The sequence below is a fragment of the Dendrobates tinctorius genome, unplaced genomic scaffold, assembly GCF_039654945.1.
Source record: "Dendrobates tinctorius isolate UK_male_01 unplaced genomic scaffold, ASM3965494v1 ptg000019l, whole genome shotgun sequence".
Lineage (NCBI taxonomy): Eukaryota > Metazoa > Chordata > Amphibia > Anura > Dendrobatidae > Dendrobates > Dendrobates tinctorius.
Genome location: NW_027361687.1, coordinates 47,554,282 through 47,626,370, shown reverse-complemented (window position 1 = coordinate 47,626,370; position 72,089 = coordinate 47,554,282). Strand labels below are relative to the sequence as shown.

Here is a 72,089-nt window from a genome sequence, read left to right as displayed (position 1 = left end):
CAATAATATATACCTGACAGGAGCCCATACAGTCTATATCTACAATAATATATACCTGACAGGAGTCCATACAGTCTATATCTACAATAATATACACCTGAGAGGAACCCGTACAGTCCATATTGTAGGAATGTGACTCGCTCAGGTGCAGCGGGAGACAATCATGAGGCAGGTTCTTCCCAAAGTTCATGAGGTTTATTTGCTCCATAAACCATAAGCCAGTGTATCACCAAAATAGCCTCTAGCTTAGGCACAAAAGAACATAAACGTCCGTGGCTTCAGACTCGGACCGAGAGTCTCAGCACATGCTGGGAGGTGTAGTCCTCCCCATATACAACTAATATACAGAGGCCAGGGCGATGTCCAGAGCAGCGCTCCATCTGCAGCCGCAGACCCAGGAAGGCTTCTCCTTCCTTAGCACACAGGCCACTCTCTGTAGTGTCCCACCTGGACACATGGAAGTCTGTCCACACTCTGACAGACTCCCTCTCTCTCTCACATGTGCCAAACACCTCAATTACATATCCCTGTAACCACACCCACAGGTGATCACATGGCTATGACATCACTAAAGGTTGTATAGACACACACAGGCTTCCCTGACACAGTGTAACAGAAAGATCAGCAGTACCTCTGCTGATCAATACACCCTGGAGCCTGCATCCCAAGGCCACCCACCTTGAGACCCATAATGGTCATTTAGGACCCTGCTCCTGTTACCACACTGAATGTGCCTGTACACCCATCCTGGGGCACCCACACAGCGCCCCCTAACTGACATAGTGGTAACTACACCACATACCTCCCCCTCTGTTCAAACTTGTGGGGTTGAACACATGACATCACCCAGGTATCTTGAGACCTGGCACCCATGTCACCTTGCCCTACAAGTCGAGAGGACCATCTCCGTCTGTTTCGGTAGTCAAACTGCCTCATATTCACGTTAGGCCTCCCCCGCCCCCAGCGGTCAGTATCTCGGCCTTGGGCTTTGGCCTTCCCTTCAACGTCCGTCAGTGTGATCAGACACTCTTTAGTCTCCACCTGTTTGCAGTGCGCTCCGTCACCCGACCTTTCTCTCACTGGCCGGCTCTCCCAGTTCACACGGTCACGAGTTCCACGTCCAGCTGGGCCAACTGGCTGGTCTGAGTCTGACCCTCTGTCACTATGTCCACCACCGGGTCTCGTGCCTATGTTACTACGATTAGAACGGCCACTTGCGGACTCTCGACGTTCTTGTCTTCGACTACCTGTCCTTTCATTCTTTGGAGGATCCCTTCGGGCCTTTACAACTTGGGTTGGAGGTGGACGCCACCTGACGTTCTGTATCTGCTTATTCATCTGCAGCCGATCCTGTCTTAGCTGCTCAATCTCCTTCAGGTACGCTACCCGATATTCCAGGAGCATGCGAAGCGTCTCAGTGCTTTCCACCGAACCAACCACAATGACAGGAACCATGTCATCTTCAACAGCGACTTGGATTTCACCAGCAGGTGGGATCCTCACTCTCTTCACACTGGATCGATTCACCATCTCCTGCATCACCTTTCCAAGTCTGCCAATGACTTTCCCTACCAGATTTCTGGGTACCGGAATTATGTCTTCCACAAAGCCCAGCCGACTTTGTGCTTCCCTTGCAAGCTCCAGACGTCGAGCGGCTTTCCTATTACGCTCCACGAGCATCTGTTTCGTGCGGAGACATTGTAGGTGCATCTCCTTCAGGACAGCCACCCTTCTCTCTGTGTCTTCCGTTTCTGCCAGTATCACCAACTGGTCTGTTTCTGGTGCCCAGCTCACACTATAGGCCTTTACTGCCTTTTTAAAGGTCTCATGCACACCTTCGCTGGCACACGCTTCTCGCACGTCTTCGGGTACCTCCATCACGCACTTGAAGGTCATGGACTTGCTCTCATCCTGGACAGATGGCTCTGGGTTCCCCACGGACACTTCCCTCAAGGTATCTGCCAAGACCGGGTGACTGTCTTGTGCAGCTCTTGGTTCACCATCTTCCTGATATTTAAAGTCTTCAGGACCCTTTTCCAAGATGGGCTTTGGCAGTTCTGCCTTGTTATAAGTCGGGCACGGCCGCTGTACGTCTTCACCCATCCACTTCTTCTGCAGAAGACCTTTTACTACTCCACTGAGTTCTTGCAGAACTTTATCTCGCTCCTCTGCCAGGTAGCGACGCTGATCCTCTCTCCTGAGAATCTCCTGTTGATGCTTCTCTTGGGCCTATCTGAGCACCTCCATATCTTCCAACAGGGTCTTGTTCATGGTTTTAGATGCTGACAGGTGACCTCTGAGCTCAGAGACTTCCTTCTCCAGCTCATCCACTCTGTGCTCAGCTGCTTGCCTTAGGACTCTTTCCCGTTCGACTTGTTCTGTTACAGTCTCCTTTATCAGCTGTATCTCATGATCTTGTTCTCTTTTGGCCAGCACGTGTCTCACCACTACCTCTTTAATTATATCGTTAAAGGGTACCACTGGGTCAGTCACACCAGTCGAGTGAACCCTCCAGTTACCGTCCAGCACCAATGTGTCTAGTCCAGTAGTCTCATCTCCCAGCCCACCATCTGTCTTATCACGAGACGTCAGGTCCGTCAGTTGGGCAGATGTACTTCTTCCTCTGGTCAGTTCTACCTCTGACCTGTCCATGTCAGGAGCCGTCACTGTCTCAGTGTCTGCTTGCCCCACAGTCGAAGCATCTCCATCGTCAGACCAAATGTCATCAAACAAAAGAAAGTCCCGGCCCCTCTCCCAGGCATAGACTAAGTCCCGTGGTATTCCTCTACCTTGGCACTCACCACCTTTGGTCCCCTCAAACACTACTCTGTCTACTGCGTAGTTCACCGTGACCCCGTGTTTACAGTGAACCCTGACGTTTTTCTCGGTCAGAGAGAAAACGAGAGGAGTTCCTGTCAGAGTCACCTGACTCTCTGATTCCAGCCGACCAAAGGCTCCTTCCCGGTGCAGCATCACTGTACACATCTGTGGCCCATCATTACTCCCCGGAAAGGATATTCCACATTCTGAAAAAGACCTGCACATACACTGCGGTACTCCAGACATACCTACTGAGACACCCAGTGCTGTCACTTCTTCACACTTGGCCCCTTTCTGGACCACCACCCCGCTTTGGGTTGCAACCCCAATTTTGGTCACCGCCCCCTTTTGGGACTCCACCCCTTTTTGGGTTACCACTCCAATTTGGGTCACCGCCCCCTTTTGGGTTACGACTCCAATTTGGGTCACCGCCCCCTTTTGGGTCACCGCCCCTTTTGGGATTTCCCCATGTCCGTCCTGCAGAACCTCTTAGGCCACAGTTCACACAGTACAGTTTGTCTTTTAACGATACCACACAAGTCTTTGCTGGCACCACCACAGCTCCTGCTGTCACTGATCACCGGCACCTCCGGCTGCTGTTCACACACATACACAGCGGCTGGTGTCACTGCAGCTCCTGCTGCGCCATCTTCGTGGACCCGCCGATCCACCGGAAGCCGCTTGTCACCTTCGTAACCCCGCCGGGTTACTGGAAGCCGCTTGTCACCATCAAAGATAAAAGAAACCACAAAAGCTCGCCCATAGGGCCTTACCAGTGCAGGTATAATGGGTTACGCAGCAATAATACAGGGTACTCACCCTTAATAGTTGTGTAAAGCCACAACTACTGTATCCGCTTAGTCATATGCAATAAAGCTGCAGCAGGATGGTGTAGACAGACAGCGTCTGCTACCAATGCTCCCAGGAAAAACACCAGGTCCCTGTGCTGCGAGACCTTCGTGACCCCACTGAGCCACAGCAAGCACCTTCAGGTTTTGCAGAGGAAAAGAAAAAAAAAAGAAAAAACACATGCACAGTCTCTTACATGTCCTGTTCGTGTGCCACTCAGGACGTACTGTCTCCACATGAGACCGTCCAACACACAGGGCACACCGGGTGCTATTCAGGGAGCCGACCCCCCTCCCAGGGTCTCCCAACACACCAGCCTCACCAGGTCCAGGGGCTCAGCGGGTGCTCTTCAGGACATCCGTCTCCGCCTGAGACTGCCCAACACACGCCTCACCAGGTCCAAGGTCATATCACGTGTTCCAGGGATCCGATTCCTCTCCCAGAACCTCCCAACACTGACCCTCCAGGACCTTGCTCACTGAACCAATCCCGGAACACAGTCTCTCACTGACCCTGGTCAGTGCAACACAGACTCCTGTCTGTTACCTGTGTCGGCCACACAGGTTCCTGGACGCCTCTTCTCCTCAGAGGTATCCCACAAATATTAATAAAGTCACTTTCTCTGACCTCGGTCAGTATTACTCACGGTTGTCAGACCGTCTGCTCTCCTGGCTCAGAATCGCCAGCACTGCCCCACGTGCTTCTGGGAATCGCTGCCCGCAGTCTGTCACCGATTGTAGGAATGTGACTCGCTCAGGTGCAGCGGGAGACAATCATGAGGCAGGTTCTTCCCAAAGTTCATGAGGTTTATTTGCTCCATAAACCATAAACCAGCGTATCACCAAAATAGCCTCTAGCTTAGGCACAAAAGAACATAAACGTCCGTGGCTTCAGACTCGGACCGAGAGTCTCAGCACATGCTGGGAGGTGTAGTCCTCCCCATATACAACTAATATACAGAGGCCAGGGCGATGTCCAGAGCAGCGCTCCATCTGCAGCCGCAGACCCAGGAAGGCTTCTCCTTCCTTAGCACACAGGCCACTCTCTGTAGTGTCCCACCTGGACACAGGGAAGTCTGTCCACACTCTGAAAGACTCCCTCTCTCTCTCACATGTGCCAAACACCTCAATTACATAGCCCTGTAACCACACCCACAGGTGATCACATGGCTATGACATTACTAAAGGTTCTATTGCACATAGACACACACAGGCTTCCCTGACACAGTGTAACAGAAGATCAGCAGTACCTCTGCTGATCAATACACCCTGGAGCCTGCATCCCAAGGCCACCCACCTTGAGACCCATAATGGTCATTTAGGACCCTGCTCCTGTTACCACACTGAATGTGCCTGTACACCCGTCCTGGGACACCCACACAGCGCCCCCTAGCTGACATAGTGGTAACTACACCACAATATCTACAATAATATATACCTGACAGGAGCCCATACAGTCTGTATCTACAATAATATATGCCTGACAGGAGCCCATACAGTCTGTATCTACAATAATATATAACTGACAGGAGCCCGTACAGTCTGTATCTACAATAATATATACCTGACAGAAGCCCGTACAGTCTATATCTACAATAATATATACCTGACAGGAGCCCATACAGTCTATATCTACAATAATATATACCTGACAGGAGCCCATACAGTCTGTATCTACAATAATATATACCTGACAGGAGCCCGTACAGTCTATATCTACAATAATATATACCTGACAGGAGCCCTTACAGTCTATATCTACAATAATATATACCTGACAGGAGCCCATACAGTCTGTATCTACAATAATATATACCTGACAGAAGCCCGTACAGTCTATATCTACAATAATATATACCTGACAGGAGCCCATACAGTCTATATCTACAATAATATATACCTGACAGGAGCCCGTACAGTCTATATCTACAATAATATATACCTGACAGGAGCCCTTACAGTCTGTATCTACAATAATATATACCTGACAGGAGCCCATACAGTCTATATCTACAATAATATATACCTGACAGGAGCCCGTACAGTCTATATCTACAATAATATATACCTGACAGGAGCCCTTACTGTCTATATCTACAATAATATATACCTGACAGGAGCCCATACAGTCTGTATCTACAATAATATATACCTGACAGAAGCCCGTACAGTCTGTATCTACAATAATATATACCTGACAGGAGCCCATACAGTCTATCTACAATAATATAAACCTGACAGGAGCCCGTACAGTCTATATCTACAATAATATATACCTGACAGGAGCCCATACAGTCTGTATCTACAATAATATATACCTGACAGGAGCCCATACAGTCTATATCTACAATAATATATACCTGACAGGAGCCCATACAGTCTGTATCTACAATAATATATACCTGACAGGACCCCGTACAGTCTATATCTACAATAATATATACCTGACAGGAGCCCTTACAGTCTATATCTACAATAATATATACCTGACAGGAGCCCATACAGTCTGTATCTACAATAATATATACCTGACAGAAGCCCGTACAGTCTATATCTACAATAATATATACCTGACAGGAGCCCGTACAGTCTATATCTACAATAATATATACCTGACAGGAGCCCATACAGTCTGTATCTACAATAATATATACCTGACAGAAGCCCGTACAGTCTATATCTACAATAATATATACCTGACAGGAGCCCGTACAGTCTATATCTACAATATTATATACCTGACAGGAGCCCATACAGTCTATATCTAAAATAATATATACCTGACAGGAGCCCATACAGTCTGTATCTACAATAATATATACCTGACAGGAGCCCGTACAGTCTATATCTACAATAATATATACCTGACAGGAGCCCATACAGTCTATATCTACAATGATAAATACCTGACAGGAGCCATACAGTCTATATCTACAATAATATATACCTGACAGGAGGCCATACAGTCTATATCTACAATAATATATACCTGACAGGGGCCCGTACAGTCTATATCTACAATAATATATACCTGACAGGAGCCCATACAGTCTATATCTACAATAATATATACCTGACAGGAGCCCGTACAGTCTATATCTACAATAATATATACCTGATAGGAGCCCGTACAGTCTGTATCTACAATAATATATACCTGACAGGAGCCCATACAGTCTATATCTACAATAATATATACCTGACAGGAGCCCATACAGTCTGTATCTACAATAATATATACCTGACAGGAGCCCGTACAGTCTATATCTACAATAATATATACCTGACAGGAGCCCATACAGTCTATATCTACAATAATATATACCTGACAGGAGCCCATACAGTCTGTATCTACAATAATATATACCTGACAGGAGCCCGTACAGTCTATGTCTACAATAATATATACCTGACAGGAGCCCATACAGTCTATACAATGATAAATACCTGACAGGAGCCATACAGTCTATATCTACAATAATATATACCTGACAGGAGGCCATACAGTCTATATCTACAATAGTATATACCTGACAGGGGCCCGTACAGTCTATATCTACAATAATATATACCTGACAGGAGCCCATACAGTCTATATCTACAATAATATATACATGACAGGAGCCCGTACAGTCTATATCTACAATAATATATACCTGATAGGAGCCCGTACAGTCTGTATCTACAATAATATATACCTGACAGGAGCCCATACAGTCTATATCTACAATAATATATACCTGACAGGAGCCCATACAGTCTATATCTACAATAACATATACCTGACAGGAGCCCATACAGTCTATATCTACAATTATATATACCTGACAGGAGCCCGTACAGTCTATATCTACAAGAATATATACCTGACAGGAGCCCGTACAGTCTGTATCTACAGTAATATATACCTGACAGGAGCCCATACAGTCTATATCTACAATAATATGTACCTGAAAGGAGCCCATACAGTCTATCTACAATAATATATACCTGACAGGAGCCCGTACAGTCTATATCTACAATAATATATACCTGACAAGAGCCCGTACAGTCTATCTACAATAATATATACCTGACAGGAGCCCATACAGTCTATATCTACAATAATATATACCTGACAAGAGCCATACAGTCTATATCTACAATAATATATACCTGATAGGAGCCCATACAGTCTATATCTACAATAATATATACCTGACAGGAGCACGTACAGTCTATATCTACAATAATATATACCTGACAGGAGCCATACAGTCTATATCTACAATAATATATACCTGACAGGAGCCCATACAGTCTGTATCTACAATAATATATACCTGACCGGAGCCCATACAGTCTGTATCTACAATAATATATACTTGACAGGAGCCCGTACAGTCCATATCTACAATAATATATACCTGACAGGAGCCATACAGTCTATATCTACAATAATATATACCTGATAGGAGCCCATACAGTCTATATCTACAATAATATATACCTGACAGGAGCCCATACAGTCTGTATCTACAATAATATATACCTGACAGGAGCCCGTACAGTCTATATGTACAATAATATATACCTGACAGGAGCCCGTACAGTTGTGTATCTACAGTAATATATACCTGACAGGAGCCCGTACAGCCTGTATCTACAGTAATATATACCTGACAGGAGTCCGTACAGTCTGTATTTACAATAATATATACCTGACAGGAGCCCGTACAGTTGTGTATCTACAATAATATATACCTGACAGGAGCCCGTACAGTCTATATCTACAATAATATATACCTGATAGGAGCCCGTACAGTCTGTATCTACAATAATATATACCTGACAGGAGCCCATACAGTCTATATCTACAATAATATATACCTGACAGGAGCCCATACAGTCTGTATCTACAATAATATATACCTGACAGGAGCCCGTACAGTCTATATCTACAATAATATATACCTGACAGGAGCCCATACAGTCTATATCTACAATAATATATACCTGACAGGAGCCCATACAGTCTGTATCTACAATAATATATACCTGACAGGAGCCCGTACAGTCTATATCTACAATAATATATACCTGACAGGAGCCCATACAGTCTATATCTACAATGATAAATACCTGACAGGAGCCATACAGTCTATATCTACAATAATATATACCTGACAGGAGGCCATACAGTCTATATCTACAATAATATATACCTGACAGGGGCCCGTACAGTCTATATCTACAATAATATATACCTGACAGGAGCCCATACAGTCTATATCTACAATAATATATACATGACAGGAGCCCGTACAGTCTATATCTACAATAATATATACCTGATAGGAGCCCGTACAGTCTGTATCTACAATAATATATACCTGACAGGAGCCCATACAGTCTATATCTACAATAATATATACCTGACAGGAGCCCATACAGTCTATATCTACAATAACATATACCTGACAGGAGCCCATACAGTCTATATCTACAATTATATATACCTGACAGGAGCCCGTACAGTCTATATCTACAAGAATATATACCTGACAGGAGCCCGTACAGTCTGTATCTACAGTAATATATACCTGACAGGAGCCCATACAGTCTATATCTACAATAATATGTACCTGAAAGGAGCCCATACAGTCTATCCACAATAATATATACCTGACAGGAGCCCGTACAGTCTATATCTACAATAATATATACCTGACAAGAGCCCGTACAGTCTATCTACAATAATATATACCTGACAGGAGCCCATACAGTCTATATCTACAATAATATATACCTGACAAGAGCCATACAGTCTATATCTACAATAATATATACCTGATAGGAGCCCATACAGTCTATATCTACAATAATATATACCTGACAGGACCCCGTACAGTCTATATCTACAATAATATATACCTGACAGGAGCCCTTACAGTCTATATCTACAATAATATATACCTGACAGGAGCCCATACAGTCTGTATCTACAATAATATATACCTGACAGAAGCCCGTACAGTCTATATCTACAATAATATATACCTGACAGGAGCCCGTACAGTCTATATCTACAATAATATATACCTGACAGGAGCCCATACAGTCTGTATCTACAATAATATATACCTGACAGAAGCCCGTACAGTCTATATCTACAATAATATATACCTGACAGGAGCCCGTACAGTCTATATCTACAATATTATATACCTGACAGGAGCCCATACAGTCTATATCTAAAATAATATATACCTGACAGGAGCCCATACAGTCTGTATCTACAATAATATATACCTGACAGGAGCCCGTACAGTCTATATCTACAATAATATATACCTGACAGGAGCCCATACAGTCTATATCTACAATGATAAATACCTGACAGGAGCCATACAGTCTATATCTACAATAATATATACCTGACAGGAGGCCATACAGTCTATATCTACAATAATATATACCTGACAGGGGCCCGTACAGTCTATATCTACAATAATATATACCTGACAGGAGCCCATACAGTCTATATCTACAATAATATATACCTGACAGGAGCCCGTACAGTCTATATCTACAATAATATATACCTGATAGGAGCCCGTACAGTCTGTATCTACAATAATATATACCTGACAGGAGCCCATACAGTCTATATCTACAATAATATATACCTGACAGGAGCCCATACAGTCTGTATCTACAATAATATATACCTGACAGGAGCCCGTACAGTCTATATCTACAATAATATATACCTGACAGGAGCCCATACAGTCTATATCTACAATAATATATACCTGACAGGAGCCCATACAGTCTGTATCTACAATAATATATACCTGACAGGAGCCCGTACCGTCTATATCTACAATAATATATACCTGACAGGAGCCCATACAGTCTATACAATGATAAATACCTGACAGGAGCCATACAGTCTATATCTACAATAATATATACCTGACAGGAGGCCATACAGTCTATATCTACAATAGTATATACCTGACAGGGGCCCGTACAGTCTATATCTACAATAATATATACCTGACAGGAGCCCATACAGTCTATATCTACAATAATATATACATGACAGGAGCCCGTACAGTCTATATCTACAATAATATATACCTGATAGGAGCCCGTACAGTCTGTATCTACAATAATATATACCTGACAGGAGCCCATACAGTCTATATCTACAATAATATATACCTGACAGGAGCCCATACAGTCTATATCTACAATAACATATACCTGACAGGAGCCCATACAGTCTATATCTACAATTATATATACCTGACAGGAGCCCGTACAGTCTATATCTACAAGAATATATACCTGACAGGAGCCCGTACAGTCTGTATCTACAGTAATATATACCTGACAGGAGCCCATACAGTCTATATCTACAATAATATGTACCTGAAAGGAGCCCATACAGTCTATCTACAATAATATATACCTGACAGGAGCCCGTACAGTCTATATCTACAATAATATATACCTGACAAGAGCCCGTACAGTCTATCTACAATAATATATACCTGACAGGAGCCCATACAGTCTATATCTACAATAATATATACCTGACAAGAGCCATACAGTCTATATCTACAATAATATATACCTGATAGGAGCCCATACAGTCTATATCTACAATAATATATACCTGACAGGAGCACGTACAGTCTATATCTACAATAATATATACCTGACAGGAGCCATACAGTCTATATCTACAATAATATATACCTGACAGGAGCCCATACAGTCTGTATCTACAATAATATATACCTGACCGGAGCCCATACAGTCTGTATCTACAATAATATATACTTGACAGGAGCCCGTACAGTCCATATCTACAATAATATATACCTGACAGGAGCCATACAATCTATATCTACAATAATATATACCTGATAGGAGCCCATACAGTCTATATCTACAATAATATATACCTGACAGGAGCCCATACAGTCTGTATCTACAATAATATATACCTGACAGGAGCCCGTACAGTCTATATGTACAATAATATATACCTGACAGGAGCCCGTACAGTTGTGTATCTACAGTAATATATACCTGACAGGAGCCCGTACAGCCTGTATCTACAGTAATATATACCTGACAGGAGTCCGTACAGTCTGTATTTACAATAATATATACCTGACAGGAGCCCGTACAGTTGTGTATCTACAATAATATATACCTGACAGGAGCCCGTACAGTCTATATCTACAATAATATATACCTGATAGGAGCCTGTACAGTCTGTATCTACAATAATATATACCTGACAGGAGCCCATACAGTCTATATCTACAATAATATATACCTGACAGGAGCCCATACAGTCTGTATCTACAATAATATATACCTGACAGGAGCCCGTACAGTCTATATCTACAATAATATATACCTGACAGGAGCCCATACAGTCTATATCTACAATAATATATACCTGACAGGAGCCCATACAGTCTGTATCTACAATAATATATACCTGACAGGAGCCCGTACAGTCTATATCTACAATAATATATACCTGACAGGAGCCCATACAGTCTATATCTACAATGATAAATACCTGACAGGAGCCATACAGTCTATATCTACAATAATATATACCTGACAGGAGGCCATACAGTCTATATCTACAATAATATATACCTGACAGGGGCCCGTACAGTCTATATCTACAATAATATATACCTGACAGGAGCCCATACAGTCTATATCTACAATAATATATACATGACAGGAGCCCGTACAGTCTATATCTACAATAATATATACCTGATAGGAGCCCGTACAGTCTGTATCTACAATAATATATACCTGACAGGAGCCCATACAGTCTATATCTACAATAATATATACCTGACAGGAGCCCATACAGTCTATATCTACAATAACATATACCTGACAGGAGCCCATACAGTCTATATCTACAATTATATATACCTGACAGGAGCCCGTACAGTCTATATCTACAAGAATATATACCTGACAGGAGCCCGTACAGTCTGTATCTACAGTAATATATACCTGACAGGAGCCCATACAGTCTATATCTACAATAATATGTACCTGAAAGGAGCCCATACAGTCTATCTACAATAATATATACCTGACAGGAGCCCGTACAGTCTATATCTACAATAATATATACCTGACAAGAGCCCGTACAGTCTATCTACAATAATATATACCTGACAGGAGCCCATACAGTCTATATCTACAATAATATATACCTGACAAGAGCCATACAGTCTATATCTACAATAATATATACCTGATAGGAGCCCATACAGTCTATATCTACAATAATATATACCTGACAGGAGCACGTACAGTCTATATCTACAATAATATATACCTGACAGGAGCCATACAGTCTATATCTACAATAATATATACCTGATAGGAGCCCATACAGTCTATATCTACAATAATATATACCTGACAGGAGCCCATACAGTCTGTATCTACAATAATATATACCTGACAGGAGCCCGTACAGTCTATATGTACAATAATATATACCTGACAGGAGCCCGTACAGTTGTGTATCTACAGTAATATATACCTGACAGGAGCCCGTACAGCCTGTATCTACAGTAATATATACCTGACAGGAGTCCGTACAGTCTGTATTTACAATAATATATACCTGACAGGAGCCCGTACAGTTGTGTATCTACAGTAATATATACCTGATAGGAGCCCGTACAGCCTGCATCTACAGTAATATATACCTGACTGGAGCCCGTACAGTCTATATCTACAATTATATATACCTGACAGGAGCCCATACAGTCTATATCTACAATAATATATACCTGACAGGAGCCCATACAGTCTATATCTGCAATTATATATACCTGACAGGAGCTCATACAGTTTATATCTGCAATAATATATACCTGACAGGAACCCATACAGTCTATATCTACAATAATATATACTTGACAGGAGCCCATACAGTCTATATCTACAATAATATATACTTGACAGGAGCCCATACAGTCTATATCTACAATAATATATACCTGACAGGAGCCCATACAGTTTATATCTACAATAATATATACCTGACAGGAGCCCATACAGTCTATATCTACAATAATATATACCTGACAGGAGCCCATACAGTTTATATCTACAATAATATATACCTGACAGGAGCCCGTACAGTCTATATCTACAATAATATATACCTGACAGGAGCCCGTACAGTCTATATCTACAATAATATATACCTGACAGGAGCCCGTACAGTCTATATCTACAATAATATATACCTGACAAGAGCCCATACAGTCTGTATCTACAATAATATATACCTGACAGGAGCCCGTACAGTATATATCTACAATAATATATACCCGACAAGAGCCCGTACAGTCTATATCTACAATAATATATCTGACAGGAGCCCATACAGTCTGTATCTACAATAATATATACCCGACAAGAGCCCGTACAGTCTGTATCTACAATAATATATACTTGACAGGAGCCCGTACAGTCCATATCTACAATAATATATACCTGACAGGAGCCCATACAGTCTGTATCTATAATAATATATACCTGACATTTATACTCACCTTTCTTCCCCGTGTCCAGCGGTGAACTGCTCTGGTCGTGTCGGATTATGCGAGCTGCCGCATAGATTAACATTGGTCCGAGTGCTATGCGATTTTTTATCGCATAGCACTCGTCCGTATTTCTCTCTAGTGTGACGCCGGCCTGTTACACTCTTCAGGGAACCTTGGACTGGCATAGTGATTTAAGCTCCGGCTGAGTAAGTGTACTGTATAAGGGAATTCAATCTGTTTCTTCCATATACTAAGTTCTACTTTATCTGCTGTTTGAGTTAAGTCTCTTTTGGGATTTCTGCCTTAGTTTCAGTTTGTGACCCACTGGATGGATCTTATTCGGACCTCTGATCATTATAGCCATCTTGAACTTTCCTCTCTTTCAGCCATGTTCCTTGGTGGCTGTATCCACCTCTGCATGTAGACATCAGGTGACATTCCCTTCTCTTATATCATCTGCTGGTTAATCATTTATGGTTCCCCAGCTCAGGTTTCACATCTGGTAGAACAATCTGCACAATTCCGCATGCTCTACAAAACCAGATATATGGGAGTAGTAATCCCCTGTCTAACTCCAACCTGTTTAAAAGTACACTCACATCAATCTACCTGTATGCCTTAAGCTTTCCCTTGCGAACCTGAAATGACTGAAAACAGAGATCAAAAGAACTCAGTTGCATGTCATTGATGGCCTACACGTAAGTCCTGTCACCAATGTAAGGTTTTGACCCTCTGACACTCATAGTTATTAGATATAAGGAGCCTTTGTTCTTTTACTGCAGTGCTGGATATAGCGCCCCTCTTGTCTCTGTGGCTGTATCTGATACTGCAGCTCAACCAAAGCTTGGTATCTTACACATGCACTATTAAAACAGGACACATGCAAAGAATGCAAAAGTGAAAGTTGCTGGATAACTCTTTACCTTTATTCATTTCATGGGACCGACCTTTAGCACAAGGGACGGCGTAGAATATATTAGTCAGGAAAGCTCTTGTATATGATAGGTCCTCTTTAAGTAAAATATGTTGGATTTTTTTGTACATTTTTGGACCTTTGTCAATAACCACAAGTGGAGTTCCCCTATTCAGGTTTGACCTATCTGCCGGTCATGAGTTAGTAGAAAAGCTGGGGGAAGCTGGGAATCTCCTTCTGCACGCGTCTCCTGTGATCAGAGGGGATTTTTGAGAGTAAATTGAAACTATTGGACGATTGAGAGGAATGGTCAGTAGCCATGAAGCCCCAGATCTGGTCACAAGCAGAACATCTATGACCACGAGGATGGACCAGTCGCTGCTGTCACTGATTTTGATTTTGCAAGTCGGTAAGTGAAATTGAGTGTTACAAGCTCATTTTGAGAAATTTAGGAGTCATATTACACATATCTGAGAGCAGAGAACAGCTGAATATAGTTAGGACCTCATAGAAATCCAGGAACCAGGCAGCCTCCTTTTTGGTAACTTTGTAAGGAGGTGGTGGGGACCCTCATTTACCTCCTATCTCTTATAAGCCGGGCATGTGCACCCCATGCGGTACCCTGATGATGTACCTATGTACTAATGTATTGATGTTTTATAAATGTATGTTCTGTGTTTGTAAACCTGTTACTGTGCTGTGTAAACTGCACTATGTTCATATGATTAGACTAGGGATAGAAGGGGTTAAACAGGGGGGCTGGTTTATGTGGAGAATGAGGAACTTACGGGACTGGCCGCGCCCAAACCGGAAACGGAAGGAGCTCGGAAAACCCTGGAGGCTGCCCTGAGGGGGATTGTTGCAGCCGTGATCACCGGCTCCTGCGGCCGCGCTAGAGGATTGTCACTGGATGCAACGGCGGTGAGTAAGGAGTTCCCGCCTGACCGACCTGTCACCTCAACCCCTGCTCCATCACCTCCTGTGGCCCCGCCATCCTCTCTGGTCGCATCCTGTCTCACGACTACACCGTTGTCCCCATTGTTGATGGCACCTGTGTCTTCTCGGCCCGCGCCTCTTCTGTCTTGCACCAGCGGCGCGTATGTGGAGGAGCCCCAGGTGCCCATTGCTGGAGAGGCTCAGTGGATCCAGAGTGGGATTAAAGAAAAGAAGCTGCGAGAACACCGCATTGTCAAGGAACTGCAGCGCCCTGGCAGGGAAGCTATAGCTGGACGGATGACCAGCGGTGTGATTCAGCATTTCGATTCTACGCAGGGCTACAGCTTTATCCTGGAGACCAGTGTAAAGGTCGGTCAGGGCAGCAGTAGTCATGGCTGAGCTTCTAGGGCAGGGGTGGGCAATTCATTTTCCCAAGGGGCCACATGAGACCATGACTGTTGTAGAGGGCCGAACTAATAGCTTGAAATTAATTCTACTCAATATTAATTTATTAATATTAATTGTATCACTTAATATTCAGCAGAATTAAGTATGCTGACACCCCCTACATATCTTTAACCCCCCCAACAGCCCCTTATATGCAGCATCAGCCTGACACAGCCTACACTCTCTGAAGAAGTTATGTCACTTATGCATGTTATGTAAATAAAAGCTTATAACCTGGCATTAAATTCATCCATTGGTTGTATAAATTATTATTTTGAAAGCTGAAACCCTCCGAAATGTGGTTTAGGTTAAGAAAATAAATTGGCATCAATGCAGAAATATTGATCATTTAATGGACACAGAATGGTCAGATTTTGGCAAGACAAAAGTTTTGTCACCTGGTCATATAATGCACCCAATCCTAGTTTACAGCCTCGCCTGTGCTCAGTAAATGATTGGTTAATTAGTGGGTTTGTATAAAAAGAAACCCAGCACCCCAGACCTTCACTTGAGCTGCAACTTGAGCTCTGACATGTCAAAAATCCACCCTGCGACCAAAGCCTGAATTATCAAGAGGCTGAAGACAAGATCCACTGCAGAGGTGGGTGGCACCTTTAATGTGTCTCAAGTACAAAGAATTAAAAAAAGATTCAAAGAGACTGGAGATCTTTTTGAGAAGCAGAGGTCCAGCAGACCCCACAAGACAACTGCTCAGGAGGAACGCGTTGGTAAGAAAATCCAAAGCAAGCCCCTCTTCCATTGCAGCAGAGCTCCAACAGGCCTGGTCACCTCAAGTCCCTGTGTCAACTAGAACAGTTTGTAGGATTCTGTCTCGAAATGGCCTCCATGGTCGAATCAGTGCTCAGAAGCCAGCGCTAAACAAAAGGCAAATAAAAAACCGTGTGGCATTTGCAAAATCCCACAGCCTGATAAACAGATGGACCCTGGAAAAGTGGCAGAAGGTGGATTTTTCTGATGAATCTTTAGTAGAATCTTTAGTAGAATTACACCACAGCTGCCGCAAATACTGCAGGAGACCTACTGGAGCCTGTATGGATCCAAAATACACCCAGAAAACAGTAAATTTGGTGGTGGAAGGATCATGGTCTGGGGTTACATTCAGTATGGGGGTGTGCAAAACATTTGCAAGGTGGAAGGCAATATCAATAGCCTAAAATATCAATAAGTATTAGCTACCTCTTATATTCCAAATTATAAAAAGGGTCAAATTCTCCAGCAGGATGGTGCTCCATCTCATACATCCATCTCTACAACAAAGTTCCTCCAGGCAAAAAGATCAAGGTGCTCAAGGACTGGCCAGCCCAGTCACCAGACATGAACATCATTGAGCATGTTTGGGGTAGGATGAAAGAGAAAGCTTGGAAGACATAACCAAAGAATATAGATGATCTCTTGAGGCATGTAAGACTGCATTCTTTGCTATTCCTGATGACTTCATTAATAAATTGTATGAATCATTGTTGAACCACATGGATGCAGTCCTTTAAGCTCATGGAAGTCATACAAAATATTAAATGTGACTCTAATAGCACCACAACTTCATTCACCAATTATGTTATGCAACATATATTTGTATTTTAAGTTAATTATTTGTTTGGATATCACATTACTTTCTGTGGCCGACAAAACTTTTGTCTTGCCAAAATCTGACCATTCTGTGTCCATTAAATGATCAATATTTCTGCATTGATGCCAATTTATTTTCTTAACCTAAACCACATTTCAGAGGGTTTCAGCTTTCAAAAGAATAATTTTTACAACCAAATGGATGAAGTTAACGTCAGGTTATAAGCTTTTATTTACATAACATGGATAAGCGACATAACTTCTGTCAGGGAGTGTACTACATATGTGGCATGAGCCCCACACAGCCTCCTCCATATGCGGCATGAGCCCCACACAGCCTCCCTCATATGCGGCATGAGCCTCACACAGCCTCCCCATATACCGCATGAGCCCCACACAGCCTCCCCATATACAGCATGAGCCCCACACAGCCTCCCTATATACGGCATGAGCCCTACACAGCCTCCCTATATATGGCATGAGCCTCACACAGCCTCCCTATATACAGCTTGAGCACCACACAGCCTCCCTATATACATCAAGAGCCCCATAAAGCCTCCCCATGTACAGCATGAGCCCCACACAGCCTCCCCATGTATAGCATGAGCCCCACACAGCCTCCCCATGTACAGCATGAGCCCCACACAGCCTCCCAATATAAAGCAATGAGCCCTACACAGCCTCCCCATGTACTGCATGAGCCCCAGTTTCCTCATATACTGCATGAAGCCCCACACGGCCTCCCCATATACTGCATGAGCTCCACACAGCCTTCTTTTATACAGCATGAGCCCTACAGTCTCTCCACATACTGAATGAAGCCCCACACAGCCTCCCATATACTCCATAGCCTCCCCATATATGGACTGAGCCCCTTACAGCCTCCCTATATATTGCATGAGCTCCAAACGGCCTCACTATATACTGCATGAGCCCCACACAGCCTCCCTATATATTGCATGAGCTCCAAATGGCCTCACTATACAGTATACTGCATGAGCCCCACACAGCCTTCCCATATTCTGCATGACAGTATACAGCCTTCCCATAGCCTCCCCATGTGCTGCATGTCACCCCCATAGAATCCCCATGTGCTGCATGTCACCCCCATAGAATCCGCATGTGCTGCATGTCACCCCCATAGAATCCCCATGTGCTGCACGTCACCCCCATAGAATCCCCATGTGCTGCACGTCACCCCCATAGAATCCCCATGTGCTGTACGTCACTCCCATAGAATCCCCATGTGCTTTACGTCACCCCCATAGAATCCCCATGTGCAGTACGTCACCCCCATAGAATCCCAATGTTCACCCCCATATTCATACACATGAAAAAGAAAACACCACATACTCACCACATACTCACCATGGTTCCGTTCCCAGGCGCTCTGCTTCTGCCTCCGGTGCGCTGACTCTCAGGTGGTACACAGCTGGCCCGATGAAATGACGTCATCGCCGTCAGCTATTTCACATGCTGATTGCGGGAGACAGCGAGCGGGCAGGCACGGTGCGGCCCACGGACCTCAGGTTTCCAGCCCCACAGCTGTCTTGGTCAGGTCTGTTCTAGGGGATTGTTTAGCCTGGCCTCCCTCTACAGGAAAACGGTACCTCTCATTTTGCATGGTACGGCCAGTACTCACTGTGCTGTCAGTGTCCCCTCTGCTGCGCTGGGATATGGATCTTTCCAGTTCACAATGAATGGAGACACAGTCCAGGGCAACTCTTAACTGTACGGTTTTATTCACTTCAGGACACAGCACATCCAAGTAGTTTCCAGCATTTCTATCATAGTATGAACAGCACATCACTTTATATTTCCCTTCACTGTTTACTTCGTCACTAAGTGGTTCCATGGGTCGGGGAGTCCTATACGGCCCCTCAGCATTCTCCTCATACATCATCACTATGGTGAAGCATTCTCCTGCCCGCTTCGCCCCGAACAAAAGAGATTCAGCACACTGAGCTATATGCCACATCTGGAGCAACCTGCCTGTTCACTTTTACGGTGACCTTTCTGCCTTCCTTTGCTTCTTTCCTTCTTCCCTCTCTTTCTCTATACTGAGGGATAGGCTGTACCTCACTCTTCCCTGTGTACACTGGATAGGCTTGGTACACACTTGAACATTGCTGGGATAGTGGGCAGCCCGGCCTATAGCTCACCCGAACACCTAAGGAGCTCCCTTGCACCAACTGGGCTCTTTCAGCTCCCTAGCCCGACTCACTCAAAACAGGAAGCTTTCCTACCTTACTCCCCAGCAAACCCCTCCTTTGAGTTTATCTATTTACAGGGTGACTTATACTAAAGAACTAGTGTCTATGTAAGGGAGAAACAATTCGTCCGGATGCAGTGAGTAACCGGAGACAGAGAAGGGATTAACAAGAATTTAGTGAACAATCAATAACAGTGATACTCCACACAGGGAGGTAAAGGTAAAGAAAAAAGAATATATAAGATAAACAGAACTCTTATCAGTTGGAGTTCTGGCAAGGGGAAGGCTGGAATATCTCCCGGCGGCGTCTCAAACGATGCACAAAGTCTCTGGCTCTGCTGCGAAGAAACAAATAACACTGCCGCCCGACAGTGACAAAGGATTCAGTCCTCTTTGCCTTGGGTATGCTGGAACGTAGAAACAGTTCTTTGTGGGGATGCCTCAGAAATGGTGTAGGGCACGGGTCGCAAGCACGTGCACAAGTCGCAACAGTTCGCAGTCTTTCGGAGTAGTCTTTAAACAGTTGTTCCGGTATCTCGGGTGAAGCAGGGGTATATAATGGTGCAGGTACAGACGGTAACTGAATAGCGTCAAGAGAAATCTCAACCGTCTTCTGTCACCTTCCCGCCAAGTCTGCCCCGTTCCTGCGCTCAGGTCTCATTTTGTACCCCATGCCCCCTGCTGTCTGACAGAAAGATCTCTCAGAGGACAACTCACCCATTAACAGTGGTGACAGCCCTGATAGTTCTGGCCTTAAAGGGCACTGCACACCACTGACTCCGTCTTGTCTCGCCTTCTTACATCTAGATTATATAGTACACTTTCCCTATTAGATACAGTGTGCAGCACAATCACAACATCACACTGGACATTATATATACATATCAAAGCAACATTAACACAACATCCTTTGTAACCCCTTACACCAGCACTGGGGATAAGGTCTATGTTAATGCCGGGTTGATTAGTTTTAACGGTCCCCTTCATTTATGGGACCATGTCACCTTCATCAAGGAGCAAGGACTCCGAGGGCCATATGCGGTGGCTGTGAGAATTGCCTCCAATCCCGATGAAGGACCACCTCAGGAGGCTCAGTGTTGTGAGCAGCCGACTGTGACGGTCACAGCTTCTGCCGCTGGGCAGGAGGAAGCGACGCCTGGACAAAATATGGCAGCCACCGGGGAGTCACCGGAGCAGGTGACTCTGGGAGCCATGGGGCCACTGCTGGAGGGGGTGCGGAGCAGGAGAAATAGTGGAGACTCCTCCTCCAGCAGATCCTCGTCCCATACTTACATTGTGTTACAGGGTTCACATACGGCCCACTACACCAATCAGCGGCCATGTATTGACTAAAGCGGACTCTTGAAGATGTGGTGCCGGTTGCACCTGTTGGATCATAGAGACTGTTTCACGTCTCTAAAAGGGCAGTGAGCCCTGCATAGCACCAAGGACTAGGTGCCAGTGGTGGCAAATACGGTCACAGTGGAGCAATGTTGCTATTCCCCTCCCCCAAGTTTTAGTTGCACCTGTTGCACATCCCCTGCTGGATCACGGGGCTGAAACTCTTTGAGGGTTGGTTACAGTGGACTATGTGCATGGATGCCTAAGGAACTGGACTATTTTATCTCTGAATTTTGCCTTACTTTTAACCCTGGACTGGCCCCTGTTAAATGCAGCCCACCACTGTTTAAGGGCCCGTGATCCACTAAAAGGAGGAAGAGCTTTGTGCAGGAGGACTCAAGGAGCGAGCCGGATCAGGACTACATGGACCGTGGATAAGTTGGCTGTTGAGCCAGTGTATTTGTTTGCGGGTCCCAGGATCAAAGGGACCAGGGTCAGTCGGACCCTCACTAGGAGAATTTGAACCCTTGCTAACTTGATTGATGTTTTATACCTGCTGTTTTAAAGTTTAAACATGGCACCATGGTCGAGGATGACCATATTTTAAGAGGAGGGGTGTAAGGAGATGGCGTAGACCCTCATTTACCTCCTCTCTCCTATAAGCCGGGCATGTGTACCCCATGCGGTACCCTGATGATGTACCTATGTACTAATGTAATGATGTTTTATAAATGTATGTGCTGTGTTTGTAAACCTGTTACTGTGTTGTGTAAACTGCACTATGTTCATATGATTAGACTATGGATAGAAGGGGTTAAACAGGGGGGCTGGATTAGCAGCCTCAAAGAGGCAGGAAGTTCCTGTTCCCAGTCAGGGACTGGGCAAGCGTGCCCAGGTCAGGACGTTCTGCTTGCTCGGGAGCATAATATACCCCTGGAGGGGAGAAAGTGCTGCCAAGGACTGCCGGGCAGTGGGAACGGGCACTGGAACTGTGTGAGTGCCCACCAAAGGACTGTTTGCTCTCAGTAACCGGATGGGAGCTGATGAAGCTGCATCTTTGGATAGGGAAAGCGCAGGAAGTGTTATCTCCTTCCTTTATTTCATTGTTATTAAAAGTTTACCACTGTTGGAACCGAAGTGTGATGTGTGGTGCATCCAGAGGAATGCCGTTCCAGTATGGAGAGCAACTGTGTGTCAGAGTTAACCAACTGTGCCATAGGGCTAAGACTTGATCTGTCTTTTCATGTGCAAGGGGCCGGGGTGCTCACTGACTGTGACCTAGTGGACTCACCCATGACTGCCACCCTGTGCCACCTTGTTACAACTTTATTATTGTAACCAATGTGGTGGAACTCCTGTACCATGGTCCTAGGACAGACTGGAGGGGCATAACTAGGTGAACACCTGACTCTTGCCTAAAGCCCCTGATGGTGAGGTTAGACTTGGCTCCAGATGGGCACCAGGTACTACATTAGGACAGACCTCGGATGCACAGCAGCTGACTCCCAAGGGGACGGAAGCTGGAACGGCCCAGAAGGAAAGTTCAGCTGGTACAGGTAGGCACGGCAGGAACACATAGCAGATACTGGAAGACAGGTACAGGCAGAGACTGATAGGGACTGGCAGGTGCTGGCATATACAGGAGACCTGAGAACTAGCAAGCGTGCATCAACGCAGAGTGAACACATTGCTCAGACACCTCCCATCAGGCGCAGTTGCCTTAAATAATGTCTCTCAGCCATTAGCTTGGGACACTTTATGATGGTGCATGCTTTAAGAAGGATTGAGCAAGTGCATTCCTTAAACACAGAGTCAGGGGATCTGTGAGCTGTGTGCAGACCCCTGGAAGCAACAGGAGGAGGAAGTCTGGGATGGAGGAAGTGGCGTTGAGTGAGTTGGCATCCCCGACAGAGGAGAGAAGCATATAGGGATGCCAGCGATAGAATAAATACAGAAAAATCGCAACATTTTGGTCATACAGGACCTTTATCACCTCATAAAATAGTATCATCTTTCTTTTTATGGATTGATAAAAGCCCTGAGAGGCCAAAATGTTGTGATTTTTCTGCACTAAGAAATTTTCCAAAGTGAGAACGCCTGTATTTCTCTTTAATGCTACAACTTTGTGGAGTGTTGCACCAAACAAGCACAAACAACAGAGATGCATTGGACTCATCTATTGCAAGTATAGTTAGTAACTCTGTTGAGAGGTTGTGAACATCATTTTTTGTGGTTTATGACATGAGCCCAAGAGAGCTGGTCTTTTTGGTTTTGTTTTCTATGTAGAGTATCTACAATTTCTACTCTGAGAGGAAGTAACATCCTTACAAAGTTATGCAAACAACATTATAGTGTAGCAATAGTTGTTGTTGCTAATTCTGAATATGTTATTGTGGCCCCCATGGCCCACACCATGACTAAATTAAGACTTGCAATACCATCTGCGTGATGCAGATAAATATCAGAGACATGAATGCAACAGCGCCCCCAGCACCCTGACTTGGTATATTTACTAACCCTGTTTCATTTTTGCCACAGTAAACTTAGAATAAATAGTTTTAAATGCTAAATGATCCATTTAATGGACCTCTACAAACCAACTCTTGGTTAGCTAAGAAGTATGGAACAACATCTAAAGCCATTCCTAAATTTTACCCATTATTATGGAGCTGTGGGAGTTGTGTCCTCTTCTAGATCATACGCCAAAATTCAGGAGCACCAAAAATAGTAAATCCACATTGAGTTTGTAATAGAATTATAATGGGAAAAAATCTCTAAAGAGATGAATTGGAATACAAGTTGGCGTTCATGCAGTGTGTATGCATGTTCAGACTGGTAACTAAACAGACAGAACCCAAGATAAAAACATGATAAGCAAATACCCTACAGTGAATAAATAAAAAGCAATAGTGCATAAAAATAATATAGAATCCTTAGTTAACATTATTTAAAAATAAAAAAATCAAAAAGCCATCCCACCACGTCATAGTGACCCTATTCGGGACGGTCCTATCCTCTAATCTTAAACTATGAAGTGGTGAAATGGATTTTACATTTTTGGTGTGGCCTGCCTTTTTTAACTGAACATTATATTCATGTAGTTCCCCACTTCTGCATGTCCACAGTTCTTCTCCACCCTTACCCCCATGTACATCACTTGACAAATTATGTACATTTGACGTGGTGGGATGGCTTCTACATTTTTTGTAATCAAAATTATGTTTACTCAGTATCTTATATATTATTCTTATGCACTATTGCTATTCATTTATTTACTGCATGGTATTTGCTTATTATGTTTTATCTTGGGTTTTGAGAATTAGGATAGGGTTAATGTTTGCAGGCCTGGAAGTCACATAAGTAATAGTTAAGGCTCATAAAAACACACTGAAGCAAAGACTTGCTGAGAAGTTTGACTAAGCTTGGTTGATATAGTGAGTATATTTATTTATTGAATTATGTTATTTGCTAATTTTATGCACAGTATGCTTATATTCATAAAAGGCTATAAATAAATGGACATTCCAGGAAGTTTTGGAGAACACAAGCCTTCTTTTCTCACCGTCTTTAAACTTAATCTCAGAAATTTTGGAAGTTAGAACTTTTCCAACAAATGTATATATTTATAACTTTGTTGTTTTATACAGGTACCCTTTGTAGAATGGAAACAATTACCCAGATAATAGGACAGAGAGGAGGAGCCATACATCTGCCAGTCATTGTACCACCTGAATTCAATACCAGAGATGTCTTCTGGAGACACTTTTCCCCAACGGACCACTTAGTAGCTTCCTTTTCTAGAGGTTCTTTCGATACAACATATCAGTCTTGTTTTTACGGGAGAGTTCAGCTTCTTCACAACTTTACTTTGGTTATACTAAATCTAGAGCTGAAGGATATCGGGCTATTCACCAGCCAAATAGTGGACACTAATGGACGCATGAGACTTCATCAGTTCCACCTTACAGTCTATGGTGAGTGGTCAACTTGAAAGCTCTGGTCATAAATTGTATATGTTTGAATGATATTGACATCTATGTAATCACAAGCCTAAAAATCAATGTCCTTACTTCTAGAAATGGTAGTGAAGCCAGAGATTCAGGTGTACACTTCCAGAGGAACCATGGGTTGTTCCATGTTTTTGGCTTGTAATACCTCCACGGGAAGCAATGTGACATACAGCTGGATGACAGACAGTGGACAAGGTCAACCTTTCAATAGAACCTATTCGTTACACGATGATAGTCGCCTGCTTAATGTTTTCTTGACTCCAAGTGACCAAGAGGTTTCCTTCACATGTTTAGTAATGAACTTGGTCAGCCAAGAGGAAACCATCATAGCACCATGGACTTATTGCTCCTTAATACAAGGTAAAGTGAACAAGGTCTTGTTGCCCTTATCCTCCACAAAAAGTTAAAAACCCTCCTTTTGGTGCAGATACTAATATTTAGCAGACAGAAAGTGTTCCGATTCTTGTGTTTTTTAACTCGACATCCATTCTTATTGAGTTGGTTTTCTTCATCTGCATTCTGCCAGCCCTGTAAGTACTAGAACTTCATTTCCCTCACTTTCTAGGAGGCATTACTCTTTTCATTGCCTGTCCTTCCTTTGTTGTGTCCAAAGATCTACAGTTGTAAGGGCATCATGTGTCTCTTACACTGATAGTCCACATGGTGCTGGTGGTATTGGGGATTGGCATAGAAATGATGATAGTGCCAACAATGGGGTAAAAGGACCTGATTTTAATTCTTACTCCATAGATGTCATTTTTGTTAAATGCTTCTGACATACAGAGGGGCATGACGGAATAATCCAAGACATTTAAAACCAAACATGTCTCAACATATCCTGAGATGTCAATGAAGTGAGATTACCAACTTTAACTAAAAACAGGGTATCTTGATACTCTGCTGAGAGATGTTTATGCAATGTTAGTATATGCGGTCACCAATGGCTGTGATGTGAATTACTCAAGGGTTTTGCTAGCATGTCTCAATTTGGTAGTGAATTTGGGTTTTGAGAGATTGGAAGTTTTATATTTGAGGAAAGGTAATGGTGGAGAAATTGGGAGCAATACAACATGAGACCCTTAATAATGTTCTGGTTGAATGATTGTTCTTTCTCCCAAATCTTCTTCCATTGTACAGAAATATACGTTAGATGTCTTTCTGCAGTATACAATCTAAACTTTTCTTACATAAACCATATGAAGTTTTTGGCAAACTCTCTTAGAGGACATATATTTTATTTCTATACCTCACTTAGATCATTTTCTCCATACAGAACCAGACGCTCCTTCCTCCAGTGGTAAAGTCTTCTTAATTATTGGGATTTTTCTTCTGGTCTCATTTGCTTTCATGATGTTCTCAGTCTTCCTATTGACCAGAGTCTCGAATAAGAGAATCCCTGGTAGGTAACTCAAAACTTTTGTAACTCCGTAACTGGTGTGTTCCCATCAATATGCCGTAAATCTCTGAAATGGGATGACCCAATTAGATGCACATGTTTCTTACCGATATTAATCTGGACCTTTTGAATTTGAGCAGTGTTATGGATCATATGGGTCTCTCATATGTGAAGGGCTAAAATATGATCATACGAATAACTAAGTGAAGGATACATTGAACAGGTCAGACTTTTAATGCCATTGTGTTGAATAATTTCTGTTACTATGTCTAAAGAAATATCTAAAGAATTCAGAGCCATATCCTGGCTCCTGACCAAGATCTCTTCAAAGTCTTCTCTTATGCTGACCAGTCCATTCTGGGGAAAGCTCCTCTTTTACTGACAGTCCTATTCTAGGGAAGGATGTTTTTTTTTTGCTGAAAGGTCTATTCTGGGGAAGTTTGTTTTTCCACTGATAAGTCTCTTGTTGGGAAGTCTGTTTTTCTGCTGACAAGTCTCTTCTGAGGAAGGATCATTTTCCGCTGATAGTTCTCTTGTTGCGAAGACTCCTTTTATAGTGATAGGTCTCTTCCAGGGAAGGATCTTCTGTGGACAGGCCTGTTCTGGGAAACACTCTTCCGCAGTTACTTCTTTCACTGACAGTTCTCCAGGGAATATGGCAGATGGCTAGCACTCGACTAGTGTAATGAATAAACGGTGCTAGTGAAAGGGAGCCTCTGGTCCCGTAAATGTGAAGTCAATATAGAATCACTGCACACGTAAATTACGCTAAAGTGAGCTTTTTATTATTTAATTGACGGTGATGAAGTGACAGCTGTCGCTTCATCACCGTCAATTAAATAATAAAAAGCTCACTTTAGCATAATTTACGTGTGCAGTGATTCTATATTGACTTCACAGTTCTCCAGGGAAGACTCCCTTTCTGCAGACAGTTCTCTTCTAGGGAAAGCTTCTTTTCTGCCGACAGGTCTCTACGTGGGAAGGCTCTTCTTCTGCTGATAGGTCTCTTGTGTGGAAGGCTTTTCTTCTGCTGACAGGTCTCTTGTGTGGGGGGGGGAGGTTCTACTTCTGCTTTCAAATCTCTTCTGGGGAAGGCTCCTCTTCTTCTGCTGACAGGTCTCTTCCCAGGGAAGTCTCCTTTTTACGGACCAGTCTCTTCTAGAGAAGGCTCCTTTTTTTGCTGACAGGCCTCTTCTGCTGAAGGCTCCTCTCCTGCTGAGAGGTCTCTTCTGTGAAAGTCTCCTCTTTTGCTGAGTGTCATGATCCAGGACGGGATTTCGCTTTGACCAGTCCTGGTTAGACTATGGGTTAATTGTGCTGCCTCTCTCTGGCAGAAGGAGGCTATTTAGTGCTCACTGGACCTGGGTCCGGTGTCAGTTATACTCCTGCCCTCGGCTGAGTTAAGTGACCTCTTGTATACGTGTGCCTTGTGCCTGATAACTTGTTGCCTGCTTGGTTGTGATCTAGTTCTGTCCCTGTTACAAGTTCTGCCTGACCCTCTTGTACTGCACTACCTCTCGTGTATGACTCTCTGCTTGTGACCCGACTTCTCTCTGCTTGTCCCCCTTGGTACCACGTCGCCCTCTTGTGTATGACCTTTGGCTTTGTCTGACTACCTGTCTGTTTGTCCCTCCTGTACCTCGTTTGCCCGTACTGTTGTGACCTCCATTTTGCCTGACTCTGAGTTGTTGTATGGTGTCCTGTCATATCTGAAAGCAGGATGCTAAGCCCTGCCCCCTTGCAGTCACATGACCATAGGTCCTGTGCCAGCTTGCTCATTTTCAGTGTCCGCAGGTCCAGAATAACATTACGAAGGCCTAGGAGAAATTTAAATTTTTTGCGGACAAAAAATGATCCGTGGGTCCAGTGTTTCAGGTCGGGGATAAGGTATGGTTATCCACCAAAAATATAAGGCTCAAGGTCCCCTCTGCGAAGCTTGGACCCAAGTTTATAGGTCCCTATGAAATTACTGAAGCAGTTAACCTGGTGGCTTTTCGGTTGAGTCTCCCGCCATCTCTACGGATCCCTAATGTTTTCCATAAGGCCCTTTTGAAACCTGTGAGGTCCGGTTGGGAGGGATCATCATCTTCCCCGCCACCGGTTTTGGTAGACAGGTAGGCTGAGTACGAGGTGGAACGAATTGTCGACTCCAGGTTGGTCCGTCGTGCCCTTCAGTATTTGATACATTGGAAGGGCTACGGTCCTGAGGAACGCTCGTGGGTTCCTGCTCGATCAGTTCATGCGGATCGGTTGATCCGAGCCTTTCACGCCAAGTACCCTGAGAGACCTGGGGGTCCGGTGGCCCCCCATTGAGAGGAGGGTACTGTCATGATCCAGGACGGGATTTCGCTTTGACCCGTCCTGGTTAGACTATGGGTTAATTGTGCTGCCTCTCTCTGGCAGAAGGAGGCTATTTAGTGCTCACTGGACCTGGGTCCGGTGTCAGTTATACTCCTGCCCTCGGCTGAGTTAGTTGACCTTGTGCATACATGTGCCTTGTGCCTGATAATTTGTTGCCTGCTTGGTTGTGATCCGGTTCTGTCCTGTTACGAGTTCTGCCTGTCCCTCTTGTACTGTGCTACCTCTCGTGTATGACTGTCTGCTTGTGACCCGACTTCTCTCTGCTCGTCCCCTTGGTACCACGTCGCCCTCTTGTGTATGACCTTTGGCTTTGTCTGACTACTACTCGTCTGTTTGTCCCTCCTGTGCCTCGTTTGCCCGTACTGTTGTGACCTCCGTTTTGCCTGACTCTGAGTTGTTGTATGGTGTCCTGTCATATCTGAAAGCAGGATGCTAAGCCCCGCCCCCTTGCAGTCACATGACCATAGGTCCTGTGCCAGCTTGCTCATTTTCAGTGTCCGCAGGTCCCGTGCCTCTTTACTTTCCAGCTCTGACTGGACCCTGACACTATTAGCTTGAAGCACGCATTGTCACCTCTGCTGCCCTGCTCCCCAGGTATCTTTTAGCACTGCTTCTGTACTCAGGACACGCGCACTGGCTCTATGAGCAAGTATAGTGCGGTGTCTCTGACACTGAGTGGTTTCTTCTGGGGAAGTCTCCTCTTTTGCTTACAGGTTTCTTCTGGGAAAGACTCCTCTTCTGCTGACAGGTCTTTTCCATTGAAGGTGCCTCTTCTGCTGAGATGTCTTTTCCCACGGAAGACTCCCCTTTTGCTGACAGGTCTTTTCTGGGGAAGGGTCCTCTTCTGCTGAAAGGTCTCCTTCGTTGAAGGGTCCTCTTCTACAAAAAACAAAGTCTTGTTCTTTCTGCTCACAGGCAAAAATAACATCAATATTATAGAAGTAAAAGCTGATGAAGAAACACTGTCACAGCACAATGAAGAGACCGGAGGACAAGAAAATACAAGATTACAGAATTGTGATGAGATATTTCTAGAAAGAGAAACATCAGTGTAGGATAAAAGAGGACTAGGATGAAAAGAGACAGATCTGATGATAATCGCCTGCTCCATGATGTGACCCAGGATTACTGGCAGAGTGCTACATTCTATCATGTGATATTCTCAGCTAAACCAGTGTATTTGGGCCTGCTAGTGTGATACCTACTCCAGAGCCAGCGTATCCAAGCCTATAACATGTGATACTGTCTCAGAGAACCACACAGTTCTACATTCCATGCTTTAAATAGTTTTGGAAATAATTTTTGGACTTTTCTTGTGACAGTACAGTTGTATTGGAGGGTGTTTTATATTAAAATGTAACTTTATTTTTCTATATATATATATATGTTTATTTTTTTATTATTTGTATTTTTGTGTAAAGAGCAGAAAGATCAGGATAATAAATGGAGAAAGGTCATCGGCTTCATGGTGTTGTCAGCAATGGGAATTTGAGGAAGGGAACTACAGTAATTACACTGCAGCCAGCTTCTGACATCCTGCCCTCTAGTGGAAAAAGATGATATTTTGAAAGCAATTTTTCTCACATTTTCATCTCTTGAAGGTTTTTTTTTTTTAGGAAAGATTAGGAAACCACAATTAATAACTTGAGAATTACAACAATTTAGGGAGGTAAATAACATCAGAACAAGAAGCACCAGGATTAGGTGCAGATAAATAAGAGGTCCGTAGTAGTCAGAGGAATGTAGAAGACTTTTTGGATTGGAGTACAACATCTAAGTCTATAAGACCACCTCATCAATGGCGTTTCCTTCTGTTCATGGACATCACAACATCACCAAAGATGGGTTGGAAACCAGCTGAGGGGTCATGACGATATCTGCGAATTCGAAGAATGTGACCTGAGCCTTACATGAGCTTGACCTTCCTATAGTGAGGGGTTGTCCACCTTTGGGTACAATATTTTTTTAACTTAAATATATTCATTTGGGGCTACAAATCATTTTTATTAAAAATATTGCACATTTTGCATTTCCAGACCCTGTGTTTGGCTACACATTCAACTTTGACGTGGTCTGCGGTCACAAATCAGCTCAGAGTTGCAAACTCTTACATTGGACCATGACAGTGAACACAGTGATGATTTCTCAGTTAATTCATTTTGCAGACAGCAATAGACAATGCAACACATAGGCTATAGAAGGAAATTATTACGCTCACTAGGTGAGGACAACCCTCCAAGCCCAGGTCTGGGTTTGCACATGGGTTTCGGTGCAGTAGGCAGGTATTGCACACGGGAAACAGGTAGCAGACTTACCTGAAGCCGCAGGTGGACAGGAGACATTCAGGAAACCACATGCAGGTAACAGAGTTACTGGAAGCCACAGAAAGTCAGTAGATGTCCTGGACACCACAGACAGGTAGAAAAGTTACTGGTAGCTGTAGGCAGACAGTACATGTCCTGGAGGCAACAGACTGGTAGAAGAGTTACTAGAAGCCACAGGCAGACAGGAGATGTTCTAGAGACTATTGACAGGCAGCTGGGATGCTGGAAAACCCATGCATGAGACGTCCATCAGACTGTGAACAGGTAGATGGGGTGCTGGAAACTGCAGGCAGGGAGGAGATGTCCAAGGGACTACAGACAGGTAGCTGCAATGCCGGACACCGCGGGCAGGTGGGAGACATCCAAGAGTCTGTAGGCAGCTGGGCAGGTGCATAGAGAAACTCAGTCTTGGAAGCACTGTTGTTTTAATACCAAGGTCCAGGTGTGTGTCTTGGTGAACTTTATATAGACCTAGGGTCGGAATGCAGTGACAGACAGGAGGTAGAGCAATGGTTAACAATTTTTACCATTTTAATTGAACAGGGGGTTAACTCCTCACAGGGAGATGAAGGGTTAAGTGAGGGAATAAACAGTCCAATTGCAAAGGATATGCAGAGTTAATGATCAAGATAACGGCAGTGCTTTTGTACACTTAATGGGTCAGAAGCTACTCAGACTGCAGATACTACTTGGGAGTTAGTAGCACCAACAATGGCTGGTGCGGTGCTTATCCAAGAACATTCTGTTGGTAATGGCGGTCCGTCTTCTGGCGGCAGCGATCGGTCTCCGGTACCTTCCACTGAGCCCCTAGTCCATAAGAATATGCGGATGGAGCACTCAAGGCCGCAGCACTATCAGATTCCAACGTGAGCGGGCAGGTATATACTGGTAAGGTGGGCTGCAAACGTCTGTCCAGTACCCAGTTTTCTCCATGCCGCATGTGTGCTGTACTCACGATTATGAAGCGCATGGCAACTTGCTTTCTGCCAGTTACCGGACACACTGCACTTCTCCCTCTGGAATCCCCACTGGTGTCGGTGGGAGTACACGGACGCGGGCTGGCGCAGTCCTGGTGCTCAAGGGATGGAGCACTCCTCTGTCTGTGCTGCGCGCTGACTTTTCTTGCCAAGACTGACTGCTTCTGCGCGCGCTGTAGCCACACCCCCTGCTTCCGAGTGCGAACGTCTGTCCGGTCTCTTACTCTTTCCCCCGGACAACAGAGAAGAAAGCCCCGACAGCACAGGACAGGTAACCACGGCCCGATTCTCCTCCATCCTCCACATAGGATCATGCCAGGCAATCTGCAAGGCCCGATGTAGAGGACAACAGAGTCAAGAGGACCGGGGTGAGGGAAGAAAAGTATGTATCCGTAACAGGTGTGTAGCAGCAAACAGTGCAAAATTTGTAGCGATTCCCAATTACAAAAATTATTTTTAGCCAGATACACATGCATTTAAGTAAGAAAAAAAATATTTTCAAAGGTGGGCAACTCAGCTACCACCAGAATGGAACAGCATTTTTATTTTTGCTCTAGGATCTTTTCCTTAACATATACGACACAAGTACAACAGATCAGATAAAACACAGAGATCATATGTGCTGGCAATTTAATCCAGTTTTTTTAGGTGTACTGTTTGACTTTGGTGCCAAGTGATCATCCACATATATCAGGTAAAGATTATCTCTACTGAGAGGTCATTAACGTGTCTGCTCCTAACACAGCACCTACAGCTGACGGCCTTCTGTTATCAGGGAATATACAGTTGAGCAATCACGCTGTAAAGCAAAAAAAAAATATATATAAATTAATCACTCACTGTTAGTGTCATACATACAAAACAAAGGTAATCTTTAAATCTGAGATCAACTATGTTGGCATTTATCCAAGGCATAAATAGTTTAGTCGAGAAAATGGTAGGACTGGGTATATAAAGATTCTTCCCCCCAAAAAATTCTGCCTTCAAAATCGTCATAAATTGTAAAATTCTGCAATTTTATGAAACAGCCTTAAAAGTCCATAAAACTGTCTTTATCTACTGACAAGTATCTTCTGCGTAACTCCATTCTTTTACTATTCTGCCTTTTCTTCTGAGAAAGTCTCCTGGATTGACAGGTTGATTTTTCTTTTTTGGAAAATCTCATCTTTTAACCAGTAACTTCTTCGAATAGAGTATTCTTGTTGTAGGAGTAAGGTGTCCCTTCTACTGCAGTTCATGTAGAAACCATGTAAGTCCATATATCCATACCATAGTACTGTCCTTTTCTGCAGACAGCTCTCTGAGGAGCGAAAGAAATGTTCTCTTTTTTAGATACCGTAGGCTGCTACTGAGACAGTCTCTTAGCAGGTTTCTTCTACTAATAAAGGTTTTTTTTAGGAAGTAACCTCTACTTCTGAAAGGTCTTTACTTCTTATAAATTCTCTTCTTCTGACAGTTTTCTTCTGAGCAAGTAACCTATCCTGACCAGTATCTTATTCTGATAAAGACTTTTCGTCTTTCAGGTCTCTTTTAGGAAGACTTTTCCTCTGGAAAGAGTTTAAAAAAACCTTTAGACATTCATTTTTGACCCTTCCTGCACCTGCCATTCTGCTAATTTGTCCAAAATGAATTGCAAAAAAATTCGATTTTTTTTTTTGTTTCAATATGATAATTCCTTTTAATATCAATATAAATTAAGGCAAATACCCGTACTTACACGTTCTGAACTTTGAACAGGAAAACCTGGATTGAAAAAAAAAAAAGGACTTAAAAATCCCCTTTACTGGTTAGTTTCCCCCCTCCCTCCAAAAAAAAAAATTACACAACTAAAAATAATAAGCAATATGTACATAGATTCAATATATCATGTCATCATGTCATCATTAGACGTTAATCTTTACCAGGACTCAGGATATACACATGGTAGACTATAGAATTCTACCTTATCTTGTGATCAGATGGATCCATGCGGATGTTTGTTTCCCACCAGTCACAATAAAATTACATGTTATAATGATTCCCTGAGAGGGAACGAGTCAGAGGGAGAAATTCCCTCTATTGGAATTCTCTGAGGATGTACACAACTTGCAGTCATAATGAAATTTTACAACCAGTGGTGGAGCCAAAGTCAAGATAACAGATCATAATAAAAGAATGTGGCCAACCTCCCGAGACATGGTTCATATCTATGAATGAGTAACACGCATCTTCTTCTTCTGAGTAGTGTCTTCTCTCAGGTTCTGAAAATCAGAAAATTAAAAGTAGAGTGATTATGGATCTAACATAGGAAACGTGAGGTGGTAAAATTGGCTTTATGCCACTGGCATTGAAAGGGTATTCCAGGATTAACACATTTTCAGATATCCACTAGATTGGAGATAACTGGTGTGCTAGACCGCTGCCAAGACGTCATGGCAGGTCATTCATGTGCTCCGCCACTTCAATGAAGTCTAAGACAAAGAAGAAAGTCCAACCAATGGTAGAAATGTTTGGGGATCAAACATCATAAGAATGGCTCTTCTGCATATCGAGGATGACACTTTCGCTGTAGTTCCAACTATAGGTCTATCCAATGTCTGACTCCTCATAGAGCTTTTGAAACATGATTAGGGTTGTCAGACAAAGACACCCATTTGTGGAGAGCACAGTCTTGGATTTGATTCTACTCAGTATATCCCTAATTCCCATCTCTTTGAGGTATGGCTTATAACCTGAGTCAAGTTTTAAAGCTTTATTAAAGGTCAGACATTGACTTACAGGATATCTACCTATAGGTGGCACTCCTCTCCTGGAATAGAGCTATTTTACATACTTTTCCCAGGGAGCATTGCTTTAAAGACTTCCTCACTAGATGGATCTCCAAAAAGAATCAGTATCTTCTGAAAGTTTTAGCATAAAATGACTGACCAAACAAAGCTGAGGCACTCAGTGTACCCTTGCTGTGGGTGTACTGAGCGCATGTGCTTGGTTTGAACAAATTTTGAAGCTGCACCTTCCCACCTACTTGTTTGGTATCTATTTTTATCATCCTTTTTCTTGATTTGCAGCTCACGGTCTACAGAGGCAGATGGATATAAAACAAGAAGGTGCGAAATTGCACAGAACTGTTTGGTCACAGGAGGGGTGATCTGAGCACATGTGTTTGGTTTAAACAGTGATTTTGTCAGTGCAACTTCCATCTACTTGTGTTGTATATGTCTCTGCCATCCTCTTTCTTGAATTACAGCTCTGGGTCTACACAGGGAGATAGATCTAAGACAAGTAGGTGAGAAATTGCACAGAACTGTTTGACCACAGGTGTGGTGCACTGAGCACACGTGCTTAGCTTGAACAGTCATTATGTGCCGACAGACTCCCTTTCAGAAAAGCAGATAAGATATGTATAATGAACACCATAGTATACAGTTGTGTGAAAAAGTGTTTGCCCCTTCCTGACTTCCTCTTCTTTTGCGTGTTTGTCACACTTAAATATTTCAGATCATCAAACAAATTTAAATATTAGACAAAGATAACACAAGTAATCACAAACTACAGTTTTTAAATGAAGGTCTTTATTATTAAAGGAAAAATAAATCCAAACCTACAGGTTCTTGTGTGAAAAAGTAATTGTCCCCTCTTAAAACATAAATTAACTGTGGTTTCTCACATCTTTGGGAACCTGAGTTCACATTCCCTAGTCACACCCAGGAGTGATTACTGCCACACCTGTTCTCAATCAAGAAATCACTTAAATAGGACCTGCCTGACAATGTGAAATAGACCAAAAGTTCACCAAAAGCTAGACATCATGCCGCAATCCAAAGAAATTCTGTAACAAATGAGAAACAAAGTAATTGAGATCTATCAGTCTGGAAAAAGTTATAAGCAATTTCTAGAGCTTTTGGACTCCAGCAAACCAGAGTAAGAGTCATTATCCAAAAATGGGTAAAATATGGAACAGTGATGAACCTTCCCAGGAGTGGCTAAAATTACCCCAAAAGCGCAGTGACAACTTATCTAAGAGGTCACAAAAGACCCACCACAACATCCAAAGAACAGCAGGCCTCACTTGCCTCAGCTAAGGTCAGTGTTCATTACTCCACCATAAGAAAGAGATTTTGGACTGACGAGACAAAAGTTGATCTTTTGAAAGGTGTATGTTCCATTACATCTGACGTAGAAGTAACACAGCATTTCAGGACAGGAACATCATAACAACAGTAAAATATGGTGGTGGTAGTATAATGGTATTGGGCTGTATTGCTGCTTCAGGACCTGGAAGACTTGCTGTGGTAAATGAAACCATGAATTCTGCTGTCTACCAAAAAATCCCAAAGGAGAATGTCCGGCCATCTGTTCATGTCATCAAACTGAAGTGCACTTGGGTTATTCAGCAGGACAATGAGCCAAAACAAACCAGCAAGTCCACCTCTGAATGGCTTAAAAAAAAAACAAATTAAGACTTTGGAGTGGCCTAGTCAAAGTTCTGACCTTAATCTGATTCTGATGCTGAGGCATGACCTTAAAAAGACGGTTCATGCTCAGAAACCCTCCAATGTGGTTAAATTACAACAATTATGCAAAGATGAGTGGGCCAAAATTCCTCCAGTTATTACAGTTAGACTCATTGCCAATTATCACAAAAGCTTGATTGCAGTAGTTGCTTCTATGGGTGGCCAGCACAGTTATTAGGTTTAGAGGGCAATCCCTTTTTCACACAGGGCCCTGTAGGTTTTGATTTCTTTTTAACTTAATAATAAAGACCTTCAATTACTAAACAGCATTTTGTGATTACTTGTGTTAGCTCTGTCTAATTTTTACATTTGTTTGGTGATCTGAAACATTTAAGTGTGACAAACATGCAAAAGAATAGGAAAACATGAAGGGGGCAAACACTTTTTCACACAACTGTACACATATTATATCTTCTGTTTTGCATCTACAGAGAGGAACTAAAGAGGAACTGAACTTTGCGAAGAATAAAAATATTTCAGGATTACATAACTGCACAATGCGCATTATTCCTATGTATGCAAATAAGTTGTATACACAGGAGACTATTGTTTCATAATAAACTGAGAACAGTACATGGAATAATATCTCACAACATCTGGGATTATTTAATAAAATGGAATAATTGGTGGACTCATTAAAAAGGTCATCAATTAAAAAAATGGTAGGGGAGGTTTGAAAATATCAAATGAGAATCACCTACTCATTGAAACTCCTGCCAATCAAGAGTCACCTCTCCGTTGTGTCCTGAAGTTCTGCAGGAGTGACTTCCTATTTACAACACATGACCATTGCCAATCACTCATCATGCTGATGAAGACGGCAAAGACCATTAAGGCCAGTGATTGACTGCAGTGTTATAAATAGGAAGACACGACTCTAGAGTCATCAACAAAAGACTTCAAGGAGACAAAATTGAAAAATAAAGAATCAATTTTCATAAAATGGTTAAGTGGATGAATTCACTCTGATCACTCTTTCAAGATTGAAATGGACCAACCTCTGATGGTATTCAACTGGCAACATCTTTTAAAATGAAGCTTGTATCTACACACGAAGATCAGGAGAGCAGCAAAGAGAAGGAGAAGGAGGGCAACGACCAGAACCCAAGGAGATGTTGATGTCTTTCCCCCGAGTGATGTGTGAGGTTGCTCTGAGAGGAAAAATAATCAGGTTTTCAAGGCATTGTCCACTTCGAAAGTATTACTTTTGGAATAACTATAGAAAATCACTAATTATGTATTTACAATGATATTCTAAAGGACTTACTATTATAGTTTTATTTTAACCCCTTCACACTGCAACCCATTTTTATTTTTGTGTTTCTGTGTTATGCTCCCCTGATTCACAGAGCCATAACTTTTATATTTTCCCATTAATATGGCCATATGAGGGCTTGTTTTTTGTGGAATGGGTTGTACTTTTGAAAGGCTCCATTGATTTTACCATATTGTGTACTGGAAAATTGGAAAAAAATTCCAATTGTGGTAATATGCAGAAATGACAAGCTGACGTTTTTATTGATACCATTTTGGTGTAGGTACGATCTTTTGATTGCCTGTTATTGCATTTTAATTCAATGTTGCTTTGACCAAAAAAACATAATTCTGGTGTATTGACTTTTTTTCGCTACGTCATTTACTGATCAGATTAATTCTTTTTAAAGCTTGATAGATCAGGTGATCTGAACGCGGCGATACCAAATATGTGTATATATATTGTGGTGTAGTTACCACTATGTCAGCTAGGGGGCGCTGTGTGGGTGTCCCAGGACGGGTGTACAGGCACATTCAGTGTGGTAACAGGAGCAGGGTCCTAAATGACCATTATGGGTCTCAAGGTGGGTGGCCTTGGGATGCAGACTCCAGGGTGTATTGATCAGCAGGGGTACTGCTGATCTTTCTGTTACACTGTGTCAGGGAAGCCTGTGTGTGTCTATACAACCTTTAGTGATGTCATAGCCATGTGATCACCTGTGGGTGTGGTTACAGGGCTATGTAATTGAGGTGTTTGGCACATGTGAGAGAGTGGAGTGAGTCTGTCTGAGTGTGGACAGACTTCCATGTGTCCAGGGGGGACACTACAGAGAGTGTATATGGGGAGGACAACAGCTCCCAGCATGTGCTGAGACTCTCAGTCCGAGTCTGAAGCCACGGACATTTCTGTTCCTTTGCCTGAAGTGAAGGTTACATTTCAGTGTTATGCTGTCTATGGTTTATGGAGTAATAAACCTGGTGAAATTTTAAAGGAACGTGCCTCATGTTTGTCTCCCGCTGCACCTAAGCGAGTCGAATCCCTACAATTGGTGACAGACTGCGGGCAGCGATTCCCAGAAGCACGTGTGGCAGTGCTGGCGATTCTGAGCCAGGAGAGCGGACGGTCTGACAACCGTGAGTAATACTGACCGAGGTCAGAGAAAGTGACTGTATTAATATTTGTGGGATACCTCTGGAGGAGAAGAGGCGTCCAGGAACCTGTGTGGCTGACACAGGTAACAGACAGGAGTCTGTGTTGCAGTGACCAGGGTCAGTGAGAGACTGTGTTCCTGGAGGGGTCAGTGAGCAAGGTCCTGGAGGGTCAGTGTTGGGAGGTTCTGGGAGAGGAATCGGATCCCTGGAACACGTGCTATGACCTTGGACCTGGTGAGGCGTGTGTTGGGCAGTCTCAGGCGGAGACGGATGTCCTGAAGAGCACCCGCTGAGCCCCTGGACCTGGTGAGGCTGGTGTGTTGGGAGACCCTGGGAGGAGGGTCGGCTCCCTGAATAGCACCCGGTGTGCCCTGTGTGTTGGACGGTCTCAGGTGGAGATGGTACGTCCTGAGTGGCACACGAACAGGACATGTGAGAGACTGTGCATGTGTTTTTTCTCTTTTTTTTTCCTCTGCAAAACCTGAAGGTGCTTGCTGTGGCTCAGTGGGGTCACGAAGGTCTCGCAGCACAAGGACCTGGTGTTTTCTTTAAGGGATCTGCCCTGGGAGCATTGGTAGCAGACGCTGTCTGTCTACACCATCCTGCTGCAGCTTTATTGCATGTGACTAAGCGGATACAGTAGTTGTGGCTTTACACAACTATTAAGGGTGAGTACCCTGTATTATTGCTGCATAACCCATTATACCTGCACTGGTAAGGCCCTATGGGTGCACTTTTGTGGCTTTTTTATCTTTGAGGGTGACAAGCGGCTTCCAGTAACCCGGCGGGGTTACGAAGGTGACAAGCGGCTTCCGGTGGATCGGCGGGTCCACGAAGATGGCGCAGCAGGAGCTGCAGTGACACCAGCCGCTGTGTATGTGTGTGAACAGCAGCCGGAGGTGCCGGTGATCAGTGACAGCAGGAGCTGTGGCGGTGCCAGCAAAGACTTGTGTGGTATCGTTAAAAGACAAACTGTACTGTGTGAACTGTGGCCTAAGAGGTTCTGCAGGACGGACATGGGGAAATCCCAAAAGGGGCGGTGACCCAAAAGGGGGCGGTGACCCAAAAGGGGGCGGTAACCCAAAAAGGGGTGGAAACCCAAAAGGGGGCGGTGACCCAAATTGGAGTGGTAACCCAAAAAGGGGTGGAGTCCCAAAAGGGGGCGGTGACCCAAATTGGAGTGGTAACCCAAAAAGGGGTGGAGTTCCAAAAGGGGCGGTGACCAAAATTGGGGTGGCAACCCAAAGCGGGGTGGTGGTCCAGAAAGGGGCCAAGTGTGAAGAAGTGACAGCACTGGGTGTCTCAGTAGGTATGTCTGGAGTACCGCAGTGTATGTGCAGGTCTTTTTCAGAATGTGGAATATCCTTTCCGGGGAGTAATGATGGGCCACAGATGTGTACAGTGATGCTGCACCGGGAAGGAGCCTTTGGTCGGCTGGAATCAGAGAGTCAGGTGACTCTGACAGGAACTCCTCTCGTTTTCTCTCTGACCGAGAAAAACATCAGGGTTCGCTGTAAACACGGGGTCACGGTGAACTATGCAGTTGACAGAGTAGTGTTTGAGGGGACCAAAGGTGGTGAGTGCCAAGGTAGAGGAATACCACGGGACTTAGTCTATGCCTGGGAGAGGGGCCGGGACTTTCTTTTGTTTGATGACGTTTGGTCTGACGATGGAGATGCTTTGACTGTGGGGCAAGAGGACACTGAGACAGTGACGGTTCCTGACATGGACAGGTCAGAGGTAGAACTGACCAGAGTAAGAAGTACATCTGCCCAACTGACGGACCTGACGTCTCGTGATAAGACAGATGGTGGGCTGGGAGATGAGACTGCTGGACTAGACACATTGGTGCTGGACGGTAACTGGAGGGTTCACTCGACTGGTGTGACTGACCCAGTGGTACCCTTTGATGATATAATTAAAGAGGTAGTGGTGAGACACGTGCTGGCCAAAAGAGAACAAGATCGTGAGATACAGCTTATAAAGGAGACTGTAACAGAACATGTCGAACGGGAAAGAGTCCTAAGGCAAGCAGCTGAGCACAGAGTGGATGAGCTGGAGAAGGAAGTCTCTGAGCTCAGAGGTCACCTGTCAGCGTGTAAAACCATGAACAAGACCCTGTTGGAAGATATGGAGGTGCTCAGAGAGGCCCAAGAGAAGCATCAACAGGAGATTCTCAGGAGAGAGGATCAGCGTTGCTACCTGGCAGAGGAGCGAGATAAAGTTCTGCAAGAACTCAGTGGAGTAGTAAAAGGTCTTCTGCAGAAGAAGTGGATGGGTGAAGACGTACAGCGGCCTTGCCCGACTGATAGCAAGGCAGAACTGCCAAAGCCCATCTTGGAAAAGGGTCCTGAAGACTGTAAATCTCAGGAAGATGGTGAGCCAAGAGCTGCACAAGACAGTCACCCGGTCTTGGCAGATACCTTGAGGGAAGTGTCCGTGGGGAACCCAGAGCCATCTGTCCAGGATGAGAGCAAGTCCATGACCTTCAAGTGCGTGATGGAGGTACCCGAAGACGTGCGAGAAGCATGTGCCAGCGAAGGTGTGCATGAGACCTTTAAAAAGGCAGTAAAGGCCTATAGTGTGAGCTGGGCACCAGAAACAGACCAGTTGGTGATACTGGCAGAAACGGAAGACACAGAGAGAAGGGTGGCTGTCCTGAAGGAGATGCACCTACAATGTCTCCGCACGAAACAGATGCTCGTGAAGCGTAATAGGAAAGCCGCTCGACGTCTGGAGCTTGCAAGAGAAGCGCAAAGTCGGCTGGGCTTTGTGGAAGACATAATTCCGGTGCCCAGAAATCTGGTGGGGAAAGTCATTGGCAGACTTGGAAAGGTGATGCAGGAGATGGTGAATCGATCCTGTGTGAAGAGAGTGAGGATCCCACCTGCTGGTGAAATCCAAGTCGTTATTGAAGATGACATGGTTCCTGTCATTGTGGTTGGTTCGGTGGAAAGCATTGGGAAGCTTCGCATGCTCCTGGAATATCGGGTAGCGTACCTGAAGGAGATTGAGCAGCTAAGACAGGATCGACTGCAGATGAATGAGCAGATAGAGAACGTCAGGTGGCGTCCCCCTCCAACCCAAGGTGTAAGGACCCGAAGGGATCCTCCAAGGAATGAAAGGACAGGTAGTCGAAGGCAAGAACGTCGAGAGTCCGCAAGTGGCCGTTCTAATCTTAGTAACATAGGCACGAGACTCGGTGGTGGACATAGCGACAGAGGGTCAGACTCAGACCAGTCAGTTGGCCCAGCTGGACGTGGGACTCATGACCGTGCAAACTGGGAGAGCCAGCCAGTGAGAGAAAGGTCGCGTGATGAAGCACACTGCAGACAGGTGGAGACTAAAGAGTGTCTGGTCACACTGACGGACGTTGACGGGAAGGCCAAAGCCCAAGGCCGAGATACTGACCGCTGGGGGCAGGGGAGGCCTAACGTAAATATGCAGTATGACTACCGAAACAGACGGAGATGGTCCTCCTGACTGGTAGGGCAAGGTGACATGGGTGCCAGGTCTCAAGATCCCTGGGTGATATCATGTGTTCAACCCCACAAGTTTGAACAGAGGGGGGAGGTATGTGGTGTAGTTACCACTATGTCAGCTAGGGGGCGCTGTGTGGGTGTACAGGCACATTCAGTGTGGTAACAGGAGTAGGGTCCTAAATGACCATTATGGGTCTCAAGGTGGGTGGCCTTGGGATGCAGGCTCCAGGGTGTATTGATCAGCAGAGGTACTGCTGATCTTTCTGTTACACTGTGTCAGGGAAGCCTGTGTGTGTCTATACAACCTTTAGTGATGTCATAGCCATGTGATCACCTGTGGGTGTGGTTACAGGGCTATGTAATTGAGGTGTTTGGCACATGTGAGAGAGTGGAGTGAGTCTGTCTGAGTGTGGACAGACTTCCATGTGTCCAGGGGGGACACTACAGAGAGTGTATATGGGGAGGACTACAGCTCCCAGCATGTGCTGAGACTCTCAGTCCGAGTCTGAAGCCACGGACATTTCTGTTCCTTTGCCTGAAGTGAAGGTTACATTTCAGTGTTATGCTGTCTATGGTTTATGGAGTAATAAACCTGGTGAAATTTTAAAGGAACGTGCCTCATGTTTGTCTCTGCTGCACCTAAGCGAGTCGAATCCCTACAATATATATATTTTTAATTATTTTATTTTGAATGGGGCAAATGGGGGGTGATCTGAACTTTTAGATTTTTTTATTTTTTTAAAAGCTTTTTTTCTTACTTTACACTTGCCTCAAAAGTATCCATGGGAGATTAGATCGCTTGTGCTACAGCCCTGCTCTATGCAGCAAAAACTCTCACTTGCTATGAGCGCCCACCACTGAGCGGTGTTCATAGCAATATGGCAATGACAAATACAGACCCTAGGTTGTCATGCTAACCCATCAGAGACCTGCAGTCATGTGACATGGGCCCCGATGGGAAGGATTAACGATGCACTCCCTGTGCTATCACATTAAACTCCCAGCGCTATCACATTAAATGACACTGTCAGAGTTTGACAGCGACATTTAACAAAACAGCTGACATGTGCTGGGAATGATGTGGGCTCAGTGCCTGAGCCCACATGAAAAGGAGGGACACAACATGCACCATACTAGTACTGCGCATGTCGCAAAGGGGTTAAATAATTAAGTTAGCCAAGTCTGGTAGGGTTGACATGTGCTGACATGTGCCAGGAAAGATGTGGGCTTAGCGCCGAATGTGGGCCAGCGCCCGCATGTCGTGAAGGGGTTAAAGGTGCCTTGATCTTAATTTTTTTATCTTGGTCCCATGTGAGGTAGTGTCCTGTCCTGTACTTGACATAGTAGATCATATCCAGTGTTGGCACATCACCAGTTATCCATGCGAAGGGGGATGTCTGACTGCTCATTTCAACAGCTAATCCAGCTCCCTACTCTGTTTAAAGGCCCCGTTACATTTAGCGATGCACCAGTGATCCCGACCACAATATGACCCGGTCAGGATCGTTGGTGCATCGCTAAATGGTCGCTAGTGAGCTGCCAAACAGGCAGATCTCACCAGCGACGCAGCGATGCTCGGCGGTCATTACTCACCTGTCAGACACAGCGATGATGACCGTCTTCCGCCCGCGTCCATGGCTCGCTCGTCGGCGCCAGCAGGAAGCCGATGACGAGAAATGGACCAGGACGATCTTGCGCGATCAGCGATAGTCAGCGGGGGGGGGTGGTCGGAGGTGAGTGTCACATGTACCAATATCGCTGCTACGTCACAAAATCGGTGACGCTTTAGTGATATCGCTATGTGTAAAAGGCCCTTAAGACAAAGCATCTTTTAGTTATGGAAGTGAGCAATCAATCAGCCCCCCCCATCACCCACAGGAGCTTGATAGCTGAAACCTCTTATGATGAAGTATTTTTTTCAAACCAGAACGGAGGCTGATAATTGAAATCTCTTACCATAAAGTAGTGGACATGCCCTTTAAGGAACTGGTCTATAATATTTATGGAGACCTAATGATCACTCAACCCCGTCCTGAATATCTTTCAACTGATGCTGGGGCTTTTCTTTAAAATGTCAAAGTTTACTACATATATATTTCTGTTTATCATGTTAACTTTTGGCCAAGTCCACAAGGAGGTAAACTGTGCATATTGATTCCTCTAGGCTCTCATTACTGGACATATATGAAGACTTTTTATCACGTTTTAACTCGCCGAAACAGAAAAAATTCAAAAACATTCTTCAGAATCGTAACGTTTCACATACTTTACCTTGGACAGACACAATCATGGTAGCGTTGAACATCTTATACTTCTCGTGGATTAATATTTGCTGGGAACAGCGGTAGATCCCAGCCACATTCAAACCAACACTCATAAATCGTAACTCGCTGTCGTTGACTGAGAAGTGAATGGCGGTTTTATTTTTGAAGAAGGTTGTGTTGGTTTTTTGGTAAGTTGAGAAAGTGTGACACCTCAGAGTCAGGAGTTCTCCAATATAGATGACCGGGGGAATCTGCAAGATTAGGTGAGCTGAAAAAAGAAGGAAATGAAAAATAAGAAGACACTAGGAGCTCAGAACTTGGGAACGTGTTCTTCATGTGAAATCTACATGAGTTGGAAAGATTACAGATGAACATACTGTTAACCACATCTAGTCTGACCGGATCACTTTTGAAGCCCCTGTTGGTCCAACACTGGTAAGTTCCTGAATCCTCTTCCAATGACGATTCTATCTGGACGGTCTGTTGATGGTAGGATAGTAATTTACTATCTTTGGTCCAGAAGTATCTTTGGTTCTCCTGAGCCTTAGATCTCAAGTTACAGGATAGGGTCACTGATTCATATAGAAGTATTATTCTCCAGTTGGGTGTGAAGGTCACCACCGGTTTTGCTTCAGCTCCTAAAACCAAAAACAAGCCACATAAGAAGATGACATAAACACATTATGGCAGCATTCCTCAACCATTGTACTTTTTGTTTTTGTCTGTAATGAGCAGGATCTTCTGGTTAAATCTCACCATTATAGAATCTGAAGTTTCACATTGTTAAAAATTCTGTTTTTTTTTTTTTTAAAAGTCTATGAATCCTTTATTGAAGAGGTTACACAAGTTTTCAAAAACTTTTAAACACAGCTACACAAAGTATAAAATAAAAAGAAAAATACACATTTTGTGTTGACTCCCCAGATGTCCTCCTGGTCTTCAAACCGAGGTGACAAGCCATACTCTTGCCATCATGGTTCCCATCATCAGAATGCCCATAGTATGACATATGATTATTGCGACTACTCATTGTGGAAAGTGGTCACATGCCAACTACTTGCAGAAAAAAAAAAGACTGGGAGGTCTACTGGGGAGTCAGTGCTGGATCATGAAAGGGAATATGTAAATACTTTTTAAGTTTACTTTATAACATTTTCAACTGTTTTAAAAAAACAACACATTTTTTTCCAAATTAGAATTGTTTAAAAAAATGTGAATTTTTTTTTTTCATGAACATCCTTTGACCGCCTGTGAGTGATGGCTGACTGACTAAGGATAGTCTCACGTGTGAATATATAGACATACACTATGTGTGGGAGAGTAATGTTCAGTCGGTCGTGACCTGTGACTATTACAGCTTTGGTTCATTGCAGAAGTTTCATCAAGATGCAAATAAGCTAAAAAACATTGCCAGTTCTCAAAAAATCTGCAAGCAACACTTTCTGCAGGTGTGTGATCAGTATCTGTAGGCACCTCATGAATTGTAAATCTAGTGGGTGCTACAAATGAGCCTTCTCTAATATTGGTAAAATCAGTATTAAAACATGTTGTCATTTTTGGGCTCCAAAGAAACAAACCAGAAGGGGACTTCCAAGTCTTGCCTGTCCTCTATTAGCAACCACGGAGTCCTTAATTGTCTAAATAATTCAGAAAACCACATGACAAGTGACATCACAAAGAACATTCCCAAACTGGTAATATCACCGAGAAATTCTCCAGCCCGTCACCGGAGCACTGACAATAAATGGGATTATAACATTTTATTACTCACCGCAAAGTTTTGTTGCAGCAGCTGTAAGAGATAAAAACATAAGAGGTCAACAATGAGAACTGGGGGCTGAGATTCCAAAAGGACTGCCGCTTAAATGTGGAACAGCTCTGAAGCACTAACTGCTGTTCTCGCAAGTGAAATGTACAGAATAACAGAAAAATCATAGCCCATGGAAGGATAATTATCGTATTGATCTGTCTTTCTATCTCATATCTAATGTCTTTGAATCTATCATCTATGCCATATCTATCCTATTATCTATTTATTTATTTTATATTTCTATATCTATTATTTATCTATCTATCATCTATCTATTATCTATCTATTATGTATCTGTCTATCATCAATCTATTATCTATCTCTCTATATATTATCTACAGTATCTATCTATCTATCTATCTATCATCTATCTATTATCTATTATTTATCTATCTATCATCAATCTATTATCTATCTCTCTATATATTATCTATCTATCTATCTATCTATTATATCTATCCATATATCATCTATCTATTATCTATCTCTCTAAATATTATCTATCTATCTATTATCTATCTACTATCTATCTATCTATTACCGATCTATCTATTATCTATCTATCTATTATCTATCTATCATCTATCTATTATCTATCTCTCTATATATTATCTATCTATCTATTTATCTATCTATCAATCATCTATTATCTATCTCTATATATTATCTATCTCTCTATATATCATCTATCTATCTATATCTATCTATTATCTATCTATCTATTTATCTATCTATCTATCATCTAGCTATTATCTATCTCTCTATATATTATCTATCTATCTATCTATCTATTATATTTATCTCTCTATATATCATCTATCTATTATCTATCTCTCTATATATCATCTATCTATTATCTATCTCTCTATATATCATCTATCTATCTATCTATTTATCTATCTATTATCTATCATCTGTCTACTATATATATATATATATATATATATATATATATATACTGCTCAAAAAAATAAAGGGAACACTTAAACAACAAAAGGTAACGCCAAGTCAGTCACACTTCTGTGAAATCAACACTGATTGTGATTCAATTTCTCCTGCTGTTGGGCCAATGGAATAAACATCAGGTAGAAATGATAGGAAAAGGTCACTAACATCCATGTATCTGCTCAGTAAGAGTGTCTAGTGTTCCCTTTATTTTTTTGAGCAGTATATATATATCATATCTCTATCTATCTATTATCTATCTATCTATCTATCTATTATCTATCGATTTATCTATCATCTATCTATCTATCTACCTATCTATTTTCCTATATATCTGTATAAATGGCACAGTCAATAAATTTGGACTGTAGGCACAGAAGGATCAGACTATGATGACTACTCACAGATGATGAGGATGATGATCTGAGCTCTCATGATGCACCCTGTCCCATCCACATGAGAACAATAAGCAATGTCACTTTTCACGATGAGGCAGATGCTGACTTCCTGTGTGGTGATATTTAATGAATGTATAAGTGTATATGACAAATGGATCACCACAGAACACAGCCAGGGTCAGTCATTCACTGAGATCCTTCATGACTTGCCTACACTCCCCCCTAAAAAGGAAACTACAAACGTTCCCCACCATCACTGCAAAATGAGGTGACAACCACAATGGAGGCTGCAGCAGCTTCAGATCTACTATAGCTCTTCAACCTCATTTACATATTAATTAAAACACTGATTTCTCAGTAATGGAGGAACGAACCGACCATGTAAAGGTATTGTTGAATTTGTCTATGAAAGAGCTACATGTTGTCATGGATGTAGTTTGTGGAACCACTGTGCCAAGGACCGTGGAGAGCCTGGAGGGACGCGACTAAGCGAACACCTGACTGTTCACTAGAGCCTCTGATGGTGAAGTTAAACTCCCAATAAACGTCACGTGCCACCCCAGGACAGACCAATGGACGTGCAGCAGCTGGACCCAAAGGACAGACTGGAGGGAGCAGCTGGCAGAGTTTGTAGTAGAATGCAGCAGACAGAGTTCGCACCAGAGTACAGCAGACAGAATTCACTTCAGAGTGCAGCAGAGTTCACACCAGAGTGCAGCAAGCAGTGTTTATATCAGAGTGCAGAAGAGTTCACACCAGAGTGCAGCAGGCAGTGTTTATATCAGAGTGCAGCAGGTAGGATCTGCACCAGAATGCAGCAGGCAAGATTTTCACTGGAGTACAGCAGGCAGGAATTGCACCAGAGTGCAGCAGTCAGGATTTGCACCAGAGTGCAGAAGGCAGGATTTGCACCAGAGTGCAGCAAGGACTGGTATGCAACTTTACACAACTTAGACTGCAAAACAGGAAGGTTGCTCAAGCACCTCCCCAATGGGGAGGAAGCAATATATGCATGATGTCTCTCAACCATTGGCTGGGGAGGAAATAGGCTGGAAGTGCTGCTGGAACCATGCAGAGCATGAGGAAAATAGGATCCGACCGCAGCATGGGTGAGTGAAATGACACACCGGAGACACTGCCTGTCAGAGCAGAGATCCGGCGTGGTGCTAACAGTACCCCTTATTTATGCCCCCTCCTCTTCAGGCCATCAAGGAATTTCCAGAGGAGAATCATGAATGTTCTCCTTCGGCTCCCAGGATCTCTCTTCGGGGCCAAATCCCTTCCAGTCAACAAGGAAGAAGGTCTTGCCTCTCACCTTCTTCATCGCCAAGATGTTCTCCACTTCAAAAACATCATCCGAGACAGTTGGCATGGGTGTAGTAATGTGATCTTTGAAGAAGAAACTCAGGATGACCTGCTTCAGTAGAGATATATGGAAGGAATTTGGAATCCATAATGAAGGAGGCAGCTTCAATTTATAGGAGACCTCGTTGATCCGCTTCAACACTTCGAAAGGCCAGATAAAACGAGCACCCAACTTGTAAGAAGGAACCTTCAGCCGGACGTACCTGGACGAGAGCCAAACCTTGTCACCAGGGCAGAAGTACAGACGATCCAGACGCCTTTTGTCTGCATGTCTCTTCATATGGGCCAAGGATGCTTCTAAAGTGGCTTTGGTGTCCTCCCACAACTTCACAAAATCATTGGAGAAGACATCTGCCGCAGGGACATCAGAGGGAACCATCACCAGACGGGGAACCTAGGGTAGCTGACCGAACGCAATGTAGAACAGAGATTCTCCCGAGGCTTCACCAATGTGATTGTTGTACGAGAACTCAGCCAAGGGAAGCAATTTCACCCAATCATTATGATGGGCACTGACGAAGTGTCGCAGGTAATTGCCAGTAGTACCTGGTTGCCACCTCCACTTGCCCATTGGACTGGGGGTGATAGGCCGAAGAGAAATCCAAGGTGACATCCAGATGTTTACAGAGAGCTCGCCAGAATCTGGAAGTGAACTACGAACCTCGATCGGATACAATGTGACGAGGAAATCCGTGCAGGCAGAAAATATGTTTGGTGGAGCTGTCAGCCAGTTCAGGAGCGGACAGGAGAGCAAACAATGGGGTGAAGTGCACCATTTTGGTGAAGCAATCAATGACTACCCAGGTGACAGTGCAACCCTTGGATACTGGCAAATCCGTAATGAAGTCCATAGCTATGTGCTGCCATGGACCAGATGGTATGGGTAACGGCAGGAGAGAAATGGTAGGAAGTCGTTTGGGGACTTTATTGTGGGCACAAATTGGACAGGCAGCCACGTAAACATAGATCTCCCTCCTCATGGACGGTCACCAGTAGTGGCGAGAAATCAACTGTAGAGTCTTCCTTTGTCCCGCGTCTCCAGCGACATTGGACGAGTGGCCCCAAGACAAAACTTGCTCCTTCTCGGATTCAGCCACAAGGGTTTTCCCTGGGGGAATTCGCGACAGAATGACTGGAACAACAGTGACCATCTTGGACGGTTCAATGATAAATTGTGAATCCTCCTCTTGATCCTCGGACAGAAAAGAGCGAGAGAGGGCATGGGCTCTGACATTCTTGTCACCGGACCTGAAATGTAAAAGAAAGTTAAAAGGGGCAAAAAGCAAAGACGACCTAGCTTTGTGTGGATTAAGTCTCTGGGCAGACTGGAGATACGCCAGGTTCTTATGGTCCATGTAGATAACCACTGGATAGACTGTGCCCTCCAGCAGGTATCGCCACTCCTCCAAAGCCATCTTAATGGCGAGTATCCTCCCGGTCCCCGATGGAGTAGTTACGCTCAGGAGCGGAGAAGACCTTAGAGAAGGAACCACAGGACACGCGGCGACCTGAGGAGGCCTTCTGGGTTAGCACAGCTCCAGCCCCTAACGAGGATGCATCTACAACTAGGAAGAACTGCTTGTTCAAATCTGGGTGATGCAGAATGGGAGGGGTGGAGAACAATTGTTTAAGAGAGAGCCTCTTCAGCCTCAGAGGACCAGTTCTTTGGATCTGTTCCCTTTCGGGTCATAGTAGAAATGGGAGCGGTCAGTGTGGAGAAGTGAGGAATGAATTGCCGATAATAATTAGCAAAGCCAAGGAATCACTGTATTGCTTTGACTCCCACAGGTAGCGGCCATTTAAGGATGGCAGAGATTTTCTCAGGATCCATCCTGAGTCCGGTATCCGAGATAATGTAACCCAAGAAGGGGAGAGAGGACTGTTCAAAAACGAATTTCTCATACTTGGTATAGAGACGATTCTCCCTAAGACGCCGAAGAACTAATGAACTTTCCGAACTGCTCGTCTATGGGGGGCCAGATACGGGGAAAATACCAATATATCGAAAAAAAGCAGGTCCCGGAAGATGTCGTTGACGAATTCTTGAAAAACTGTTGGAGCATTACTGAGACCGAAGGGCATCACTCGGTATCCATAATGTCCATCCCTGGTGTGGAAAGCCGTCTTCTATTCATCTTCCTGGCAAATGCGGATTAGATTGTAGGCACCTCTTAAGTCCAATTTAGTGAAGATCCTGGCAGCTCTTAATCGGTCAAACAACTCAGGAATCAGTGGGATAGGGTATTTATTTTTCACCGTGATCTGGTTGAGACCTTGATAGTCTATACAGGGTCGGAGTGATTCATCCTTCTTCTTAACAATGAAAAACCCGGCCCCAACAGGAGAGGAGGATTTCTGAATGAACCACCTGGCAAAATTCTCCTGAATGTAGTCCGACATAGCTTGAGTCTCAGCTGGGGACAGAGGGTGTAGATCCGGGAATCAAGTGGGCAAAGTCTCTGCCTCCTTGTCAAATACATTGGCGAAGGATCAATAAGCAGACTGCAAACCAGGCAGCGATGTCGGACTAGACGGGGCCTTAGCCGCTGAATGTCCCCAGCCAAGTACCTCTCCAGTTCTCCAGGTCAACACAGGTTTGTGCTGTCATAGACATAGTAGGCCCAAGAGAAAGGCATGAGACTTGTGTGAAAGAACATAGAAGACCATCCTCTCCATATGAAGCATCCCAATACAGATCTCAAGCGGCTCAGTAGCCAGACGAACCATCTCCCGAAGAATTCTTCCATCGACAGATGTTATTGCTAAGAGGTTCTGGAGCAGAAGAACTGGGATTTGGAGCAGATCCTCTACAGCCTGAAGGATAAAATTTCCTGCTGCCCCGGAATCCAAATACGCTGACTCAACAAACTGGGATTCACCCACTGTGGTTTGTCACGGCCACAGTAAGGGTCAGGGGTAGAGAGATGTCCTTTCCGTCTAGAGAGGCCTCTCCTACCGCCCCTAGATGCTGGAGCTTCTCCGGTCTCACCGGGCAGACTCAAATGGAGTGACCCATAACTCCATAATACAAGCACTGGCCTTTAGCGCGACAATCCCTCAGTCGCTGTATAGCAAGGGCAAAGTGGTCGATTTGCATTGGTTCAGATGAGTCCTTGACAAGGGAGGGTGAAGGAACAGGCGGTCCTTGAAAAGACGGTGCCAGGCACCGCAGTTCTCTTTCATGTGCAACCTCACTAGCACGCTCATGGATGTGGAGTTCTATACGAATGGCAAGGGAGATCAGGTTGTCGAAGGTAGTTGGTAGGTCTCGACCAGCTAGCTCATCCTTAATATCTCCGGAAAGCCCCTTCCAGAATGTCGCCACCAAAGGTTCATTATTCTATCTGAGTTCAGACAACATAGTGCGAATGCATATTGCCCTACAGAAGAATTGGAATGACGTAAACAGAGAAGAGCGGACTCTGTAGAAGTGGTTCACCCGGGTTCATCAAACACTTTGCGAAAAGCTTCCAAGAATGCAGGCAAATTAGAGATGATCGGATCCTCTCTCTCCCATAATAGGTTCAACCACGCCAGGGCCTCACCTCCAAGATGCAACATAAGGAACGCCACCAGGGCCGGACTGGGACAAAAAAAGCAGCCCTGCCACACAAACCCCACCAGCCCACAAACAATAACACTCCCCACCCCCGATCAGTGAATTTTGCTTTACTTTGTCGTGCCCCCCACTCTCCAAAAAGGAGATATTTGAAGAACCACATTTGAATGGCGCCACGGTGCGTATGATTGACCACGGTTGCATTTACATTGTGCTCTACAGAGCTCTAATTTTCAGGATCATGGGGTTCCAGCAGTCGGATCTCCAGCAATTGGAAAGTTATCCCCTATCCAGAGGAGAGTGGATTACTTGGGATAATCCATTTAAACAGCTTTTCCAATATTTTTTTTTTTTTTGGATAGTAATAATGAAATTACTAAACCAATATTGACCCTCCCAAAGTCCAATGTCACCTCTTCGACAACAGGACAGAAGGAGTGGTACTGTACAGTGCATACAGGGCCAGCTCCAGGTTATTGTGGGCCCTGGGTGACAAGAGTCTCAGTGTACCCCTTTAACACGTACCACAATTCATAATGCACAGATAAAGCAGAGAAATATAGGTATACTGCAATGCCTTACATTACATGAGTGATAACTATTGTACATTGCACAATAGGTCAGAAGTCCTCCATAAAGTAATATGGGCACCATATAGTGCTCCATACAGTATAATGAGCGTCATATATTGCTCCATACAAAATATTGAGCCCCATATTTTGCTCCATACAGAATAATAAGCCCCATATATTTCTCCATTCAGTATAATGAACCCCATATAATGCTCCATACAGAATAATGAGCCCCATATATTGCTCCATACAGAATAATAAGCCCATATGTTGCTCTATACAGTATTATGGGTACCACATGAGCTCCATGTATTGCTCCATACAGAATAATGAGCCCTATATATTTCTCCATACAGAATAATGAGCCCCACATAATGCTCCACACAGAATAATGAGCCCTATATATTTCTTCATACAGAATAATGAGCCCCATATAATGCTCCAAACAGTGTATTGCACCCCATATAATACTTCATACAGTATAATGAGCCATATACCTTGCTCCATACATAATGGGCTCAATATAAAGCTCCATACAGAATAAGTTCCATATAATGCTCCATACAGTATATGATGGGCCCCGTATATTGCTCCAAACAGAATGGGCCCTATATAATGCTCCATACCGTATATGATGGAACCTATATATTGCTCCAAACAGAATGGGCCAAATATAATGCTCCATATATAATGGGTATCATATGAAAGGTCGGCAGGGAGTGGAGGACAGGAAACACACCTACAGTGCCCATTTTAATGCCCAAAACATCAATTCTTACTACTTAAGCTTGTCAACCTTAATTTAATTTATAATAATAGTTAGGCATTGAAAACTTGGGGTTATTTGGCTAAATTTGTGGGGGGGTAGGGCTGGCTCCAGATTTTTGTGAGCCCGGGGCCAAAGAGTGTCAATGGGCTCTTTTAACACATGCCACAATTCATGATCCTCTGATACGGCAGAAAAATAGCGGTATAGTACAATGAAAAATACTTCACTTCTTACAACTCATGACTGATATCCATATTAAATTCTCCAGTACCTCCAAAAACGGACAGTATATTACTCCATACAGTATTATGGCCACCGCATAGTGCGCTATACAGAGTAATGAGGCCGATATACTTCTCCATACAGAATCATTGGTCCCATATAATGTTTGAAACAGTATATGATGAGCTCCACATAATGCTACAGTATATGTTGGTCCCCATGGATGAAGCTCCACTGTGTTATGGGCCCAAATAATGCTCCATATATAATGGGCCCCATTTCTAATGCTCCAGTGCATAATGGGCCCTGTAAATGCTGCTGCAGTGTCTGATGTCCACCTTTGGAATGCTCCAGTGTATGGTGGGCCTCATATATCATTCTCCAGAGTATAGCGCTCCCCAAAAATAGCTGTCCCAACATTGAAAACAATGAAATAAGTCTCCTCGCTAGGGAATCCCTGTACTAGTCTGGACTCCTCGTCATCCCCATCTTCCATCTCACTGCACTTGGACTGTTTAGGCAGAGGGCGTACAGATGTGATGTCATCGCGCTCTCTGACCAGAATGTCACTGTCAGGAAACACAGAAGACGTCACGACAGTGGAGCAGGGAGAGGTAAGTATTTCAACTTTGAAAGTGCTGTGATCCTGAGCAAGCAGGGGAGGCCCACTCGTTGGCGACGGCACTGGCACAGGGCCCCTCATAGTACCCTGGTGTGTCTGACGGCGGGTGTGCACCCCCACCGTCAGAGACACATGATTCTACTATGAGGGACCTTGTGCCAGTGCTGTTGCCAAAGAGTGTGCCCACCCACCTGTCCAGGGCAATGGCACTAGCATGGGTGCGTGTGCCAAGTGGTGACCTCGGCCGTGTGGGGGGAGGCAGCCCAGTTAGGGAGGTGGAAAAATTGGCATATGTTGATGTTGGACATTCAGCAGCTGCAAATGGAGTAATTGGAGAAGTCCGCGGAAGAGGAGGACAAAAGCAAGCCATTTTTCTGGCAACCTACGTGTCAGCAGGGGAGGGTGGGACAAAATCCTTTGAAATCCATGCATGGTTCATTTTAATGTAGGTTAGATCATCAACATTTTGGGTCGACAGACAGGTCCTTTTTTCTGTCAGGATTGATCCAGCAGCACTGACGACTCGTTCAGATAACCCACTAGCAGCAGGGCAAGCGAGCTCCTGTAAGGCATATTGTGCCAATTCAGGCCAGGTGTCAAGTTTACTGGCCCAATAGTCAAAGGGGAATGACCGGTGAGGGAGAACATCGATATGGGAGGAGAAGTAGTTTGCTACCATAGTTGACAACTGCTGTCTCCTGTCACTTTCGATCGATGCAGTATTTCCAGTCGTGTGAGCGGTACTTGAAAAATGAGTCCACAACATGGTCATGAAACCATTGTGTCCAACGCCACTTCGCCTGTGTGCACCACGAACACCTCTTCCATGTTGCCCCCTATGGCTCGTTGGAAAAACATCACTGCCGCTGTGTGCAGGGAATGCCTCAAACAAACGGTTTACCAGAGTTGCTTGTTTGTTAGCTAATATTAGCTCTAGGTTCTCCTGTGGCATGATGTTTTGGAATTTGCCTTTATAGCGTGGATCCAGGATGCTGGCCAACCAGTAGTCGTCATCGTTCATCATTTTGGCAATGCAGGGGTCCCTTTTTAGGATCTTTAAAGCATAATCAGACATGTGGGCCAATGTTCAAGGTGTCAATGATGCACTGAGAGTGCTGGTTGGAGGGGCATTTTCTGACAAATCCACATCCCTCCAGTCATGCAGAAACCCTGTACCTGACCTAGCCACGCCAACATTTTTTCTTGCCCCCTGAGAAGCATCCTCCTCCCCAAAATAATCATCCCCATCATCCTCCTCCTCTTCCTCTTCTTCCTCCACCTCGTCCACGAGACTTCCCTGAGTAGACAATGGCTATCTGTCATCAAGGCTTCCCTCCTCGACTTCCTCCTCGGCTGCAGACGCCTGCTCCTTAATGTGCATCAAAGTTTGCATGAGCAGACGCATAAGTGGGATGCTCATGCTTATGATGGCGTCGTCTGCACTTACCAGCCGTGTGCATTCCTCAAAACACTGAAGGACTTTACAGAGGTCTTTCAACTTCGACCACTGCACACCAGACAACTCCATGTCTGCCCGCAAACTGCCTGCCCGTGTATCCTCCCACAAATGAAATACAGCCTGCCTCTGTTCGCACAGCTTATGAACCATGTGCAGGGTGGAGTTCCACCTTGTTGCAACGTCGATAATTAGGCGGTGCTTGGGAAGGTGGAGCAATCGCTGCAGCTTCTGCATACGACTGGAGTGTACGGGCGACCGGCGGATGTGCGAGCACAGTCTTCGCACCTTATGGAGCAGGACTGTTAACTCCAGATAATTGTTGAGGAAGCACTGCACCACCAGGTTCAAGGCGTGAGCCAGGCAAGGTTTGTGTCTGAGTTTTGAAAGGGCTATGGCTGCCACAAAATTCCTGCCAATATCACTAACTACCTTGCCTGCCTCAAGATGTAGACTGCCCAGCCATGACTCAGTTTGTCGCTGAAAGTAGTCGGCCAGTACCTCCGCAGTGTGTCTGTTGTCGCCCAAACACATCATCTTAACACAGCCTGCTGACGCTTACCACTAGCTGTTCGATAGTGGGACACCTCGTGTGCAACACTGGCAGCTGCGGATGGAGTGCTCATGCGACTGCGCTCTGTGGACGAGCTTTCGCTTCTGGAGGAGAAGGATGAGGAGGGTAGAACGCCTACAGCCAACTGTTTCCTATACCGTGGGCTAGGCAGCACTGTCCCACCGCCTCTGTCCCCTGTGGACCCTGCATCCACCACATTAACCCAGTGCGTAGTGATGGACACGTGACGGCCCTGGTCATGCCTACTGGACCATGCATCTGTTGTGAGGTGCACCTTTCCACTCACTGATTGCTTGAGTGCATGGACAATGCGGTCTTTCACATGCACGTGGAGGGCTGGGATGGCTTTTCGCGAAAAGAAGCGCCGACTGGGTAGGTCATAGCGTGGTACTGCGTAAGCCATGAGCTTGTGGAAAGCTTTGCTTTCAACCAACCAGTAGGGCATCAACTCTATCGAGAGTAGTTTGGCAATGTGGGCGTTCAAAGCCAGTGTACGCGGATGAGAGGATGAGTACTTTCTTGTCCTACTCAGAGTCTCTGGTAGGGTGAGCTGGACTTGAGAGCTGCATATGGTGGAACTAGCGGTGGACATGGCGGACTGAGAGAGGTTTGGTAATGGTGATGGTGTTGGTGGTGTTGCTGATGGCCTAGATTCAGTCTTTCGTAGCAATAACATTGTGATTCCATGACTGCTTTGGCCTTGCGATGACACCTCGACATTTGCTGCTGGTGGTGTGCTAACCGGTGGGCTTACAGTGGGGGAAGCGATGTAGCATTGCTGACTACCTTCATTCGGAGCAGGTGCACATGTGGTACGTGAGGTTTGGTAGTCCGTCCACGCTTGCAAGTGCATGGTGGTTAAATGTCTAAGCATGCAACTGGTATTCAAATTTCTCAGATTTTTCCCTCGGCTAAAGGTCTTTGCGCACTTCCTACAGATAACTTTTGCCTGATCATTAGGATTTTGTTAAAAAAAAGTGCCACACTGCACTCTTCCTACTATGGAAGACATTTTGAAACCTTGCACGCTGTGCTAATTTGACCATCTGGCCAAGCTGTCCTGCTACTCTTTTGGTTTTTGTAACACGTTTTTGGACTGCTACGGTCCTTCCAGATAACAGCTGTTGTGATGTTGTTGTCTGCTGTGGATCCTCCTCCTCCTCTTCAGAGCTATTGGCAGCCGCACCCTCTTCCCCCAATGGATGCCAATCTGGGTCAACAACTGGGTCATCCATCACCTCCTCTTCAATTTCATGTGCACCTTCCTCTGTGTCACCGTGTAAGGTGGTATAGTATGCGGGAAGGGGCACCTGAGTTTCATCAGTGTCTGATTCTGCCTCAGTACACTGCGGAGACAATGTAGTGCTCTGAGTGAATGTACCAGCAGAAAAATCTAGCAGTGGCTGTGCATCAGTGCACTCCATGTCAGATTCATCTTGGACTGGGGAATTCACGATTTGACTTGCTAACCCAGGTATGGTATGTGAAAAGAGCTCCATGGAGTAATCGGTAGTGTGGCTTGCCACATCCTTCACTTTTGGTAGGGGTGAAGGACACAAGGAAAGGTGTTGTTCCTGACCAGGAGCCTCCAATTATGACTCCGTGCTTTTATTTTTTGAAACTTCAGAAGAGGAGGCGAGAGAGCTGGAGGCTGTGTCAGCAATGTAAGCCAAAACTTGTTCCTGAAGCTCCGGCTTTAAAAGTGGTTTACCTACTCCCAGAAAAGAGGGCCTTCGAGGCCTTGTGGAGCCAGATGATGACGCAGGCTCATCACCTCCTGCCTTAGGTGCTATTGTGCTTTTGCCACTACCAACAAATCCAACACCACCACCACCACCATCGGGAACAGCTGGCAACCCCCACCCACTTCCATGGCGTCTTCCACCATAATTGCTCATTTTTGTGAAAATGTACCCAAAATACCACCAGCTATATGGTACTGTAAAACAAGGTAGAAGGTGTATCTACTATTGGTGAGAATTTGAATCTCAATAGAGATTTGAGGATGCAGAACTATTGTCTCTGGCCCAGGAGAGATTACACCTCAATGTAACAGACTGAAATTGGATGGTATATGACAAGGTGTAGGGTGTCTATAGGATTGGTGAGAATTTGAATCTCACTATAGGTTTGAGGGCACAGAACTATTGTCTCTGGCCCAATAGAGATTACACCTCAATGTAAAAGGCTGAAATTGGATGGTGAATGACAGGGGTGGAGGGTGTCTATAGGATTGGTGAGAATTTGGATCTCACTAGAGATTTGAGGATCCCGACAATGATGCTCTCAGTCCAAGTATGGATGCAGGCAGCCTAACAAGCAGGACTGCTGCACAGTACACACACAAAAGGGTGGAAAAATGAACGCTTGGTAACTGTTCAGAAAAGAGGAAGAAAAGTATTTTTGCTTTTAAAAAAGCAGTTTGCACAGCAGTGTGCAAACAGCAATGCAGCTATCAGGGAGCCTTATAAGGCAGCCTAATAACCAACAGAGCTGATGCACAAAAATAGAGCCTCCCCTGTCACTGCACACAAAGTGTTGTGTTGTAAGTGGAAATCGCTAACAGCAGAAGCAGCTTTTTTGGTTCTTCTTCCGTGCCTAACGCTCTCCCTACAGAATCAGCAGCAGCAGCTCTCCCTATGCTAAGATCGGCATAAGTAAGATGGCGGTCGGTGTTCACGCCCTTTAATAGCCCCTGTGATGCCACACAAAGCCAGCCAATCACTTGCATGCCCTTCTCAAAGATGGTGGTGACCGATGCCTATGTCATCGCGTTGCCCACAGTGTGCGTCCTCCATCTTTGGCTGAAAAAGGGCGCTGGAAGCATCTTTTGAAACACGACTTTGGTGCTCTGGTCGCCGACCTCGTGGCCGACCTCACGCTATGGTCGGGTTTCGTTTCATGAAACCCGACTTTTGAATATGCCCGACCCGTTTCTCTCAACTCTACCCCCAACCTCTTACATTCACTCCCCCGTGCCCTGTCACCCCTGCCTCACAATACCCCCATCCTCTCACATTGATCCCCAGTGCACTGTCCCCCCTGCCTCACAATACCCCATCCACTCACAGATTAGCAATCCGGTCCTGAGTGCCACTTTTGCTCAGTCCAACGGGAAGTGGTGCAGAAGAAGTTCAAAATGTAGCCGGCACGGATTGATGAACCAACAACAGAGCTTCGGATTGCCAACAAAACGTGGTGGAGCTGCGAGTTGGGGACTAGATCTCGAACTAAGCAAACTGTCTTGGAAGTCTCTGGAGAAGACACGGCTGCTTCAACATGCTGGAATTCGGAAGGGATGTTTAAGGCCTCCAACTAAGGCTAGGTTCACATTTGCAGTTGAGTCTGCAGTGTTTGGTCCGCAACCTTGAACGCATGCAAAAAAGTATGTTAACGCATAAAAACACAGCGTTTTTAGCCGCATCATCTTGCGCAAGACTTCAAAAAATGTTGCTTTGTTATGCATTCGTATGCGTTTTTGTATGCGTTTGCGTTTTTATGCGCATGCTTCCCATAAGGAAAATTTTTCCAGGAGATTTTCTGGGACACAAACCAAGCCCAATGAGTGTGTCTCATGAGATTTTGTTATATAGACCCTTGTAGGGCTGAAATCCTCAGAGTTTGATCCTGTATCCTGTGTCAAGATGGATAACTGCAAGGAGAGTTTCTATTTTAAACTGGATTTGGATATCAAATTGTTTCTTGCCTTTGCCTTTGCTTGTGAGCAAGAACGTAAAAGAAAAAGACGGAGAAGATGGCGTCGGCACTTTTGGCAACACCCCATTCTTGAAGTCCGGGAGAGCCGTGGAGCCTACCACGCCTTATTCAGTGAGCTCCGTGAAAACCCGGATAAATATTTTGATTACACGAGGATGTCTCAAGAGAGCTTCAGGGATTTGCTGGGTCATGTATGAGGAGGCATCAGCAGGCAGGACACCCAGCTCTGTAGTGATTCCAGCTGAGGAACGCCTGCTGGTGACACTAAGGTGCGTAAAATTTAAAACTAAATGTCTGTCATAATTACTATTGTTGTGCAATGTCCTTAGCTTTTTTTTCTTTTTTCTTTTCCAAACCCCTGTCATAAATATTATTCATAATATTTTATTTCTTTCTCTGTTTGGCAGATTCCTGGCTACTGTAGAGAGCCTATCATCGCTGTATTTCCAGTTCTGGATTTGCCTTTCCACCCTTTCTGGGATTGTTGTAGACATTTGCTGGACTTTGTGGGATGTTCTTCATCAAGAATTTATGCCCCTACCCACCACAGAAATCTGGCAGGAAACTGCTGAAAAATTCTGGGAAATGTGTAATTTCCCCAACTGTTTGGGAGCAGTGGATGTTAAACATATTCGGATTACCAAACTGGCTCGAAGCGGATACGAGTACTTTAAATATAAAAAATACTTTTCAGTAGTGCTCATGGCCATTGCAGCTGCAGACTGTAGATTTATTGCCATGGACTTTGGTTCTTTTGGCCATGGAAATGACTCCCAGACCATTAAAAACTCTGACATGGGCCAACGGTTGTATAGAAAAAATTTTAATTTCCCATTCCCATGACCTCTTCCCAACACTCAAGGCCCGCCAATGCCATTTGTTGTGGTTGGTGATGAGGTCTTTCAGATGTGTGGAAACCTACTGAAACCATACTTCAGTCGGGACTTGAACCACACAAAAAGGATTTTTAATTACCGACTGACCAGGGCACGAAGAACTGTTGAGTGTGCCTTTGGTATTCTTGTCTCAAAATGGTGCATTTTAGGGACAGCAATTAATCTCAAAATTGAGACAGTCGATGATGTGCTGGTCTCTGGATGTCAGCTTCCAGACGGTCAAGGCGCTAGTGGGTAGACTGGAAAAGTGTGTCAATATGGTTCAAACCACTATCCAGTCTATCTACCAACGACTTCATGCCATCCTGGAAAACCGAGCTCAAGTGTAGAAACTCGGGCAAGAGTGTCCTGTCCGAGGCCTTCTGCCGTTGTTGGGAAGACCCAACATAAAAAGAGTTGGAGGAGGCCTGGGACAGGGGAAAACCTGTTGGACCAGCTGCTGTTCTCCAGAATGTGATGCCGGCCCACTTGCTGCCTCACTGGTGGATGGCTGGGACTGCTCCAAGGCTGTTCGCTGAAGGACCGCTCCAGAGGATGATTCAGGTTCAAGGTTGCTGCTCCAGGTTCTGTGAAAAGAAAAGATAAACATTACTACAAAAAAATTACAATTGTACAAGCGCCAACCCCTGTGGAATAGAGAAATTCAGAATAGGGAAGACAACACAAAAATACTTACATTCTCTGAGCAAGGACAGGCCTCAGGAAAGCCAGCATCCGGTGATACTTATATTTCCTGATCCTTGCTGCACCAACACTGCGAACCTAGTTCTCCTGTCTGAGGTCCTTGTTGAAGCGATCCTTCATTGAACGCCAACGGGTTCTGACTTTGTTCACTGTGAAGGGGGATAAAAAAAGGGTTAAACAATGCACTTTAGGCCAGGGTAACACAACCGTGTGTGATGCGAGAAACTCGCAGGAGTTTACAGGTTCACAGACCACATTGCAATACTTACGTAAATCCTTTCTGACTCGTGTCGTAGCGTTGTCCAGTCATCCATCAGCGCTTGGGCCACCTCATTCCACAGCCGCCGAATCACCACCATGTCCAAGTGGTCTCGCTCCCAGGTGTCCCACAAGGCAACTCTCTCCTGAACAAGTGAGATCAGGAGGTCATTGTCGATGTAGTCCTCTTCCCATTGTGGAATCTATAAATGAAATAAAAACATTAATGTTGGAAAGATAAGCAAGGAAAAAAAAGATGAAAAACAAAAAAAAGGCCAGAAAAACTATTAACACTCGCGGAAAGCAAAAACAAAAAACTTACATGCCACCGGTACTTGTGCCTCCCTCTGCTCGTTCTGCTCCTCTGCACTTGATGAAATGTTCTGTAAAAGAAAAAACATGATTTTGGCACATATGTACAGTGATACTTACCAATCAGTTGGAAAGGTACTCACTTCAGAATCCTGTCCTGTGTTCTCAGGGCTAGAGGCCATGGTGAAGAATGCTGTAACAAAGAGACAGAAATGATTACAGACTGCAAGGAGAAAAACAGACACATTAGCTTGTATACTCACATTTTTGTAAATTCAGTGTCTTGACAGATGTCTTGTCTTGCAGTCTCTTCCAGAGGCTTGAGAGTAATGGACAATGAGTGCCCACACCCTCTTTTTTATACATCTTTGGGTGGGGGTTGGCTAATCAGTGTCTAGACAGGATTAATCTGGAAAACACATGCGTAAGAAAACGCAAGCAAACGCGTGTGCTTGTGTATGCATGCATTCTCATAGACTGTAATGCATTGTTTAGACGCATTCCTTCCACAAGTGTCCACATGCGTATGGTGGTGGCAATTTGCCACCTCCAAAATTGCAACACGTTGTGTTGGCTGCGCCCCGCCACACAACCCGAAACAACGCATGCGTAGTCAAACGCGGCCAAATGCATACGAACACATGTACATGCGTCCTCAACATTAAAGATAGGAAAACATGCGGATGTATGGATCAGAAACGCTGCGGACACAACCACAAACATGATCCAGCCTTAGTGGTTAAGGACTGCAACTGTATTGACAGCTCTTCCTGTGTTTCTTTCTGTCAGAAAGCTCCTTTGTACATGGTGAGATCTAGCAGGATCTAGGGTCCAGCGGGATCTCCATGGCCTGAGCAAACTGTCAAGGATGTGGTTTGTGGAACCACTGTGCCACGGACCATGGAGAGCCTGGAAGGGCGTGACTATATTTAAGTTACATGCTGTCCATTTCCTTTTGATCCTCCTTGAGATGTTCTACTCCTTCATTGGAGTCCACCTGTGTTTAATTAAACTGATAGGACTTGATTTGTAAAGGCACACATCTGTCCATATAACACCTCATGGCTCACAGTGCATGTCAGACCAAATGAGACTCATGAGGTCAAAGTAACTGGCCAAGAAGCTCAGAGACAGAATTGTGGCATGGCACAGACCTGGCCAAAGTTACAAACAAAAGAATTTCTGCAGTACTCAAGGTTCCTAAGAACACAGTGGCCTCCATAATCCTTAAATGGAAGAAATTTGGGACCATCAGAAGTCTTCCTAGACCTGGCTGTCCAGTTAAACTGAGCAATAATGGGAGAAGAGTCTTAGTAGAGAGAGAAAGTTCCACAAAGTCAACTATCACTGCAGCCCTCCACCAGTCAGGCCTTTATGGCAGAGTGGCCCGATGGAAGCCTCTTCTCAGTGCCAGACATATGAAATCCCATATAGAGTTTGCTAAAAAAAAACACATGAAGGTCTCCCAGACTATGAGAAATAAGATTCTCTGGTCTGATGAGATGAAGATAGAACTTTTTGGTGATAATTCTAAGCGGTATGTGTGAAGAAAACCAGGCACTGCTCATCACCTGCTCAATACAATCCCAACAGTGAAACATGGTGGTGGCAGCATCATGCTAGGGGGGTCTAGGGGGGTGTTTTTCAGCTGCAGGGCCAAGATGACTGGCTTCAATTGAAGGAAACATGAATGCGGCCAAGTACAGAGATATCCTGGATGAAAACCTCTTCCAGAGTGCTCTGAACCTCAGACTTGGTGAAAGGTTCACCTTCCAACAAGACAATGACCCTAAGCACACAGCTAAAATCACAAAGGAGTGACTATAGAACAACTCTGTGACCATTCTTGACTGCTCCAGCCAGAGCCCTGACCTAAACCCAATTGAGCATCTTGGGAGAGACCTGAAAATGGCTGTCCACCAACATTCACCATCCAACCTGAAAGAACTGGAGAAGATCTGCAAGGAAGAATGGCAGAGGATCCCCAAATCCAGGTGTGAAAAACTTGTTGCATCATTCCCAAGAAGACTAATGGCTGTACTAGCTCAAAAGGGTGCTTCTACTCAATATTGAGCAAAGTGTCTGAATACTTATGACCATGTGATATTTCAGTTTTTCTTTTTTAATAAATTTGCAAAAGTTTCTACATTTCTTTTTTTTCCAGTCAAGATGGAGTGCAGAGTGTACATTAATGAGAAAAAAAAAGAACTTTTTTGAATTTACCAAATAGCTGCAATGAAACAAAGAGTAAAAAATTTAAAGGGGTCTGAATACTTTCCATACCCACTGTACAAATAATGTAGTTTGGGGGGAGAAATACTGCTGACAGAGTCCCTTTAAATATCATGATTTTGACAAGACTTAATGTAATTATTATTGTGAAGAGAGGTTGTCAGCCGTGATGACAAGCAAAAATAAATGCTGTGAGAGATGAAGTTGTCAGCACCATGTCTCAGGGTGCAAAGATTTGCTGCTCCCTCTTTGATTTGAAAACATCCATCACTTACCACAAATGTAGTCAGGAAACAAGAAGTGAGCTTCAGATCTGAGCGTATGACAGACAGGACGTTGTTTTTATCGATGGTGAGCTACGTGTGCCGCCTGGTACTCATCATGGACAAACCATGTTGTGTGGCATAGGTTACCCTCATTAGTCTTATCTCCTTTCTTTCTGGCTAGTGTTAAGCTGGGAAGGGCATCTCCTTTGCTACCTCTGGACCCCATCTACCAGGGGTTTAGCCATTCGGGTCCAGAGGCAGCAGCCTCATTGGTCAATCTATGGCTGGTGATTGGCTGTAGCCCTCATGATCCCAGCACATCAGCACTCGATGCAATGCTGAGCACGGAAAAGTGGTGCCAGTCCAGAAAGAAGTTTTTTTATTCTTCTCACTTCATTGATCCAATTAATAAGTGAATTTCCAGTAGTAGAAGATAATCAACGCTGATATCAGGTCTCTTCAGATCCAAATATTTTTTCTTATTGTTGCAGACATTATATTACCAACTTTAGAGGTGACCCGATTGCGGCCAAAGAGGAGGACGACCTGGTATTCTCATGTTCTGCTCCGAAATCTTCCACCTTTGAGGACTCATTTAAGGACTCCATGGAGCGCTTTTAGGAGATTGAGGTTTGGTTGTACTCTTAAAAAAATGGAAGCGTGTAAGGAATTTTATCCAATCCAATCAGTACCATATTCGTTTGGCTCAACTGGAAGATTCTGGAAAATATACCTTTGAAATCAAAATTTTGAGTCTTCATTTGGAATTGTGAAGTCTTATAGATCCATATAAGTAGATAAAGAAAAATAATAAAATGTAAGCTAAAATTATAAAAAATAAAAGTGTATCTTAAAAGTAAATCAAGAACATAAAAAAATTCAATCAAAGAAAAACAATTCTCCTTTTTGTGTTGTTTTTGTGTGGGTATAAAACAAATTGTGTCATAAAAAAGTGAATCGAAAAATATCAAAAACAAAAAATTCAATGAAATAAAAAAATATTTTTGTGGGAGTATAACAAATTGTGTCTATACAAAATTAGAAATCAATTAAATGAAAAAATGATTTTGTGTGGGTATGAAACAAATTATGTCTTAAAAAGAAAGGAATTTAAAAAAGTCAAAACCATAAAAAGTTCAAAGTAAAAAACAATTTTCCCTTTTTGTGTTGAATTTGTGTGAGTATAAAATGAATTATGTCTTAAAAAAAAGAAAACTGTATCTAAAAAAACTAAAAAAAACAAAAAAAATCAAAGCAAAAAACAATTCTTCCTTTTGAGTTAATTTTGTGTGGATATAAAATTCATTATGACTTATGAAATGAATCTATAAAAGTGAAAACAACAAGATCCAATTCAATAAAAAAATGATTTTGTGTGTAATAAAACAAATTGTGTCTTAAAAAAAAATAATCTTTTTAAGATTTTGTGAGGGTATAAAACAAATTGTTTCATTAAAAAAAGTCAATCTAAGAAAATCAAAAACATGAAAAATTCAGGCAGAAAAAAATTCCTCTTTTTATGTGGGTATAAGAAATGTGCATTTGAGAAGTATGAATTATTAGTCCTCTTCTCTACTACCATCTAAATAAGGAACAAGAAGGAAACAAACATCAAACCCATCTTTTTGGAGGATCTATAGATAAATATACTTTATTAAATTTTTTTCTAATTCTTGTGCTTTATTTATTCAATTTTTTTAATAATAGAAACTGACCTGGAGTCTTGCCCTGATCGTGATGGATGATGATGATAATGACAAAAACTATGAGGACAGTGGTAATACCAGTGCTTTCGGAGATTATGAAGATTTTGGTTATTGGACATTTTTGAGTTGACGATGGCAGGATATCAAATCATTTTAATGACATTTCTTCTTCAACAAAGAGAAAAGTGTAAAATTACTAAATATGTTTTTCACTGCAAAAATATAAAAAAAATTTCTAAAACGAAAAATGTTTCTATTTTCAGTCTGCACTATTAAAATAAAAAATACCTAAAGTGAACAAAAAGCTACTTGTTTAACAAAGGGAAAAGTGAAAAGTCTTCTATTTTGGATCTTTCACTCATGGCCAGAGTTGAGAGCATTTACAAAGAGTGCCTCTCTCTGGAGGACCATTGTTCAGGCAATTATTAGAAAGGGGCAGGGCCGCCATCAGGGAATTATTGTCCTTACTGGTGTATGTTCATCGGCTCCCAGCGGCAGGATTCTGCCAGCTCAGTAACTGCCCATTCATCCTCAGACGCATGGGCAGTTAACATTTGTTGCTGTGCTCCCGCACGGCAGCAGTTAACAGCCGCCGGCCAATCACAGGCCAGCAGCTGACATCAGCAGGCATGTCGTCAGCGTAAATACCTATATGAAAAAGAAATACCAAAATTGCTTCAAAATAATTACCAAAAGCAATGAATATCCAAATAAAACTAGATACATAAAAAAAGATAATCACAAATATCGACTGCTAATAAAACGCCACCAAAAAATATTCTATATAATAAAATATTTATTCATGACAAACATATTGTGTGGACAAAAGTTTTTATTCTATTTTTCACTTAATTTTTCACAAATGTAATAAAATTGAGCATTAAAAGACATACATGATATACATGTGTGCAGGGGTACATCGAGAAACCAAACGGCTGGGAAAAGGACACCAAAAATAATAAAAATAGTGCACAGTGAATCTTCAAATTCCTATAGTTCATACAAGGACAGCCATAACTAATCCATTATTAATTGTGAATCTGTACATATATCAACATAAAGTGCTGAGTGCTCTTGCAGTCCTCTGTGCCTCACCAATAGCTTCTTATGGTGACCCTTATTAGTAAACGCTAATAGCAATAAAGACAGAGAATCATACCAACCCTGTTCTCTCAAGGTCCCCCTGCACACATCACTCGTCAGCGTATGACATCACTGTCATACACCGGAACAACGCTGCACGCCTAAGATGCATCAACCGGAGGAAACCACTGGAGCTCGGCCAGATGAGGAGAAACTTTTTTTCTTTATACAAAGCCGTGGTATGGGGTTCATTATACTGGCAAGGGTGTGCATTATACTGGCATGGGGGTGCATTATACTGGTATGAGGGGGTGTTATACTGGTATGGGAGTGCATTATACTGGCATGGGGGTGCATAATATTATGGGGCTGCATTGTATTGTGGGATGCATTATACTGCTGTGGGGTGCATTATACTATGGGGCTACATTATAATACTATGGGGCTGCATTATACTATGGGGTGCATTATATTATGGGGTCCATTATATTATGAGGTGCATTATACTGTAATGGGGTGCATTATATTATATGGATGCCTTAAACTATGTGAGTGCATTATACTATGTGGGTGCACTATACTACCATGGAGTGCATTATACTACTATAGGGCTGCATTATACTGCTATGGGGGTGAATTATACTATGGGGGTGCATTATATTATGAGGTCATTATACCGCTATGGGGTGCATTATACTGCGATGTGGCTGCATTATACTGTTATGGGGGTGCACTATACTATGGGACTGCATTATACTCTGGGGTGCATTATAATACTGTAAGGCTGCATTATACTATGGGGGGTGCTTTATAATACTATAAGGCTTCACTATACTGCTATGGGAGAGCATTATACTATGGGGATGCACTATTTTATGAGGTGCATTATAGTGCTATGGGGTGTATTATTCTGCTATGGGGGTGCATTATACTATGTGGGTGCACTATACTATGTGGGTGCACTATACTATGGGCTGCATTATACTACTATGGGGCTGCATTATACTGCTACAGGGGTGCATTATACTGCTACAGGGGTGCATTATATTATGGGGTACATTATACTGCTATGGGGTGCATTATAATACTATGGGGCTGCATTATACTGCTACAGGGGTGCATTATACTATGGGGTGCATTATATTATGGGGTGCATTATACTGCTATGGTGGTGCATTATATTATGGGGTTATATTATGGGGTGCACTATAATAATATGGGGCTGCATTATACGATGGGGTGCACTATACTATGGGGGTGCATTATAATATGGGGCTGCATTATACCGCTATGGTGCTGCATTATACTATTATGGATGACTATGGGAGCAATATGGAGAGACATGAGGCATAATGGGTGGACACGAGAGGTCCAGAATGGGAGGACATATGGGGTCCAGAGTGTGGGATATTGTTACTGTAGGGGCTAATTAAAGGATATTATTTTTGAGGATACTGTTTTCAGTGTGGGAAGGAGAGGTCCTGCAACTGTGCACGGCGACACAATCACTTTTTTTTCATCTGGAGTAGTTTAGAGGTTGGGGAAAAATTGAGGAATGTACTCTAGATAACTGTGTTCTTTTCTGCAGAGACGAGTCCTGGCTGGAAGAAGTGATGGAGGTCTGAACTAGATGAAGAAGAAAAGTGAAGATGAAGGACTTCAAGTAGAAACATCACTGATGAGACAGTGTGTTACCTGTACACTTAGACTATACACTGTATACAGAGCTCCTGTATATAATGTCACTGGGGGTCACTGTATTAACTGTACACAATGTACAACGTTCATGTGTATAATGTCACTGGTGATCACTGTATTACCTGTACACTATATACATCGCTCGCGTGTATAATGTCACTGGTGAACCCTGTATTACCTGTACACTGACATTATATACAGAGCTCCTGTGCATAATGTCACCAGTGATTACTGTATTACCTGTACACGGACATTGAATATTAGGTATAGATCTCCTGTGTATAATGGCATTAGTATTGTATTTTTTTTTATTAATCATCAGTATTGTGGTATTTGGTCATTATGTGGTGGTAATATGTGATCTGGTCATGGTGTGGTGGTATTTATTCCTTGTATGTGCTATTATTCAGTCACTGTGGTGCTAATATATGGTCTGGTCATGGTGTGGCGGTACTTGTTCCTTGTATGTGGTATTATTCGGTCACTATGTGGTGATAATATGTGATCTGGTCATGGTGTGGTGGTACAAATTGGTCATTTCAAAAATTGAAAAATAAATGACAATATGCCTAAGTTGTATTGGATATTTTAACAAATATTTAGTCAGTTACAGTAGAGTAGGGCCCGGCAAAAAGAGTCTATCTTGTCATGGTGGCAGATTAAAAAATCTTTTGGCCAAAAAAAAGCTGTTGGTTATGTATGTGGTGATGGGAACTGTATGTATGTGATTGGTGAGGATATGATGCAGAAGTGGAGTTTTTCCAAGCAAGTGTGGTGGGACCGTGGAAGGTTTGAGGGGTAGAGGCGGGGCTAGGGTGTAGCATGGGTGGAGTTTCAAGGGGGCCCCAAAAATGTTGCCAGTATAGGGCCCCAAAATTCCTAGTGGCAGCCCTGGAAGGAGGTTTTCAGCTTCAGACTTTTTTTTTGGCCAAAATGGAGAACAGTTATAGTGTTTTTCTTTGTGGAACACCTGTTTTCGAGATAATTAATAGTCAAAAGGAAAGAGAGGAGGATGATCATTAGTCTACATAAAATATACAATACTTTATAAATTGCAAAATAGTCATAACTTATATACAGGCAAGGGAGAAGATATGGATGTAGCACATGGGCATAAAAGCAACAGCAAGGGGCACAGAAGACAATGGACTGATAGGGTGTCCATATGCAAAGTTAAAGATCACCGTGAATATATAGACATGACACCCTACAGCACAATCAAGTTCCTATATAACCCAAATAGTCAGACCATGTGGTCTGGTATGCATAGCATATTATATGGGCAATGTAGTCCAAGTTGTAAAGTTGTTAGTATAATGAAAGCATGTAACTTAAGTATGCATACCAGGAAGAGTTAATGTCCACAGTGCCAGCATGCCCACCCCTACGCGCATTTCTTACATTACACTTGAACTTACATTAACCATGGTGCCTGCATACCATGCTGTGTGTAACAGTATCTCTTATTACGACATTTGTTACCATATGCGTCTCTTTGTTCATTGTTATTACGATCTAAGT

General features: G+C 43.7%; 2 protein-coding genes across 2 annotated transcripts; one reads left to right on the top strand and one right to left on the bottom strand.

Moving 5' to 3' along the window:
- The first annotated feature begins 15,254 nt into the window (after positions 1 to 15,254).
- SLAMF8 (SLAM family member 8) lies at positions 15,255 to 30,935 on the top strand. The gene is made up of 5 exons (XM_073566638.1): positions 15,255 to 15,597; positions 25,359 to 25,685; positions 25,788 to 26,081; positions 26,995 to 27,120; positions 30,394 to 30,935. The coding sequence occupies exons 1-5, from the start codon at positions 15,495 to 15,497 to the stop codon at positions 30,531 to 30,533; spliced, it is 990 nt and encodes a 329-aa protein (XP_073422739.1). The 5' UTR covers positions 15,255 to 15,494; the 3' UTR covers positions 30,534 to 30,935.
- Positions 30,936 to 33,297: 2,362 nt separating this feature from the next.
- On the bottom strand, positions 33,298 to 50,321 carry LOC141082634 (low affinity immunoglobulin gamma Fc region receptor III-A-like). The gene is made up of 9 exons (XM_073566585.1): positions 50,064 to 50,321; positions 48,584 to 48,686; positions 47,196 to 47,216; positions 45,802 to 46,062; positions 45,432 to 45,692; positions 38,271 to 38,423; positions 34,945 to 35,019; positions 34,497 to 34,522; positions 33,298 to 33,578 (listed from the first exon to the last, which is right to left on the bottom strand). Exons 1-9 carry the CDS (start codon positions 50,319 to 50,321, stop codon positions 33,528 to 33,530), a joined length of 1,209 nt encoding a protein of 402 aa, XP_073422686.1. The 3' UTR covers positions 33,298 to 33,527.
- Positions 50,322 to 72,089: the final 21,768 nt, after the last annotated feature.

What these genes read in the sequence shown, in the direction of transcription:
- SLAMF8 (XM_073566638.1), top strand. Translation starts at nt 15,495, where the DNA reads ATGGTCAGTAGCCATGAAGCCCCAGATCTGGTCACAAGCAGAACATCT. An exon ending in GTTCCACCTTACAGTCTATG is followed by an intron (nt 25,686 to 25,787) that starts GTGAGTGGTCAA and finishes CCTTACTTCTAG; the next exon opens with AAATGGTAGTGAAGCCAGAG. An exon ending in TTATTGCTCCTTAATACAAG is followed by an intron (nt 26,082 to 26,994) that starts GTAAAGTGAACA and finishes TTCTCCATACAG; the next exon opens with AACCAGACGCTCCTTCCTCC.
- LOC141082634 (XM_073566585.1), bottom strand. Translation starts at nt 50,321, where the DNA reads ATGGTTCCCTCTGATGTCCCTGCGGCAGATGTCTTCTCCAATGATTTT. An exon ending in TGCTGCAACAAAACTTTGCG is followed by an intron (nt 46,063 to 47,195) that starts GTGAGTAATAAA and finishes TTTTGGTTTTAG; the next exon opens with GAGCTGAAGCAAAACCGGTG. An exon ending in CTGTTCAAAGTTCAGAACGT is followed by an intron (nt 33,579 to 34,496) that starts GTAAGTACGGGT and finishes TTTGCTTTACAG; the next exon opens with CGTGATTGCTCAACTGTATA.